The 72,089-nt window shown below is 41.2% G+C and overlaps 1 protein-coding gene across 1 annotated transcript; it reads left to right on the forward strand.

Annotated features, from left to right (window-relative positions):
* Positions 1 to 4,968: 4,968 nt before the first annotated feature.
* Positions 4,969 to 43,838, forward strand: LOC103171634 (glutamate decarboxylase 1-like). Its single transcript, XM_042346614.1, has 15 exons — positions 4,969 to 5,020; positions 19,792 to 19,920; positions 21,658 to 21,900; positions 23,929 to 24,019; positions 26,510 to 26,622; positions 28,550 to 28,665; positions 29,407 to 29,486; positions 30,804 to 30,855; positions 32,125 to 32,241; positions 32,989 to 33,053; positions 33,160 to 33,238; positions 36,223 to 36,372; positions 39,954 to 40,061; positions 42,976 to 43,065; positions 43,656 to 43,838. Exons 1-15 carry the CDS (start codon positions 4,969 to 4,971, stop codon positions 43,827 to 43,829), a joined length of 1,659 nt encoding a protein of 552 aa, XP_042202548.1. The 3' UTR covers positions 43,830 to 43,838.
* Positions 43,839 to 72,089: the final 28,251 nt, after the last annotated feature.

Below are 72,089 nucleotides of genomic sequence, written 5' to 3' on the forward strand. Positions count from 1 at the left end.
CCTCTGACCCTGCGATGACCTTTCAGAAACTGCAGTCACGAAGCAAATCTGTTTTTGTGTGGAGACGCAATTCAAACCTAATAATGCATAACTCAGATTAACATCTGCATCCAGCTTCACCTCCAAAAGGATAATAAGAAAAAGCTCTTCATATTTCTCTAATTCACTTTTCTGATTACAAACTTCCACCCTCCGTTTTGAACGAGATATTAACCATCTGTTTGTTTTTCAGGTTTCAAGCATCAATCTGCCGTCTAACTCTTTCTGCACATTCATTCCACCTCAATTACTTTTTATTAATGTACCGTTCTTCAAAGCCATCCACATTGATTTCCAATTATACTAACAAAATCCGTGAATTTTCTACTAGCATTTTTCAGTTCTGTTCGCAATATCTCATCAAGCTGATACTGTTGATTAGATTTATCATCAAGATGTTTCACAAGGTCAAAAGAGAGGGTTGGATGAAGGCTCCCCTTTAGCCCATTTGATCTCATTTTTCTAGAACACACATAGCCATCTGACAGTTCCAACATCAAACTATTTCTTCAAAGAATCCAGTGTCCAGTCCTCTACTACCCTTCCCGCTACAACTCCACATGTTAATTACCCTTTGTATAAAGAAATCTGAACCTGTATCCTCTTGTCCTGCTGCCTTGGCATATTTTAAACTACAGTTGCGGGATGATATTTTTAAACCCGTTTAGCATTGTATATGGCTTCTAACTAGCAGAATTAGGAGCAACTTTTACAAGTACATTTCCCAGAGTGGACCTGAGGTCCCGGAGTGTAGAGGCTGAAGGCACGCCACTGATGGTGGATAAGAGGGGACGAGGGGCAAGCAGGAGGCCGGAGCCAAGCGGAGGCAACGGGTAAGGGAGTTGGATGGTAAGTAAATCGGATAGGTAGGGAGTTGCGAGGGCATGAAGGGATTTGAAAATGAATGAGAGTATCTTGAAATCGGTGTGATGGGAGTATGGAGTTTTGCGCAGGTAAGTATCCGGGTGGTGGAGTTTTGAGTTGAATTTTGTGTATGGCGGAGGCATGTAAAACACCTTTACATTGTTTGTTAATACTGTATTATTAAAGAACTGCTTGCGTGATCATATCTTTAATAATATTAAAATATGAACCTCCCACTAATACTCATCATTAAATATTAAGTATGTGTAATACAGTACAGATTTGGCCATAAGATAATAATAATCATTGTATTTGATATAGCGCTTTTCACATCTTGTAGAAGTCTTAAAGCGCTTCACAGAATATACTGTAAAGTGAATTGACTGTATATTTGTGGGCGTAAACGCGGCAGCCAATTGCGCACAGCAGTGTCCTACAAACAGTCGTGGATTGAAGTGACCAATTTATTATTGTTTTTTTCTCTTGAGGGATTATTATCAGGCGTGTGGAGTAAGGAAACTTGCCCAAGGTTTCGCCCTGCGGGAATCGAATACAGGTCTCTCGCTTGCCAGGCGAGTGCTCTAACCACTGAGCTACAGGACTCCATGTTCTTTCGTGGGTTCCATTTTCATCACGAAGACTTCACGAGGTACTAGGTCATAAGCCCTGCAGAAGTCAATGTACACAATTTAGGTGGGTTTCCCGTCAGTCTTACAATGTTCTGCGATCTCATACAGAGTCACAAGCTATCCCACACATTCCTCACAAGAACAGAAGCCAGACTGCTCCTTCCTGATCAAACCACGAGCCTCCAATGTGTGTGAAATCTGCGCCACCTTAAGAACCACTGAAATCAGTGAGAATCTTGTTAGCCAATGTAGAGCAAAACCTGTTGTTAAGCAACATCTCGATCTCAGCTCACATAACATTGACAACAATACCTGTAAAAGCCCAGTCTTTCTTAATTCTTAATAAAATACTGTTAAACTTGTTGTGAAAGGCACAAGTCGGGACTTTGAGCTCATAGATTAGGTGAGCTAAAGTGAATTTACGTGAATTACCAATTTTATTTGGGTATTGTTTGCCTGGACACTGGCAGAAATTCTTCTCATTTCAAATAGTTAACATCCATCTGAACAGGCGGAAGGAGCCCCAGTTTATGTGTCAGCATTAGTGAAGATCACAAAACAAGCTGGTGTACAGGATGCTCCCTCTTCTCTTTATAGTATAAACTATAAGCTATTTTGGAGATAAATACCAAATCATTTTACCAAGAACTTGAGAAAGAATCCACTATTTTTACTGCGGTGACATCCAGCTCTAGTGGCTGGAACAGCATTTCTTCCTTTTTTTGTGATTTAATGTTTTTAAGAAACTTGTGGATCTAGTTTATATTTGCTTGATTTGGTTCTTTTGGGAAATCTTGGATTGTGTGTTGGATATTATATATTGCCTTAAGTGATTTTTTAAAAAATCAATAAAGAGTCACATTCTCTCCCAGACATGGGGCAATTTCTATGTGTAAGTGGCAACATGTGTGTAACTCTTATTCTGCTTTCAATCTTGACATGGTGATGCGTTTCCACACATTTACCTAAACATACAAAGTCACTGAACTTTACATTAAAATAGCACTATGTCAAATGTAAGTATTATTAATTTGGGTCAGACACCTGGCTGACACACAAAAAATCAACTAGAGGAAAATCAGAGATTTTACATTTCAGAGTTTTTAAATTAATAAAAATCAGAAAGATGAATTGATAAAATAAATATACTGTTGGGAACAAAGAAACGGCCAGGATAGAATTAATCATTCTGTCTGAGCCTTGGGAGGTCCTTCCATTGTGAAAGGCACTATATAAATGTAGTTTGTTACTTTTATTTTGTTGAGCCTGTCATATAGTTGCAGTCAGAATAGAACCACCTATCCTGTCTGGCCAAAGTATGGAGGTGGGAACCCGAGAAGAGAGAAACCAAAATGATTGTCTTCTATGCTTAACAGCTCATTTATTACTGAGTCAAATATATAGTTTTACATGAATACAATAGGCAATAGACAGTATTTTGCTTCACTCAGAGTATGTCACCTTGAGAGAGCTGGTAGTGGACATTGAATTCCATTGTAGTTTGAGAGTGTCAATTGTGAGTTTTGAATTCTTCAATTCAATCTATAGAATCCGTAGAGTGTGGAGGTGGGTGTGACTTCTCTTCTTGCTTGAACCTATGAAACTCAGGTGGGAGGTGTGCTGGCCTTCGTGAAGGAATGAATGATGTATGCCACAGTGTCACTCATGGATCTTCCTTTTATATCCTAGTTATTTACTCCATTATCCACACCTGTTCATCCTTCATTCAGCAAGAACATCTTTAATCACGTTCTCACAGTCAGCTTTGATTTACTACCTTCTCATGGCATCTTTCATCACGTTTCCACAAATAACCTTGTCTGGTTACATTCACCATCAGCTCCACCTGACATCAGATTACATTTCACAACAATACGTTACCTGACATTACTTGTACAGCATCTAATTAGTGATGTGTTTATAATATCATTTGTCTTATTTATTTCCATTGGGCTGCACAAATTCTATAAATGTAGTGTACTTGTGGATTTTGAAAAGGAATTGGTTGTTGTGAAGGGTTAATAATATTTCAAAAGATTTACTATAATGAGGTAGCCTCATGAATTTTAATTCCATTAGCTGCCAACATATTTAAATTCCTGGACGCAAAGAGTTGAGTGCAAGGCAATGGCTTTGTCTGAGAGAGAGGTCCATGGATATGAAAATCAACTTGAAACATTTGATCGCTAGTTTCTGATGGAGAATGTTAAGATCAAAATGTTCTTGTGTTTCTGAAATAAACATGGGGTCTAGATGAAGTACAAGTCACTGTTGCAATGTTCACAGACTTGTGGATGATTTTTCTCACAAAACCCACTTTACAGCATATACTGTGAAGCACTTTGAGTCATCTCAACAGTGTGATAAGGCGCTATATCAAATGCAAGGATTATTACTATTATTATTAATATGATTATGATGATGGTCATGATGATGGTTATTATGCTTATTATGATTGTGATCATGAATATGTATGTGAATATGTATATGATTATTATCATTATTATTATTATTGAGAACCCAACCTCAATGTTTGAGTGTTATAGAGCATCCAGTGATTCCCGGAATAGTATATGTTGTTTGCAATGACAATAATGATCCCTACATTTGATATTGTATCGACAACATCAAAGCATTTCAAAGCACTTCACAGGTAATTGCTGCTGAGGGTAATGACAGCAGCCAATTTGTGTAAACATCCATGAAGTGATTACTTATTATCTGGAGAATTGTTGGCCATGACATTGGAAGAAACTCATTTCTTCAAATGGTATTATGGCATTTTTAACATCTACCTGCAGAAGTCCTGTAGTGTAGCGATTAAAGCACACGTCTTGCAAGCAAGAGGACCTGGGTTTGATTCACAGGCAGAGCGTAACCATAGGCACGTTTCCTTACTCCACACGTCTTTGTTTACCTAGCAGTAAGTAGGAACCCGCTTGTTAGTTGATTGGCAGAACACTTTTAAAAATAATAAATCCCTCCAAAACAAAATGTTGATCCACGACTGTTTGAGAAACACTGCTGAGCGCAATTGGCTGCCATGTTTGGTCCACAAAATACACTGTCAATTCACTTTACAATATACTCTGTGAAGAGGGTTGAGACATCTCATTGACGTAATAAGGAAACTATTATTATTTTTATCATTATCACCCGAAGAAGCAGACAGGACTTTGGTTTATCATTTCATCTGAAGAGTGGCACCTCCAACAATGCATAGCTCTGCCAGTACTGCACTTGAGTGTCAGTCTAAACTCTAGACTATGAACTCAATGTCCTGGTGCGGTGCTCAAACCACAACCTTCTGATGATGAGGTGAGAGTGCTTCCGATTGAACCAAGCTGACCATGACAAGAGGCCAGGATTCAATAGTGCAGATGGGTGAATATTATGGGGATTTTACTTTATTAATTTTAAGGATCAAAGAGTATACATGGACAGCTTTTACCCAGGTGACAAAGTGGGTGAGGTGAATGCACATACAGGTAGATGTTAAATTCTGAATAGACATTTTTCATTCCATATTTTGTCTCCAGCTCCTCCATTAGTATGAAACTTCAAGATATTTTACGTTGGATCAAATGAAAAATCATTCATTCCGATCAATTATTACATTGCATTTGACAGGCCAAGGGCTAGCATTCATTCCCACAAAACACAGTCACTTCACTTTACAGCATATCCTGTGAAGCTCTTTGATATGTCCTCCTGATGTGAAAGTCACTATACCAAATGTAAGGATAATAATAATAATGTTACCTCAGAGTCAATAGGCTGAATGGTGCTTTCCCATCACGGTATCAACTTAGAAGCTTGCCACAATAAATCAGGTTACATTTTAAGAGAAATTAAATCTGACTTGATAACATTATAAAGTGTTTCACATTTTTTAGATAAATGATTCGACTAAATTAATTGTACGCAGCTTTTTGTTGCACGAACATCCAATGGAAAATAATAATACTAATCCTTGCATTTCATGTAATGTCTTATCACGTCTTCGAGACGTCTGAAATCACTCCACAAAATATACTGTACTTTGTGGGTGAAATGCAGCAGCCAATTGGAACAGCAGTGTATCACAAACAGTTGTGGAACAAGTGACCAAATTATTATTATTATTCTTTTTGAAGGGATTATTAACTTAGAAAACCATCCACCAATCGACTAACAATCAGGTTCCTACTTTCTGCTAGGTAAACAGAGGCGTGTGGAGTAAGGAAACTTGCCTAAAGTCTCGCCCTGCCAGGGAATCGAACCCGGGTCCTCTAACTTGAGAGGCGAGCGCTCTAACCAATACGTTACAGGACTCCTTTAATGTAATTTAATGCACACACATTGAGGCTGGGGTAGGATGTATGGGATTTATTAAGGAATGTTTCAGTGGTATCAAGATGGTTTAGGATTCTACCAACTTCGTCTGTCGAGGCGATCCCTGGCCTGTGACTATCTGTTTTGTAGCAGAAGAATCCTGAGCAGATTATCCCAGATGTTGAATCCTGAGCAGATTACCCCACTTAAAGGTCCACCATAGCTCGAGGAGTGTGTGAGGCTGCATAGACAGTTAGATGAAAGCAGTCTATATATCTCAGAACTTAATTTACCAAGTTTAAGATTCAATCCATGTACAATCCTGTTCGACTGTCAAATATTCTACAACTGTTGTAACCATATATTTGAGGCAAGTGGCTCTATACATCTCTGTGGGAAACACCTTCTTACTGCAAAGAGGGATAATTGCACAAGTTACCTTCAGTGGAGGAGATTATATGGGGAGATTTTAGGTAAATGAAGAGGATGTTTTATTCAACTAAATTAATTTTATGCAGCTTTTTGTTGCTCCCACATCCAATGGAAAATAATAATAATAATCCTTGCCGTGGAATAATTTGGGTGTGACCCACTTATTAAACCTAGGGATCATCCAATTCCTGTAACCCAGTCATTGCTGTAATTTGCTAGTATGAAATCCCAAAAGGACATTAACCACCAATGTAAAATGTAAATTTTTTTTAAGTCCAAGTAGAGTATATATATATATAGCAACTGGATTTTCTTATTCACCATATCAATTCTGTCCTCAGAAACCTCCCGCAGAATCCAACAGACTTCTTAATCAATAGCAACAACTTTTATATAGCACCCTTCGTGCAGGATACAGTCTCAGAATACTGAAATTCCTATCTGCTTTCTTCGAAAGTACCCTGTATATGTGAAACAATTACCACTTTGTTCACTCTAATTTAAAGCAATCTCCTGGATCCATATCATTTTCAGTCATCAGTTTACCTAAGAGACAAGCACATTTCCCAGCACTCTCAATCTGAAGTGAGCTTGTTTATTTTATCTTAATAAGTTTCAGGTTCTGCATTCACTCTGCCTGATGGTATTTTATTCCACAATATTACGGCAATGAGTGAGTCAATAGAATTACAGGTGTTCTTTTAGAAACCTTGCAAGTGGGTCACACCCAAACTATTCTACAGAACTAATCTTTATTCATTCACAAAAGCCTTCCATCAACAAGCAACACAAAGTCAATGGACAATTGATTTCCTTTCAACTCTGGAAAACAGATTAATCAATCTTAATATCTTCTGTAATTGGTTCTCCATTACAGCACTATAGAAATAAAATATATATTATAGTTCCAATTACATTGCATACTTTTAGGTAACACGGCTTCAGTTTTGAGAGCATTCAAGACATTATCCATTACTTATAATTTACCAATCTTATTGAAACTGCCTGTGCGCTTTACTGGTCTCCCTAGCTTCACCACCCATAATCTCCAATTTGACCTAAATTTCACCATTTGCATTTCACCCTCACCAAACTCCTCACGCTTTGGTCACTGCCAGGCTACACTGGCTCCCTGCTTCTCAGCAGAACAAATTAAAGGTACTCACCTATAAATCCCTTCGTGGGCGAGAAATTCCCTAACTCCCTGACTTTCTCTTACCCCAACTCCACCACTTTCCACTTCCATTCAGTTAACTTGTACTTGTTGTATGTTCCCCACCCGCCATCCATGGCCACCCCTTCAGATTCTATGACCCTATAAGCTCTGGAAGTCCCTCTACCCCTCCATCTCACCACTTTGCTATGTCTTCAAGTCCTGCCTAAACACCTGCCTCGTATTATTCAGCATTATTCTATTTGAAGGGGGTTAAAGAAAGGTATGTTGTTGTTGGTGTACTGTAGAATGTTATTAATAGTTACAGTTATCTACGGTTTTCTTCCTTAATACAGTTTTTTACGCTGTAGTAAATTCTTATTTCCCATTAGGGGAAATATGTTTTGAATATCTTCTCAATATAATTTGTATTTTTTTAAGAATGAACATTAATATTAGTTTACAACCATTAATGTTTTAGTTGGTTAGACTCCAACAGTACTCAATGCACACTCTGGGGTTTCCAAGCCTTGACTCTTCCCAACCTGAGGCAGTGCACATTCCATTTCAATACAATACAAAACTACATTTGTATTTCGCCTTTCACGTTGGGACGATGTCCAAAGGAGCTGGATAGTCAGGGATTTGGAACCGAGCAGTGTGAGAGGTCGGATCTGAACCACTCAGGGACAGAATAAACATCTCTGGAATTTTCATGTGTAGGTGGATAATCAAGCATTATTCCAATGAATAATTATTAAATGCTTTGAAAATTGTTTTGTTGCAAATGTAATAATAATAATCCTTGAATTTAATATAGCACCTTTTCATGTCTTTGAGACATTTCAAAGCGCTTTACAGAATATACTGTAAAGTGAATTGACTGTATGTTTTGTGGGTGAAATGCATTTTAATTAATTTTTTTGAAAGGATTATTACCCCCAGAAAAGCAATCCACCCATCGAATGACCAGGTTCCTACTTATTGCTGGATAAACAGAGGCATATGGAGCAAGATTACTTGCCTAACATTTCAGCATGCCTGAGAATGGAATCCAGGTCCTCTCACTTGTCAGCCAAGTGCTCTAACCAATAGCTACAGGAGTCCTGTAGCAAGTGAGAGACCTGAGATCAATTCCAGGCACGGCAAAACCTTGGACAAGTTTCCTTACTCCACACGCCTAATAATAATCCCTCCAAAACCAAAACAATAATAAATTGGTCATTTTCAATCTATGACTGTTTGTGGGACATTGCTGTGCGCAATTGGCTGCCGCGTTCGCCCACAAATATACAGTCAATTCACTTTACAGTGTGTTCTGTGAAGCGCTTTGGGACGTCCTCCCGACGTGTAAAGCGCTATATCAAATGCAAGGATTATTATTACAGGATAGGGGTGGGATACATAAAACCAATTGTGGGTGAAAAACTGTGCCTGAGTGCAGGGATCACTCAAGCACAAAATAAAATCTCTGGAATTTCCATGAGGAAGTGGACACTCAAGGAACGTGATGGGTCTCTGCATGTACACCCAGCTACACCCAGCTGGTGCCGTGTGACATCTTTCAGGGCGCTTTAGATGTGTTATTTGTTGTTGTTGTTGTTGTAGCACTTACAATGAGATATTCCCCCTAGTTCATGTTGCATCTAGTGAAAGTTGATCCACACATAAGGGAAAAGGGAATTGTGTGTGTGACACATGCAGAAAATCATCACTATGCTTAAAAGTATCCAACCCAAACAGGAACTGGATTAACAAAACCACCACCGAGAGTTAACTTACTCCAGGACTGTAATTTGGATTTCTGTTAAGCTATACACAGCAAGCAGAGCTCAAAGTGTCAGCAAATAATATGTGTACTTTTAATAAAAAAATCCTTTATTTGATATAGCGATTCAGCACGTCATCAAGACATCTCAAATCACTTCAAAGGATATACTGTAAAATGTGTTGACAGTGTATTTTGTTAGCGAAACTCGAAACTTTCTGTGCTAGATAAGAAAAAGAGCCAAACTTTCCCATTTAGGCTCCACCTATAAATCTCACGATGAAAGAAAATGCAATCTTGATTTATTGCGACAGAAAGACAATCCAGGCAGAATACACATAAAAGAGTTCAGCACCTGCCTTTTTCACCGCATCCTTCTAAACCAACTCCTTGATACTGACTGGGTTACCTTCCTCCGAAGAAAGCAGAGGTTTAAATATGAAGAGCATAAGAGCTGCAAATGCAGACACAAGTGAGTACTTGTTATTAAATAACCCCTGATCACTATATTTTTTACTGCCTTCTATCTAGCCTCAGGTATGTGAACAGTCAGAGTGACAATTTTGTGCAGTTCTGGAGTTCTGCATCTGCAAGCAACAGTATTTTGCCACAACGGCCCCTTGCCAGAACAGCTTTTATGCGATTCTGCTGCTGTTATTTGGCAAGGGGACACAATGCACAAAATAAAAAAGCCTCATCAACATTGAGTCACATTCTGACTCCATTCTAAATTTAAATCATCGAATCAGATCTTTGATATGCAGGGATAATTGGGGGTTCGACTCCATTGAGATTATGCCTGATCCGGAACAAAACAAATACCCATTATTTGTCAGCTTGTTGCCTCCACAAACGAGATACAAACCGGTAATGTCAAAATATTACCTGGAAAAGAAGTGTGCTTGTGGGTTTTGCCTTCACTGAAATAATGAGCTTGCTAAGGGGGAAGCTGAAAGAGATCTAGGGGTGTTAGTTGACTCATCGTTCACTATGTTAAAAGAGTGTAAGGCAGCAATAAACAAGGCAGACAGATGCCGGGCTATATTGTTAAATCAATTGAAATTAGATCTCCAAAGGTCACACTCAGGCTATACAGTGCTCTGATCAGGCCACACCTTGAATACAGGATACAGTTCTGGTCACCGCGAGATAAACTCTTCAGTCTTGAGAGAAGACAACTAAGAGGGGACCTCATAGAGGTGTGTAAAATTTTAGATGGGATTGAAAGAGTAAACCCAGATCAACACTTTAGATTGCACCAAGTAGGCATAGGTTTAGAGCTCTTACGAGCAACCTCAGGACAGATACAAGGAAGCTTTTCTTTACTCAGCTGGTAATTAGCAACTTGAACAAGTTACCAGAAAAGGTGGTAGAGGTCAGGCCATTAAACTCGTTTAAAAAGCAGCTTGATGCTGTGAAGTGAGGATTGGTATGGTGGGTATTCGGGAGGGATGAGATCAGATGCGCCAAAGGGTTAAACTTGTGCTCGTGGCATGCAAAATGGCTGGAGGCCACTGGGTGCAGGTTGCTGGTCCCCAGGCAACCCCCACCTCCGCGGATGAGGAGAGGCAACCGTAACTCACTATGATTATCACTCGCCCCTCGGGAAACGTGGTGAGATGTGAGTGTGACTGTTTGTGAGTGTGTGTGTATGAGAGAGTGTGTGTGAGTGTGTGTGTGAGTCTGTGAGTGTGTGTGTGAGTCTGTGTGCGTGAGAGTGAGTAACTGAGCTGATTGTGATATTCATCTGCCAACACATTAATCGACAAGAAACATGACTGTTTGTTTTGTGTGTGTCCCGAGTACATGACACACAGGGAGGTTGACATTTTGCTGTATTTGCAACACTCCTCCACATTTCACTTGTATTTTGCACTGTAAAAACCTTGTTTTTTTATAACTTCTGTTGTATATTAATAATAATAATGGTGATAATAAATTATACAAGCCCGCAAAGCAGTGCCTTCCATTGGGGGAAGACGTCTCCAAGTGCTTTGCAAGCTTTTGCTGTAAAGTTTAGACACTGTGTGATTTGCATGCAGCCGTTTCCAACAAATTCAGAAGCCTCATTAAGTAACTTGTTTGAATATTTTATTGTGAATTTCTTAATAAATGCATTTTTCATTTCCAGTAATATTTTCTTTTCATAGAATCATAGAATTACACAGCACAGAAGGAGTCCATTCAGCTCATCACGTCCGTTCTAGCTCTTTGAAAGAGCTGTCCAAATTAATCCCACTCCCCCGCACTTTCCCCATAGCTCTGCAAATTTGTCCTCTCCAAATATCTATCCACTTCTCACTTGAAAGTTGTTATCGAATCGGCTTCCACCCTTTAATAATAGTGAATACATTATACAATTTATTGTATATGCATTCCAGATCCAAACAACTCACTGTGTGAAAAAAATTCTCTTCACCTCCTCTCTGTTTCTTTTGACAACTGTTTTAAATCTGTGTCCTCTGGTTACTGACCCACCCGCCAGTGGAAACAAGTTTCTCCCTGTTCACCCTATCAAATCCCTTCATAATTTTGAACACCTCTATTAAATCTCCCTGCTTTTAACACCTCTATTAAATTTCCCTTTTCCTTTTAATTTTTCAATGTTTTTTTGTTGCACGGTGATATGTCTTGGCCTCACACTGTGGCAAACCTTAGCAAATGTTTATGTTCAAAACAATCCTGCACCTGATTCAGCGCTTTGTCAAGTGGATAAATCCCAAAGAACTTCATACAAAGAATAATTTTAAAATGCAGTGGCTGTTGTTAAGTGAACAAGCACAGCAGGTCATCTGACCCACAGGAGAGTCACAAGATGGGGTGAATGACTACAGGTTTGTGTCTTTTGTGAAAAGAACAGATGTTAAAGGGGAATAATACAATATAATAGAATACAATTTTGTATGTATATAGTGCCTTTCACATTGGGAGGATGTCCCAAGGCGCATGACAGTGCTGGTTTGGCGCCCAAGCTGGGGTGGGTGCGAGGCGAGGGGGCTGGGGTGGGCAAAGATGATCAAAGGCGCTGTCAAAGAGGTGTGGCGGTGGTGACATCATGACCAGGAACCTGATGTCTGTTGGAATGTTGTCTTTACTGTTTGCTTGTATTATTTTGGTCATTTGTATCTGATTTACATGGAAACTTATCATCTGTATGAATGCGTATTGTGTGAGCGTGAGAGTACACTCACAAGGGGATAAAAGTTTTTGAGCCGGCAGCAGAGCTGCACCTTGGGAGGGACTTGTAACAAACAAGTGGGTAAACTCATTCCTCTGCTCAAACCGTAAATGCCAGCATTTTATGTATTACGACTTTGACTTTACTTAAGGCTTTGGGGTGTGGTCAAAATATATGCTTGTGTCCATTAAATATTTTAAAGTTAGTTCGAGAAGTGTGTATTTTAACTTTGTTAATACAAATGGGATACTGATTTTATCCTCCCAATTCGAGAAGCCCCGACTCTAATCACTGAAGCACTGGGAATAAAATACCAAGCTCCCTGACAGAGGAAAGTCTTGAGATGGATCTTGAAAGAGGTGAAGAGGAGACGAGTCAGAGGGACTCTGGGATGGATCCCAAAAGTTTAAAAATGACTTTGGGCAAGTTCCATAATATGTTTGATATCTTTGGGGTTATTATTTTTATGGTGTTTAATGGCACTGAATGATTTTACAAATAACTTTTCATCCAAATTAATGTGAATTAATGAACAAAACTTGGTAATGAATTCACTTCACAACAAAAAAAATCCTTTGTGTGCAATCTCACTCTAAGTTTCGTCAACCGATCACCCCTATCCTTGGCCAGCTTCACTGTCTCCACATTCCCTATAGGATTGAGTTCCAGATATTCATTCTCACTTTTAAAGCCATCCACAGTCCTGATCCTACTATTTCTGCATCCTATTAAAACTTGACCAACTAGTCCACTCCCTCCGCTCTGCAGGAACTGGCCTGCTCCATGTCCCCTGCCCTCCCTGTGTCCTCTATCAGTTGCTGGGACTTCAGCCTTTCTGCCCAACCTTCTGTAACTTTTTTCTGGAGCCCCTCTGCTTGCCCCCTCCCTTGCCTCTTTCAATACCCTCCTCCAACCTGTTACCCTCCATTCCTCTCTGATCCCAACCCACAGCTCGGGTGCAAACCCCTCATTGTCCAGTGCCTTGAGGCATAGTCCAAATATGAAAGGCACTATATAAATGCAATTTGTTGTTGTGTATTTGGTCTAGTGCCTTTCATGTCCAAAGGGCATTTCAAAGTGTTTCACTGTACTATGTAATGATTGTTTTGTAGGCGAATGTGGTAGCCAATTTGCACAAACCAATATCTCAAACAACCATGAAGGGAAAGAGTGATTTTATTTGGGGAATTGTTAGCGTGAACACCCAGAGAAATAAACTTCTCTTTTAGAATACGAAATGGATTATGTGGGACTCATGCTTTTCAGGAGATACCAACTTAATTCAGTTTCAACACCAAATTTGTAGACGTTGGAGCTGCAGTGGTGAAAATCTTCAGGCCAGCATCAGACCCAACAATCGTTATGAAGACTGCAAAAAGTCATTGATGCATGGTGGTTAGATAGATGAACAGATGGATTTTATTTGTCAGCCAGGTGTCTGACATGTGGAAATCATTCACTCGTCTTAAAAAAATCCAAATCAGATTGACAGTTTTGTCATTGAGACATCTCCTACGCTGTTGCCTGCTACTACTCATTATATTTCACCAGCCAGTGTTGATATTTTTGTTACACATGGAAGTGAACCAAAAACCAAATAAAATCTGAATTTTCAAATGTAAAATCTGGGGGTTGTACTGTACAGTGAGTGGAGGCAGAAATGTGAGCAAAGCTGTTTAGCAACAATGCATTCCAGAGCTTTGGCAAGGAAGGGCAAGTTACAAATGTGTTAGTGATTTGTAAAGTTTGCGGGGTCAAGAGTGCTTTTTTGAGGGGGGAGTGATGACAGTGGTTTTAAGGGGGAGAGGAACAGAGCCTGAGGAGAGTGACTGGTTGATTGTGTCGGCCAGCAGTGGGGAAAGGAGGGCAAGTTATGTGACCAGCAGCTGCGTGGGGAGGGGGTTCGAGGCAGCAAAAGGTGGTGGGCTTCATCTGGAGATGGTGGTTGAGAGGGATGGGAGAATAATCAGGGCAAAGGAGTGTAGGGAGGGGGAATGGTAGGAGCCATGGTGGAAGGAGGGGATATGTAGCCAGTCTGGGGGGGGTGGAAGGGGACTTAGGAGAGAAAGAGAAGGCAGCCAAGTTAATATTTTCAATCTTTGAAATGAAGAAGTCTAGGACCTCTTTGGACTTGGCATTTGACGTGAGGATGGAAGCAGCTTGGGTGGGGGGAGGGGGGCGGGGGTTCTGCAGAGAAGGTGATCAATGCCTTTGGGTTGTTTTTGACCTCCAGAATTGTTTTGGAGAAAAAGGACTGTGAAAGGGAAATGTAATAGGTGCGGAGATACTTGAGTCAGGTGCAATCTGCACTCGAGCGACCAGGTTTTCATTTTGAGGGAGCGGAGATGACTGTTAATGATGTTGATGATGTTAATGACATAACATCGACTGACTACACCACTACCTCACCCCTCAGGCTGCTGAAACTCTTGTTCATGCCTTCATCACTACCAGGCTCGACTATGCAAACGCTCTGCTTGTCGGCCTTCCCAACTCCTCCCTCCACAGGCTGCAGATAATCCAGAACTCTGCAGCCGTGTCCTCTCCCGCAACAAACTTCGCGACCCCATCTCCCCCATTCTTGCCCTACACCATTGGCTCCCTTTCCTTCAGAGGATCCAGTTCATGATCCTGGTCCTCACCTACAAAGCCCTCCATGGCCTTGCCCCACCCTACCTCTGTGATCTCCTAACCCCCTATTAACCCGCCCGCTCCCTCCGCTCAGCCGGCTCCGGCCTGCTCCACATCACCCGACCCACCCGCCCCACCATTGGCGGGAGAGCCTTCAGCCACTCTGCCCCCAACCTCTGGAATTCCATCCCCCAGTCACTCCGCCTCGCCCCTTCCTTAGCCTCCTTCAAATCCCGCTCAAGAACCTCCTCTTCGACCATGCCATCAGCCATGCCCTTCCCTTCCACTCCCTTCTCCCCCCTGATCCCAGCTTGGGTCTGAAATGCTGTACACTGTCCAGCGACCTTGGGACGTCCTCCCGACGTGAAAGGCGCTATACAAATGTAATCTTGTTGTTATACCGGGAAGCAAGTAAATTTGGAAACAGCCCTGTATTTCAGTTCAGTGCGGCTGTCAAGTGGATGTCTTCAAGTTCTGGCTGATGTGGAAAGTAAAGGTAACAAAGAGAGAATAGCCCAAAATGAACAGGATCGTGTGTGTTGAATTGTTTTCTATGAACAGAACTGAAATGCCATATTCAGGTAACCCTAAACATTTTCTTCCATCTCCATTTTCTGTCACATTGAGGTTTGATTTCTCCAATGATCTTCCTACTCTTCTCTAGCTCCATACTGCACAAGCTACAGCTCATCCAAACCTTTGCAGTTCACATCCTCTCTGACCAACAGACTGTGCATATTATCCCCATCCGTGGAGTCCTGTAGCTCAGTGGTTAGAGCACTCGCTTTGCAAGTGAAAGACCTGAGTTCAACTCCAGGCAGGGCGAAACCTTGGGCAAGTTTCCTTACTCCACAAGCCTTATAATAATCCCTCCAAAACAAAACAATAATAAATTGGTCATTTTCAATCCACGACTGTCCGTGGGACATTGCTGTGCGCAATTGGCTGCCGCGTTCGCCCACAAATATACAGTCAATTCACTTTACAGTATATTCTATGAAGCGTTTTGGCACATCTAGAAGACGTGAAAAGCGCTATATCAAATGCAAGGATTATTATTATTATTATCCTGAAAGGTCCTTTGTCTCCTACTATCCCTGAAGATTAACTTTAAGATACTCATCTAGAGCTTTAAGTCTCTTCACAGTCTTGCCCTTTCTTAGCTAGAACTTCTCATCCTGTGCTATTCTTGCACATATGCTCTCTGACTCATTCCTCATTCCCTCCAAGTCACCATTGGTAACCAAGTCTTCAGCCATTATGTCTCGGTTCTCTGGAATTCTTCCAAAGTGCTTTCACATTGCTGTTCTCTCCCTTCCTTCAAAATCTTTTTACCTTTCAGCACTCTGAGACGCTACACCCACGTGAAGGGCGCTTTATATTATTATTAATAGTATAAATACGAGTTATTTTTGTGGTTATTGTTTAGTTAACACCCTTAACTTCTACTTCCTCTCCGCCCTTCGTGATGGTACTTGTTATTTAACTAAAGTGCTTCATGATATTAATCCTACCCGAAAGGCATTATATAAGTTCACATCATTGTCATTGTAAAGATCTTTGACTTTCATAGCGCATTAATTTTCCTTGAAATCATTGTTTTAATAATTGCGCAAAGATTCAACATTGCAATGTGGTAGAAATCTCATTTGCATGTTAGCAGCATAGAACAGGAACAGACCATTTGGCCCTTTGAAACTGCTTCACTATATTTCAGATCATGACAGCTCTTTAAATTTTTAAACTTGTTTCCTTATTCTCTTTCTCCATTTCCCATGAAAGGTTCTGGCAGCATCAACCTCCATGGTTGCACACTACAGCTCAACTCATCAAGCTAGTCAGGAACCTAGGTGTCTTGTTCGACCCTCAATTGTCTTTTCTTCCCCACATCCGAGCCATGACCTGCTCTGACTTCTCTCACCTCCGTAACATTTCCTGACTCCGCCACTACCTCACCCCTCAGGCCGCTGAAACTCTTGTTCATGCCTTAATCATCTCCAGGCTCGACTATGAAAATGCCCTGCTTGTCGGTCTTCCCAGCTCCCCCCTCCACAGGCTGCAGATAACCCAGAACTCTGCAGACCGTATCCTCTCCCGCACCAAACTCCGTGACCCCATTTCCCCCATCTCACCTGACTCCATTGGCTCCCTATCCTTCAGAGGATCCAGTTCAAGATCCTGGTCTTCACCTACAAAGTCCTCCATGGCCTCGCCCCACCCTACCTCTGTGACCACCTAACCCCCTATCAACCCGCCCACTCCCTCCGCTCAGCCGGTTCTGGCCTGCTCCACGTCCCCCGACCCACTCACCACACCATTGGCGGGAGAGCCTTCAGCCTCTCTGACCCCAATCTCTGGAATTCCATTCCTTAGTCACTCCGGTTCGCCCCCTCCTTAGCCTACTTCAAGTCCCACCTCAAGATCCTCCTCTTTGAAAATGCTATCAGCCACCCCCCTTCCTCTCCCCTTTCTTCTCCCACCTGACCCCAGCTCGGGTCTGAAATGCTGTACGCTGTCCAGCACCTTGGGACATCCTCCCGACGTGAAAGGCGCTCTACAAATGTAATCTTCTTGTTGTTATACCGGGAAGCAAGTAAATTTGGAAACAGCCCTGGATTTCAGGGGAGCAAGAGAGTTGAATTTTGCAGAGAGACAATCGTTTAGCAGCTTAATGGCTGCATCAGGATTGCTGCAGTTGGAAGGCAGTGGGAGAAGAGGTCTGAGGGAAAAAGGGCATTTGTGAGGGAGTGGAGTCGGGGGGAAGCTTTTGCTAATGATGAAAAAAAATGATGGAGGTCTTGGAGGGGGATGCGGGAGGAGAGGGAGATAAGGAAATGGTCAGAAGATGGCCTTATCTGTGATGGACAGATTGGAGATATCAATGCCAAGAATGATCATGAGATTGAGGGGGAGGCCACAGTTGTGGGTTGGGGAGTTTATATGGAGGATTAGATTTATGGAGGAGAGGAGGGCAGCAAAGTCAGAGGAGCCACATCGGTTTGGGCGAGGGATGTGCTGGAATGTGTAGCCGGGGGGAAGGCTTTGATCAGGGGGACGGAGCAACGGGGGACAGACAGGTTTTGGAGGACTCAGAGGTGAGAATGCTACTCATCACATCATTAAAAAATTTGGTTAAGGTGTAATTGAGTCACAGATTTATCTTTGTGTTTTAGACTTACGTTAGAATGCAAATGTCCGCCATGTTAACTGTGGTCAATATCTGCCAAATCCAAATACAATTAAGACAGGTGTCCTTTTGGAGATGGACAAATAACTAGCCTGAGAAATCCAAATAAGCATCCCAGAGTTTGCTATCAGCTTTATTTTATGGTGTGTGTCAAGGAGTAGCTACTGAGTACATTCATCAGCAGAAGGTTGTGACAGAGAATTTACACCAAATCACTATACTGGACTTTGGGATGTTCAATATTTAAACACAGGTTTAGTTTGCAAATTTTTAGTCAGCTGATAAACCATTCCATATTCAAGAAACAAGGAAAAAGGAATTAATAATAATCCTTGCATTTGACATAGCACTTTTCACGTCTTCTCGACATCTCAAAGTGCTTCACAGAATATCTGTGAAGTGAATTGACAGTATATTTGTGGGCAAAATGCGTCAGCCAATTGCGCACAGCAATGTTCCACAAACAGTCGTGGATTGAAAATGACCAATTTATTATTGTTTTTTTTTTTGGAGGGATTATTATTAGGTGTGTGGAGTAAGGAAACTTGCCCAAGGTTTCGCTCTGCCTGGAATTGAACCCAGGTGTCTCGCTTGTAAGGCGAGTGCTCTAACCACTGAGCTACAAGAGGTAAAGTTTGCGATATTCCAAAACTCTGCATACATATATATTACATATATATATGTGGGGGACGTGAATCAGGTCGGAGCCTGCTGAGCAGAGGGAGAGGGAAGGTTGGTAAGGGGTTAGGAGGTCGCAGAGTTAGGGGGGAGCAAGGCCATGGAGGGCTTTGACGGTAAGGACCAGGATCTTGAACTGCATGTTCTGTGTGATGGGAAGCCAGAGGAGTTGGACGAGGGTGGTGTTGATAGGGACACGGAATCTGGTGCAGGAGACGACATGGGCTGCAGAGTTCTGGATGATCTGCAGCCTATGGAGGGAGGAATTGGGGAGGCCGATAAGCAAGAAGTTTGCATAGTCAAACGCGAATGTTATGAATGCGTGTATGAGGGTCTCGACGGCCTATGGTGTGAGACAGTGGTGGAGCCAAGCGATGTTGCAGAGGTGGGGGAAGGCAGAGCGGGACGTGGCACGGATGTGGGGTAGCAAGTATAGTTGAAGGTCAAACAAGATGCCAGGGTTCTGGACTGGCTTAATAAATAAATAATTTGGTCACTCAATGAATGACTGTTTGTGGAACACTGCTGTGTGCAATTGTCTGCTGTGCTTCACCCACAAAATACACAGTCAATTCACTTTAGTATATTCTGTGAAGCTCTTTGAGATGACTCAATGATGTGATAAGGCACTATATCAAATGCAAGGATTATTATATGTACATTTTCCAGCACAGGTCACTGAGTAATGAGCAGGAACAGACGCCCTGGCTGACTAACTCCATTTTCACCCTCGGCCACTGAGAACAACTGTAGTAGTGCAACTGTGGTAAAGTCTACCAACTCAGTGCAGAATGGAGATTGAGCCTTCTCCGTCTATATGGATCATTTTAAATATGGCAGTGAATTTGCCAACTGAATCATCAGAATACCCCAGTCACCATTAACACTGAGCTTTAATTGCAATCTTCAATATTTCAGGTTTCTTGGAAAGAACACGTGACAAGGGAGATATGAGCTCCAATCCAACCTTCCAAAAGATGAAGCCAAAAGATGGCGGCTCAAAAACTGAACAAAATACAACAGATTTTTCCACCATATATGCACAAGGTACAGCCATTTGTACATTTATATGATAATACCTATGTGTTGTTAAATAATTCAGCATGTTGCTTTAGAAAACTTAGGGTGTCAGTCAGCCTGGCTCAGTTGGTACTCTCGCCTCTGAATCAGAATGTTGTGGGTTCAAGCCCCACATTGGGACTTGGAACTCACATAGACTGACATTTTAGTACAGTACTAGCAGTGTGCTGAATTGTTGGAGATGCCATCCTTCAGATGAGACATTATACTGAATGTCTAGTCTACCTGTCCCATGGCACTATTCAAAACGAGAAGGGAGTTTCTCCTGATGTCGTGGCTAACGAATGTAAGAATTATTATCATTATTATTTAAAAATAAAAATTGGTCATTCACTGGATGGCTGTTTGTGGACATCGCTGTGCAAAACTTGACTGCTATGTTCACCTGCAAAATTCCACTTCAGTATATCCTGTAAACACTTTGAGACATCCTCCTGAAATGAAAGGTGCTATATCAAACATAAGAATTATGATTATCATTATCATGTGAAACATATATTTGCTTACATCACAGTGACTGGTAAGGGCTAAAGCTCGTACTATTCCAGCATTTTATTTGTAAATTGATGGATTTACTTTCAAAATCAAGTTTGTCCATTATTCCTTTAACCAGGTGGCACATAAAGAACAATACAATATATTTCCCTTTTATAAGTATTCTTTCTTGAATTGTATCAAGAAGCAAACAAGAGAAAGAACATTGTTTTAATATCTAAAAAAGTGGGTGGTTTGATGATTTCTAAACTATTAATTATTACTAAGAACCCATTAAAGTTCATTTATATTACAATAATAATATTTTTTGTGTTTCTGGATTGACAAAATAAAACCTGGGTATTTTTCAGGGGTTTCCAGGATCTACTGTTTGCTTAAAAACAGTAAGTAAATGTAAAAAGTAAGAAAGTAAATTTGAGGAAAATTCTGATTTATTTTCAAAATTTGTTTAATGGTACATGGAATGTGATAATTATAACAATAATAATAATAATCCTTGCACTTGGTATGTACCTTTCACATTGAGAGAACATCCCAAGGTGCATCACAGGATTGTGGATAAACAAAGTAGACCAATTGCACACAGCAATGTTCCCACAAACAGCTATGGAGTGAGGGATTAGCATTATCATGAGGAATTTGAGGGATTATATTTGATGGATTGTTCGGCAGGACACAGGGAGAAAATCCCTTCTCTTTCCAAATTCATATTCAAGACTGAGGTTGATAGATTTCTAAAGGATAGAGGGATTAAGGGATATGGAGATAGGGTGGATACAATGGAATTAGGTTAGAAGATCAGCCATGATCTTATTAAATGGCGGGGCTGGCTCGAGGGGTCGAATGGCCTACTCCTGCTCCTACGTCTTAGGATCTTATGGCCTAAATAGCACCACGGGCCCTTTAATGTCCACCTGAACTGCCAGATGGGACCTTGATTTAATATCTCATCTGAAGTACAGCACCTTCAACAATGCAACCAGCACTGCATTGGAGTATCATCTTAGACTTTATGAATTCAAAGTCCAGACATTTGGCTTGAACCCACAACCTTCTGACTCAGAGGTAAGAATGCTACCATCTAGGCCAGACTGACCATCTGTGAAAATCAGTAAAAAAAATTTTTTTTAATGGATCTCAGTTACTGCTCTTATACTCTAGAATTCTTTCTCATCTTTGTTGCCAAAAATTTATTTAACTTTTCTATAGATTTGTTGCCAACTAAAAATGATGAAGAAAACACAATGCAGTTTTTGATGGAGGTTGTTGAAATTATCCTCAACTACATCAGAAAAACATTCGACAGAACGTCAAAGGTCCTGGATTTCCATTACCCTCACCAGCTTCTAGAAGGATTGGATGGTTTCAACTTAAAAGTGTCTGATCACCCAGAACCTCTGGAGCAGCTTCTTGTTGACTGCAGAGACACTTTAAAATATGGAGTTAAAACAGGTGAACTTGACTTGCCATCTTCCTTGCCGGTGCTGAGCATTTTTCAACCTAGACAATTTGGGATAAAAACAGACGGAGCAGAAATATCAGTCTGCTATCATAATAGTAATAATCCTTGCATTTGATACAGCGCCTTATCACATCATTGAGGCATCCCAAAGCGCTTCACAGAACATACTGTAAAATGAATTAACTGTATATTTTGTGGGCGAAACTTGGCAACCATTTGCGCACAGCAGTGTCCCACAAAGAGTCGTGGATTGAATGAACAAATTATTATTATTATTCTGGCAACAACAAGAACAAGATTCCATTTATAGAGTGCCTTTCACGTCGGGAGGACGTCCCAAGGAGCTGGACAGTTGGGTCAGGACCGGAGCAGGGGGGAAATGGTCAGGGTGAGGGGAGGGAAGGGAGGGAGCGAGGAGGGGGTAGAGAGTCGAGAGGGGAGCTGAAGGCACGGTCAAAGAGAAAGGTCTTGAGACCGGCCTTGAAGGAGGAAAGGGAGGAGGCACTGGGGGAGTGAGTTCCAGAGCCTAGGGGCTGAAAGGCTGAAGGCCCGGCCACCGATGGTAGGGCGGTTGGGGCGGGGGATGTGGAGCAGACCGGAGCCAGAGGAACGGAGGGTACGGGCAGGTAGGTAGGGGGATAGTAGGTCGGAGCGGTAGGAGGGAGCGAGGCCGTGAATGGCCTTGTAGGTGAGGATGAGGATCTTGAATGACGAAGAGTCGTGGACCTAAAACGTTGACTCACTTTCCTTTCTCCATAGATGCTGCCTGACCTGTTGAGTTTTCCCAGCTCTCTGTTTTTGTTTCAGATTCCAGCATCAGCAGTATTTTGTGTTTTATTATTATGTTTTTTTGAAGGGATTATTACCCCAGAATGCGATCCGCCAATTGACTAATAAACAGATTCCTACTTACTGCTACAGAGGCGTGTTTGGAAAGGAAATCGACCTAAGATTTTACCCTGCCTGGGAATCAAACTTGGTCCTCTCACTTGCGAAATGAGTGCTCTAACCAATACACTACAGAACTCCACAATCAATATTATTTTGCAGCCTGTAGCTCCACGAGTGTCATTTTCATATTAAGAACTTACAGCCTACCACTGTTTCGCACTGGACTCAGGTATAAGGGGCACAATATCAAAATCTGCAGATGCCGTAAAAGTAGGAAGCTGACTATGAAGAGAGTGTCAGTTTAGAAGCCTCTCTGGGAGGCATAGACAGTGGATTGGGTGGAGATGAAATTGAATGCAGAAAAAATGCAAGCTGATACATTTTCGAAAAAGAAACGGAGGAAATACACATTAAATGGGAAATATTTAAAAGGAGTGGAAGAGCAGAGAGACCTAGTGGTTAATATGCATAAATCTTTAAAGGTGGGTGGGAAGGCAAGTTGATTAAGCTGCATTTAAAAAAAACTAATAGTTTTGTTTTCGGCTTCAGGATTTATTCAGCAGGTTTGTAGCTAGGCCCTCTCTACGTAATTTCCTTTGTCACCATGATGCACCATGAAGGAGGGAGAAAGGGAGAGGGAGGGAAGGGAGAGGGAGGGAGGGAGGGAGAGAGAGAGTGAGATGGGAGGGTGGGGGGAAGGAGGGAGTGAGAGAGGAGGGAAGGAGGGATAGGTAGGAAGGGTGTTTCTTGGAGTAATTGTTTTTCAATTTGAAAGGGAGTTTCTCACAGTGTCCTGGCCAACAACTCCCCAAATAAAAAAAATTGGTTACCCACTCCCTGGCTGTTTGTGGGACTTTGCTGTTCTCAATTAACTGCAGTATTTCGTCCATGAAATATACGGTTAATTCACTTCACAGTATAATCTGTGAAGCGCTTTGAGGGTCTCAATGACATGATAATCCTCTCTATCAAATGCAAGATTATTATTGTAAATGTGATTACAATCATTGTGGTTCACAACATTTCAAGAAACCTTCATCCTTAGAAACACAAACAGAGCAAATATTTGCACAATGGATTGGTAGTATTCACAGATGTGACACATTCCTTATGGGTTCCTTCTGTAGGCCACCCACGTTTTTTCAACCAGCTCTCAACTGGGTTGGACATCATTGGACTAGCAGGAGAATGGTTGACTGCTGCTGCCAACACCAACATGTAAGTACTCTTTCTAAAATCAGATTGAAGAAAGGATGTTGACAAGCAAATAAACTGATTGCTCTGCTTTTCCCAGTGCAGGAACAATGCTTTTTTTTTTGAATGAGGTACCACACCCTCCTGAAAATGGTTTAGTAAAATAGGTAGTCATTTTAGTGTGTTCCCACACCCAGCTCATGTGCCTAGCTGGCACGTGAATTGCTTTGACACATCCTACCAACGTTAAGGGTACTAATATAGTTATATATGATATAAGTTGTATTGTGCTAGTGCTACATAAAGAATGCTTTTCATGATCATCTCAGAGACTGTTCCGATAGATGCTAAGATCCCATGGCACGATTCAAAAAGAGAAGGGAATTTCTTCCAATGTTCTGGTCAACAATCCCCCAAATAAAATTGATCATTCACTTAATGTCTGTGTGTGGAACATTGCTGGGCACCTACTGACTGCCAGATTTGTCTTGAAATACACTGTCACTACTCTTCACAGTATATCCTAAGTGCTCCAAGGCATTATCCTGCGTGAAGGGCGCAATATAAATGTAAGTTGTTATTGTTGTTGAAGCACTTTGAGGCGTCTCAACTACAAGTTAAGGCACCATATCAAATGCAAGGATTATTTTATTATTAAGGGTACTAATCTTGTTGTATGTCCAGCAATGGTTAATTAGATGAATACTTAGGCTGAATAGTTAGGTATGATGAGAGGCTGGATAGACTGGGTTATATTCCTTTGAACAGAAGATATTAAGAAATGATGTGCTTGAGGTACTTAAAATAGTGAAGGATTTGACAGGTTAGATAATGGATGATCGAAAGCACAGTCGAAGAGGAGAGTCTTGAGATGGGTCTTGAAGGTGGCAAGGGAGGGGATGAGACAGAGGGGTGCAAATCAACCTCAATTTACACTGCGCTTTTTCAAAGTATCACTGCAAACTTGGCAATATTCTTTTCTTAAAAAAAAGGTATGAATGGACATTATGAAACAGCGATGGAGAACATACTATGAAAAGAAAATATTCTGACTCAATTTCTTTTAAACATTGATTGACACAGAAAGCAGCCCAAGCCCAATTGCGTGCAACATGAACAAACAGATTTTGAAAAGCACTATTCAAAGGACAATAAAAAATATTGTGGTTGATTTCTCAAGACTTAATAAAAAAAACGAACAAAGTAACAATTGATAATCAATAATAGAACAGGAAACTGCTTTTATGTGTTTTTTGGGGGCATTAGTCACTGTTGTGAACTTTGACAAAGTCTGATCTTTAGATATACAATTTGCTTGAAAAGCTACTGCCATGAGAATAAACTTTGGATTAGTCTGTTACTCTGGAGAAGATACTCTTACAAAATACAGTCACGACACTTTACTCTTCACTCTATGAAGAGCTTTGAGACACCCAACACCTAGAACATCCTCCTGACGTGAAAGGCCCTATACAAATGTAATTTGTTTTTGTTGTTGTCCTCCCAAAATGATATGCACTGTAGTAAATGTAAAGATTATTAAGTTAATTAGGTTTATTTCATCCTTAGTGTAATAGAGCTGCTAAATTACATTCTGAATAACTTAATAACTCTTAAAGTGATTCAGCACTTATCAGAATAAAGACATGACACACAACTGAGTTGTAGGAAAGGAAGATGGAAAGGGCTTGTAAAATAGTTCCTTTAATGTTGAAAAACAATCATGTATCTGGTTAAACACAGTATTTATGATGGTTCCAAGAGATATTGAAATCAACAGTAAGTGAATGGATTGGGGTTGTCATCTGGCTGGTTTTAACTGGCCTGGCCAGTTTCTATTCCTCCTTAATAAAAGCAGAAGTTGCTGGGAAAATGCAGCAGGTCAGGCAGCATCTATGAAAAGGGGAAAATTAATTAACATTTCAGGTCGATAACTTTTCATCAGAACATCATACAAATGGCTACATGTGTTGTGATCAAAGGTTTCAATCAAGCAAGGTGTTTCATTTAGTACCATAGTGCTCAAGGAAATAAATCAGAAACTCCTGAGAGGAGAGGAGTTATGTGGCGGCAACCTCCAGTGACATGTGTCCATATGGCCGCACTGAGCTCAGCAAGAAAATGCTTTTCGAGTCAGTGGCCTTTTCTTTCTGCTTCTCAGCCGTTTGGGAGCATCTCAGCTTGAGACCCTAGAGTGGATATAATGTCAGATATTGCCAACACATGGAAATATTTATTTGCTATAGCAATTGAAATCTTAAATATCTATTTGACATTGAGATAGTAGTTATGAATATTCTATCTTTCTGCCGATGAAGCTGGTAACAAGCATTTTGTTCCGAGTGGGCTCCTGATTGACTTCTAGATTGGTGCAATGTGGTGACTCCGCTAAAATGATTGACGCTACTCTAGGACAATGTCAGTTGTCAACAGAATAGCTGAGAACTAAAACAAGAATTGGGTCTAAAGGCAGATTAGTAATATTTGACCTGATTTGCCTTTACTCTGACACAGGTTTACATATGAAATCGCTCCAGTGTTCATCATCATGGAAGACATACTTCTCAAGAAGATGTTTGAAATGATTGGATGGTCGCAGGCTGAAGCAGATGGAGTTTTCTCACCTGGTAGGTTTGTCACTAGCCAGTACAACAACAACAACAACAACAACAAGATTCCATTTATAAAGCGCCTTTCACGTCAGGAGGACGTCCCAAGGCGCTGCACAGTTGGGTCATGACCCGACCAAATGAATATCAAGTGCTCCAAGACGATGCCCTGCGAGATGGCCTCATCTCGGAGCAATTGATACTCATTTGAAAGTTGTTGTTGTTGAGTACCACTTTCTCCACCTGGATGTCACAGCTCCAACTATTTCCTGTCTCCATTCATTCACGGTTTCTATCTATGAAGAGCCCGCAAAATAGAATACACCAAACTATTTACCAATAACTCATTAGAAACTTGAAATCTCGGTTTAATTTTCAGGCTGATATTTTCATTGCCATAAACAAAACGAACTACCGGTATCAGGAGACATCACCCTTTACTTCGGCAATAGAGCTGTCTGAATGTAAATCAGCAATTCAGAATCCAAAATCGGATTTCTACTTTTCATTCCCAATTGCCCTTCCCCAGGAACCAGGAGAGGAAAGAACATTTGGTTGTCCATGTGCAAAGTTTCCCTTTGAATATCTCCCATTCCATCTGTTCCACCGTTGGTGGCTGTGCTTTCAGATACTTTGCCTGAAACTCTGCCTCAATCCCTCTGCCTTTCCCCTTCCTTCACCATCTTCATGTCACACCTGAAGAACTCTTTCTTTCATTGTGTCTACAGTCACCTCCCACCCTTCCTTTTTTAGGGTTAAGCTCTGCTAATGTTAAATGCTCCTTTACCAAGTGAGCGAAAGGAGAGGCCCTAGTCATTCCTAAATTGATTTTTTTTAAATAACTTTTCTCCAGCAAGTCATTCCCATGAGTGTTATGTAATAACCTGGATAAAACTGGGCATGAGAGGGTATCATAGAATCATAGAAATTTACCCCACAGAAGGAGGTCATTTGCCCCATTGAGTCTGCATTTGTCCTCAGAGCAAAGTGTTCATTCAATCCCAGTGTTGTGCCCTATCAATACCCCTTCAAGCCTCTATTATATATCTGGTTGCTTCCCTCTTAAAGCCCGCAATAAACTCCACTTTACCACATTGTGGTTAGATGACTTGAGTTCAATTCCTGGGCGGGGTAAGTTTCCTTAACATACACACCACTGTTTGCCTAACACTAAGTAGGAACCCAGTTGTTGATTGATTGGGGTAATAATCTTTAAAAAGAAAAGTTGTTCACTCAATCCACGACACTTTGTGGGACACTGCCATGTGCATTTGGCTGCTGCATTTCACCCACAAAATACACAGTCAACCCACTTTATAATATATGATGTGACAAGGCGCTGTATCAAATGCAAGGATTATTATTATTTCTATTATTACTTGAAAGGGCATTCAACATCCTAAATCTGAGTGCAAAAGTTTTCCTTTTCCTCTTGTGACTATCTTATAAGTCACTGACTTCCCTACCAATGGAAATAGCTTCTCCTTATTTACCCTGTCAAATAACACGTATCTCCTGTAAGGGTACCTCAATCACAGCAGTATGATGGAGCTGTACAATAGGACTCCGACACACTGAGATCCAGCACTGCACACTGCACAAGAAATACCAAAGTGCTTCCCAACAGGGAAGGAAAATCATTCCACCAAACCATTGGCACTGTCAAAGAGCATCCATTGGAGAGCTCTGGCACCATTGAAAGTTACTTGGCAGTATTAAAACTTCTCTCTAAAGGGAAAGAACACACCAAGGCAAAATGAAGTCTTTCTCCTTTGGAAACAGAAGTTACAAAATGTTTAGAATGTATTTCAAAATTGTGCATATTAATATGAAGAAAAAAAAAGCTGGAAAACATGCCATTTGTATTACAAAGCCTGATGTCTAGAACAGAGGAGGCAATGTTAGCGTGTGTGATCTAAGTAAAGTCTAATCCTGTGTCTTTTAGGAGGGACTATATCAAACCTGTACAGCCAGCTGGTTGCCCGTTACAAACGTTTTCCTGAGGTCAAGACTCAAGGTGCAGCAAACCTTCCCAGGCTGGTCTTATTTACCTCTGAGTTAGTAAGTGGTTTTGCTTGCCAAAATAAAATCTTTTCCGCATTTCACATTAAGAGGCAAACATGCTAGTCAGAGAGTCAAGCTGCGCAGAGAGGTATGATTTATCTAGCTCGGAGAAACCAGGGTTTATTTCAGGCTGAGGCTAAATGAATGAAGGTGATGATGGTTAAATACAGCATTTGTACAGCTGAATTCAAAAATCTTAATTGTTAACTAAAACTTCCAATCCTTTACAAATGAACATGTTGCACTGTTGTGGTTAGTTGCTTATGGTGTTTTTTTTATACCTTGTGTGACAGATTTTTATCTGTGTGTCAGCCTGACTTAGTTGGTGGCACTCTTAATTCTGAGGCGCACGGTTGTGAGTCCCACTTTGGGACTTTGAATTCATAGCCTAGGCTGATACTCCAGTCAAGTGCTGGGGTCGCTCTGCATTGTTGCAAGCGCTGTCCTTCAGTGAGATATTAAATAACCTGTCAATTGGGGTGGACATTAAAGATCCGATGACACTATTTGAAAATAAAAGGGAGATTTTCTCAATGTGCTGGCCAATAATCCCTCAGATAAAATTGATCTATCACTTCATGGCTGGTTGTGGGATATTGCTGTTGCAAGTTGGCTGCCTGATCACCTGCAAAATACTTTACGGTATATCATGTGAAGTGTTTTGCATCGTGAAAGGCGCTATACCAAATATATCATTGTTATTATGATGATGAAATAATTATTTCTGGTATTCTTTAGAGTCATTATTCAATAAAGAAGGCTGCAGCAGTCCTTGGGATTGGAACAGACAATGTGATTCTGGTAAAATGTGATGAAAGGTATTGATAACTCTTGTTGAATAATATTGATTGAGCCCTTCAAACCTCCTCTCTCCACAGTTCACTAAAACCAACCTGATCATGACTTTATCCCACCCACTCTGTCTCCTGGTGAGAAAAAGCAAAGAGACTCCCAGCACATAGGCAATCAAGCAAAATTGCTATCATATTCTTCCATGCCCACATCGCTGTATCTTTCAAACCTCGCCTCCTCTCCACAGACAGTATTCCCTCCCATGCTCTGCAACATAGGATAATGCTTTCATCTTCACCTATTTCTTCTTATGTAATATCAAGCAGACATTTATTGATGCAACGTCAATTACTTTTGTTTCTTGAATCTGCTCCATGTAGTCATCACTTCTCATAGAAAAATAAAGTGTTGTCCTGTTTGTTCCATTTTATACTTTCAACCAATGCTTTTCAGCCCTGGTCTGATTGCCTAAATCAAATTGCCTGTAATTATTTCCTAAACCTCGATCAAGCCATCCCTTTAATCTTTTATCTAACAAGTTGAGTTTGTGAGTCTCCTTATAACTTAAAGTGTTAAGTCCTGGAATTATCCTGCTTGCATGCTTTGGTTTTTATTTTAGCCAGCTAAGAGTTCTAAGATTTAAAAATAAATAATACGGATTTTTGACCATTGAAAAATTGCTGCAAGTTCACACTTTCAGAGATGTTAATAACCACCAGTTTGAAAACTGTTTTTGTAATATTTTGTTTTTAACTTCATTGAATCTAAGAAAACAAACTATCTCAATTCTAAGTTTAAGTTGATATTAAAGATCCCATGACACTATTCAAAAATAGAAAAGACTTCTCTCTCCCCCCTCCCCAGCGTCCTGGCCAACAATCCTCCAGATAAACTGATCATTCACCTCAAGCCTGTTTTTAGAAAGTTACTGGTGTAAATGGTTGTGGCGTTTCCCTAAATTTGACAGTAATTATTAGTGAAGCACTTTGAGACATTTTGCTGTGAAGATAGTATTAAAATGTAAGTTCTTCCTTTGCATGAACTGCCTATTGTGTAGCACTATTTTCTAACCAAAAGGCAATCTACTCTTAGCCTTTCCCAATTCTCATCTTGAACCAGGTGAGTGGTGTTCCTACATGATATAAATTGACTCTAATTTCAATTCTCTCACTGTTGGTAGGGAAGAAACTTATATTAGCTTGCTCTTAAACCCAAAATCAATAAATCATTGGTGCAGGGAACCAGCATCCTACCATTTCACAGAGTGTAATGTTTTATTGAACATTGTAAATATGAACTGATTTAATTTGATTTTTTATATTTCTCTAATTATTTTCATAGAGGGAGCTTATTCCAGCTGAATTAGAAGCAAAAATTTGTGCAGCCCAACAGAAGGTTTGAGACTTTCATAAAGCCAGTCACTATACTATCTAGCGTTTAATCATGACAATACCTAAATTTAGTCTGTCACTAATCATCAATAACTTGTATTTTCATTTTGCAAGGCAGAACAAAGGTAAGCAATATACTTCTAAATAAATCTCTTTCTTGTACCTCTTTACTTTTTTTAAAAAGGTTCTACTATCTGAGAGTTCTTCCTTTTTTGCTTTTGATGTCCAAATATGTGTTCTTTCACCTCGCTATGTACTCACTAAGTTGAGTTAAAGGTTCATCATACTGCTTAATTCATTCTTTCCCTGGACCTAACATAATTACCTGGTCTACAGAACATGACACTGGAGAGAGACTTGTAGGTACTTCTGGGTAGATTGCGGATAGCATCAGATCATTGGTAAAGAGAACACATGGAATTTCAGCATTCATATATAAAGATATAGAGGATAAATCACAGGAAGTGATACCAAACTTGTGCTTGGCCTCAGTTGGAGTACCACAGACAATTCCAATCACTCTATTACTGTAGAACATTGTGTTGAATTTGCAGAATAGACAATCTGTCCTGGTCAACAATTGTCCAAATCAAATTGATTAATTATCTTAAATAAAATTGATCATTTACTTCATGCCTGTTTGTGGGGTATTGTTGTGTGCCATTGAATATCCTGTGAAGCATTTTGATACATCCTCCTGATACGTCCTGAAAGATGCTACACCAAATGTAAATATTATTATTAATATTTTTAGTATGCTATCTTGTTTGATCTAAATCTCACTGAAGCAATCTTCTGATAAATCTCTTCCACTGGAGTTGCTTTTGCAATTGCAACATCCTCAATACGATTGCTTTAATTACTGAATATCTGAGATACATCAAGATTTACATGTTGATAACAGAAGCATACTTACACTAGCAGACGGTATTGTTTTTAAGATACTGTACATCCTACACATATACTTGTATAGAAAAACAAGAGGGAATACATTTTATTGGAACAGATAAGGAGAAGATTAAAAGAATCTTTCATGCAGAAAGTCATTAGAACATGGAAGAAATGCTTTGCCACATTTGGTTATTGAAGCTGAGACAGTAACAGTTATTATAAAGCAATTGGATAAATATCTGAGGAGAAAGAATACAAAGAAAAGTGGGGAATTGTGATTAGAATAGTGATCCCCAGTTCAGGATCTCAGCTCAAACCTTCTCCTTCTGACTGAAAATGTATTGTTCAATATAAAAGGAGTTCTATTATTTTTATTTTTCAGGGCTTTGTTCCATTTTATGTGAATGCCACAGCTGGAACCACTGTGTATGGGGCATTTGACCCCCTAAGCGAGATTGCTGACCTCTGTGAAAAGTACAGCCTTTGGATGCATGTCGATGTAAGGATTATTAAGTGGGAATGAAACAAAACAAATGTTTACATCATGACACTTTTATTATTGACTATTAAAAAACACAGAGTTATCAGTGTATAACAGAGGCCATAACAACAACATTAAAAACCTTTGAAGCTATCAAGGTGGTTGGTAATCACCAAAGAATAGAAAACAATTCTCCTAGTCAAAATGGTCACATCAGATGGCTTATTAAGTCTTAGAATTAAAATAAATCATTAGCCATCTCTTTCTATGCCAGAGCCTTGAAACCACAGAGGGCATTAGTATAAATGCCTGATAATAATCCCTCAAGAAAAAAACAATAATAAATTGATCACTTCAATCCATGACTGTTTGTGTGACACTGCTGTGCGCAATTGGCTGCTGCATTTTGCCCACAAATATACAGTCAATTCACTTTACAGTCTATCCTGAGACGTCTAGAAGACGTGGAAAGTGCTATATAAAATGCAAGGATTATTATTATTAATTAGTTTGCTAGGACAACTTGCATTTATATAGCACCCCTCATGCAGAGTAGCGTCCCATAGCTACAGTACTTCTTTAAGCGCTTTGAGGAGTCCTCCCGACTTGAAAGGTGCTATCTAAATATAAACTGTGTCGTATAGTATGCAATGCAGTACTCAATTTCAATAGCTTGTGACAAACTAGCAGTGATAATTCTAGTGATTCCCTTTGTAGAAACTCACTGAGCTCCAAAATTAAAGTAGCAATGTCTTCTTTAAACAGGCAGCCTGGGGAGGTGGGCTCTTGATGTCACGGAAACACTGCTATAAGATGAAGGGTATTGAAAGGTACATCTCTGCTTTTGTGTATCAGTGTAGATGTTAGTCACTTAGAATAACAATTCCTGCAGAAAATTCTACTCTTTGCATGTCATTTTACTGTTCTCTCTGCCAGGGCCAACTCTGTTACTTGGAATCCACACAAAATAATGGGCATTCCACTGCAGTGTTCAGCAATCCTCATCCAAGAAAAGGTATGTGGGTAAATAAATTTGGCAAATAAAGTGATTATCAAAATGATTATAAGCCTTGTGATATAACTGCAAGTCTCAATGTTTCCTCAGTTCAACACGATTTCTAATTTCTTCTCACAAATCGTCATTTATGAAAACAGAACAGGAATTGGACATGTGTTTCACTGCAAGTTCAATTTGACAAATAACAAGGCATTTCTGCTTCCCCCAAATGTAATAATTAAAATTGCGATCTGATGTGTTTCAGGTAATGCCAATAATTAGTGTCAATAACCGCCAGAGGCCATAAAACAAGTGTTACATGTTGAATTTTCAATTTTCTCTATCTTTCCTATGAATGTGCTAACTGATAACAAACATTATGTGTCAGGTCACTCTAAGTGAGCAGAACCACGAGTCCCTCATTTTGCAGTTCCCAATGTACAACAAAAACAACTTGCACTTATATGGACTCACGATGACTACCGTACTCTGCTTCCCCGTGACCCAAGCAGCGTGCTGACCATGCTATGCTGCCCACCCCCAGTCCGCTCTTTAGTCTCTCCCGGCTCTTTGAAAGAGCTATCCAACTATTTCCTCTCCCCTGCTCTTACCCATAACCATGTAATTGTTTTCCTTTTCAAGTACCTATCCAATTCCCTTTTGAAAGCTACTATCGAATCTGTTTCCACCACCCTTTAAGGCAATGCTTTCCCTGAGTAAAAAAAAATCTCCTCTGTTTCTTTTCCCAATTATCAGTGGAAACAGTTTCTCCCTATCTATTCTATCAAAACCCTTCATAATTTTGAACCTCTATTAAATCTCCCCTCAACTTTCTCGGCTCCAAGGAGAACAATCCCAGCCTCTTTAATCTCCGGTATCATTCTTGTAAATTGTCTCTGCACCCTCTCCAAGGCCCTGACATCCTTCCTAACATGTGATGCCCAGAATTGGACACAATACTCCAGCTGAGGCCTATCCAATGATTTATAAAGATTTAGCATAACTTCTCTGGTTTTGTACTCTGTACCTCTATTTATAAAGCCAAGGATTGCATGTGCTTTTTTAACAGCTTTGTCAACTTGTCGTGCCACCTTCAAAGATTTGCTTATGTGCTCAGGTCTTCCGTTCCTCCACCCCCTTGAAAGTTGTATCATTTATTTTATATTGCCTATCCTCATTCCTCCTCCCAAAATGCATCATTTTACACTTCTCTGCAATAAATTTCATCTGCCACGTCTGCCCATTTCACCAGACTGTCTATGTCCCACTGCAGTCTGCTGCCAACCTCCTCGCTGTTTACTATGATTACAGGCTTCGTGTCATCTGCAAACTTTAAAATTTTGCTCCCTATACCCAATCCAGGCCATTAATATATGTTAAAAAGAGCAGAGGTCCTAATATCAACCCCTGGGGGATACCACTGTCTACCTCCTTTCAGTCTGAAAAATAACAGTTCAGCACTACCTTTCTGTCTCCCAGCCAATTTCAGAACCATGCTGCCACTGTTCCTTTAATCCCAAGCACTTCAATTTTGCTAACAAGTCTATTATGTGGCACTTTATCAAATGGCTTTTGACGTCTTCCTCCCAAATTTGATATATTTTATAAATTTGGTCCTGTGTCATTATAAGTAACACAAGTATTATTTATTTACTTATTTTGCCATTTTTCTCATTCATTTTTCTCTCACTGCTCCACCTCTCCTGAAGTCATTTTGATTTATTTTTCCTATCAATGAGGTAAAGTGCTCTCCTGTTTCTTGCCAACATTCACAATGTGACATTGTGGAGTCCTGAAGCTCAGTGGTTAGAGCACTCGTTTTGCAAGCGAGAGATCTGGGTTCGATTATCCCCGGCAGAATGAAATCTTGGACAAGTTTCCTTACTGCACACGCCTGATCATAATCCCTCAAGAACAAAAAACAACAATAAATTGGTCACTTCAATCCACAACTGTTTGTGGGACACTGCTGTGCGCAATTGGCTGCCGCATTTCGCCCACAAATATAGTCAATTCACTTTACAGTTTATTCTGTGAAGCTCTTTGAGACGTCGAGAAGACATGAAAAGCGCTATATCAAATGCAAGGATTATTATAATGTGTACCTGACAGGCCAATCAACTATGTGGAACATCATGGTGTTTATTTCTGTCCTTACCCGATGTTCACACGCACATCTTCCAGCAGAATTCTTCATAGTGATTGGAAATATGGAAGCTGGTTGATTTCCCTATCCATAATGCAGACACTCAGGCCAATTGTTATTATTAATATCTCAGGATACAGTAAATAGTTTCGGACATGACATGTCATGCGACTGCCAGGATGGTGGAAGGTGAACTGGATGGACCTTGTCTTCTTTCGTCTAGCAATTCTATGTTCTTATGTAGCCCCAACTGCTGCTCAGACTGAGACCAGCTGAGTCAGCACAGACTGCCATTCTACAGCGATCTAGCATCTGGTGGTGTAACAGACCATCAGGGGAGCTGTACTAATGCAATTTTATAGACATAATCACATTTTATGTTTAAAACACAATGTTATTGATAAGTTAAAATTGCATTCCTGCTGTTATGAGCCCATAAGTTCACATCAACAAATTCATTGAAAGGAGTGGACTAAGTGCAAGCTAACCAGACCGTAGCCTGTCACAAAGCTTGATTAAGCCTTGTTTTACACTGAATAGATATTAATAGTAATAAGCGAAAACAGAGACATAGTAGACCGGTGGTAATAGAAATGTTTTTTCTTTAAATTATGTTTAATGTTTTTCATTTAACTTTGGTTTCATTGGTGTACAGTTTCTATTGCATAAGTGGGGTTATTCTGCATTCTATATATGTTTACTGTTCCACTTACCCTCACCCCTCTCTAATCTCAACCCACAGCTCGGGTGCAAATCCCTCATTGTCCAGCGACTCGGGATGTCCTCTCGACTTGATAAGCACTCTATAAATGCAATTTTGTTGTTGTTCATTTTATAATCCTATGATTTTTGACAGGGTCTACTTCAGGGTTGTAATAAAATGTCTGCAGAGTACCTGTTTCAAACTGACAAGCAATATAACATGTCGTATGACACAGGGGATAAAACAATTCAGTGCGGCCGTCACGTGGATGTCTTCAAGTTCTGGCTGATGTGGAAAGCAAAGGTAACAAAGAGAGAATAGCCCAAAATGAACAGGATCGTGTTTGTTGAATTGTTTTCTATGAACAAAACTGAAATGCCATACTCAGGTCTTGACCAATACCATTTTCTTCCATCTCCAGAATATCACCATGGCTCTGTCACATTGAGGTTTGACTTCTCCAATGATCTTGTCACTCTCTTCTCTAGCTCCATACTGCACAAGCTACAGCTCATCAAAATCTCTGCAGTTCACATCCTCTCTGACCAACAGACTGTGCATATTATCCCCATCCTCAAAGGTCCTTTGTCTCCCACTATCCCTGAAGATTAACTTTAAGATACTCATCTAGAGCTTTAAGTCTCTTCACAGTCTTGCCCTTTCTTAGCTAGAACTTCTCATCTTGTGCTATTCTTGCAAATATGCTCTCTGACTCATTCCTCATTCCCTCCAAGTCACCATTGGTAACCAAGTCTTCAGCCATTATGTCTCGGTTCTCTGGAATTCTTCCAAAGTGCTTTCACATTGCTGTTCTCTCCCTTCCTTCAAAATCTTTTTACCTTTCAGCACTCTGAGACGCTACACCCACGTGAAGGGCGCTTTATAAATACGAGTTATTTTTGTGGTTATTGTTTAGTTAACACCCTTAACTTCTACTTCCTCTCCGCCCTTCGTGATGGTACTTGTTATTTAACTAAAGTGCTTCATGATATTAATCCTACCCGAAAGGTATTATATAAGTTCACATCATTGTCATTGTAAAGATCTTTGACTTTCATAGCGCATTAATCTTCCTTGAAATCATTGCTTTAATAATTGCGCAAAGATTCAACATTGCAATGTGGCAGAAATCTCATTTGCATGTTAGCAGCATAGAACAGGAACAGACCATTTGGCCCTTTGAGACTGCTTCACTATATTTCAGATCATGACAGCTCTTTAAATTTTTAAACTTGTTTCCTTATTCTCTTTCTCCATTTCCCATGAAAGGTTCTGGCAGCATCAACCTCCATGGTTGCACACTACAACTCATCAAGCTAGTCAGGAACCTAGGTGTCTTGTTCGACCCTCAATTGTCTTTTCTTCCCCGCATCCGAGCCATGACCTGCTCTGACTTCTCTCACCTCCGTAACATCTCCGCCACTACCTCACCCCTCAGGCCACTGAAACTCTTGTTCATGCCTTAATCACCTCCAGGCTCGACTATGAAAATGCTCTGCTTGTTGGTCTTCCCAACTCCCCCCTCCACAGGCTCCAGAACTCTGCAGACCGTATCCTCTCCCGCACCAAACTCCGTGACCCCATCTCCCCCATTCTCACCTGACTCCATTGGCTCCCTATGCTTCAGAGGATCCAGTTCAAGATCCTGGTCCTCACCTACAAAGTCCTCCATGGCCTCGCCCCTCCCTACCTCTGTGACATCCTAACCCCCTATCAACCCGCCCACTCCCTCCGCTCAGCCGGCTCTGGCCTGCTCCACGTCCCCCGACCCATCCACCCCACCATTGGCGGGAGAGCTTTCAGCCACTCTGACCCCAATCTCTGGAATTCCATTCCCTAGTCACTCCGGTTCGCCCCCTCCTTAGCCTACTTCAAGTCCCGCCTCAAGATCCTCCTCTTTGACCATGCTATCGGCCACCCCCGTTCCCCTCCCCTCTCTTCTCCCCCCTGACCCCAGCTCGGGTCTGAAATGCTGTACACCATCCAGCGCCTTGGGACGTCCTCCCGACGTGAAAGGCGCTATACAAATGTAATCTTGTTGTTGTTATACTGGGAAGCGAGTAAATGTGGAAACAGCCCTGGATTTCAGGGGAGCAAGAGAGTTGAATTTTGCAGAGAGACAATCGTTTAGCAGCTTAATGGCTGCATCAGGATTGCTGCAGTTGGAAGGCAGTGGGAGAAGAGGTCTGAGGGAAAAAGGGCATTTGTTAGGGACTGGAGTCGGGGGGAAGCTTTTGCTAATGATGAAAAAAAATGATGGAGGTCTTGGAGGAGGGGATGCGGGAGGAGAGGGAGATAAGGAAATGGTCAGAAGATGGCCTTATCTGTGATGGACAGTTTGGAGATATCAATGCCAAGAATGATCATGAGATTGAGGGGGAGGCCACAGTTGTGGGTTGGGGAGTTTATATGGAGGATTAGATTTATGGAGGAGAGGAGGGCAGCAAAGTCAAAGGAGCCACATCGGTTTGGGCGAGTGATGTGCTGGAAAGTGTAGCCGGGGGGAAGGCGTTGATCAGGGGGATGGAGCAACGGGGGACTGACAGGTTTTGGAGGACTCAGAGGTGAGAACGCTACTCATCACATCATTAAAAAATTTGGTTAAGGTCTAATTGAGTCACAGATTTATCTTTGTGTTTTAGATTTACGTTAGAATGCAAATGTCCGCCATGTTAACTGTGATCAATATCTGCCAAATCAAAATACAATTAAGACAGGTGTCCTCTTGGAGATGGACAAATAACTAGCCTGAGAAATCCAAATAAGCATCCCAGAGTTTGCTATCAGCTTTATTTTATGGTGTGTGTCAAGGAGTAGCTACTGAGTACATTCATCAGCAGAAGGTTGTGACAGAGAATTTACACCAAATCACTATACTGGACTTTGGGATGTTCAATATTTAAACACAGGTTTAGTTTGCAAATTTTTAGTCAGCTGATAAACCATTCCATATTCAAGAAACAAGGAAAAAGGAATTAATAATAATAATAATCCTTGCATTTGACATAGCACTTTTCACGTCTTCTCGACGTCTCAAAGTGCTTCACAGAATATCTGTGAAGTGAATTGACTGTATATTTGTGGGCGAAATGCGTCAGCCAATTGCGCACAGCAATGTTCCACAAACAGTCGTGGATTGAAAATGACCAATTTATTATTGTTTTTTTTTTGGAGGGATTATTATTAGGCGTGTGGAGTAAGGAAACTTGCCCAAGGTTTCGCCCTGACTGGGATTGAACCCAGGTGTCTCGCTTGTAAGGCGAGTGCTCTAACCACTGAGCTACAAGAGGTAAAGTTTGCGATATTCCAAAACTCTGCATACATATATATTATATATATATATGTGGGGGACGTGAATCAGATCGGAGCCTGCTGAGCAGAGGGAGAGGGCAGGTTTGTAAGGGGTTAGGAGGTCGCAGAGGTAGGGGGGAGCAAGGCCATGGAGGGCTTTGACGGTAAGGACCAGGATCTTGAACTGCATGTTCTGTGTGATGAGAAGCCATAGGAGTTGGACGAGGGTGGAGTTGATAGGGACACGGAGTCTGGTGCAGGAGAGGACATGGGCTGCAGAGTTCTGGATGATCTGCAAAAGAGTTTGCATAGTCAAACGCGAATGTTATGAATGCGTGTATGAGGGTCTCGACGGCCTTTGGTGTGAGACAGTGGTGGAGCCAAGCGATGTTGCAGAGGTGGTATTGAATACCAGAAGACTAAACCCAGTGTGATTCATGAGCATTGTACTTCAGTGAGTCACTGGATGTGCGGTATAAATACAGCATGCAATTAGTGAGCTATATACAAGTTTATTTGAATTATTACCAGGTTAGAAGATGTCATGTGTTATGTCTGTTGATCATTTATCTTTCTTGCTATACACCTTTTAGGGCACGCTGGGGTTTGAGAAACAAATCAACAGATGTCTGGAACTTGCAGATTATCTCCACAGCAAACTCAAATGCAGAGCTGACTTTAAACTAGTCTTTGAAGAAAAGGTAGGTTTCTGAGCTGTCTGTAAGTGATCGAATGTATTGTGACATTGGCTTTTCTCCTTTGGTGAACTGGGTTTTGACGTAGTTCAGAAACAGAGAGACAGAAGTCCAAAATGTGCACTACCTTTGCTCTAAAACATTCATCTTAATATTTAAGAAAATGCAGAATTTTAAAAAATGTTAGAACTGCAGAAAAACAGCTTGTAATTTAAGGTTGAATTTTATGAAAATAATCCGTAATCTTACTTTTGAAAGCAATAGTCTACGTCTAATATCACGAGGGATTTCTTGGCCTCAGTGGGTGGGCAGATTCATCTTCTCAATTCTCATTGCTTTTTTTCTGGAAGTGGTAACTACTGGAAGTCTACCCAATGTGTGACATCAGGCTTAATTCTCTGAGGTCAGATTTCAGCCCATTTCAGTTCTGATCCAGTCTCATTTGAAATTACAAGTAGGGTATCAGGCTGATCTGCAATAATGAAATGAGCTGTGGATTTGTTCCAGATTCTGCTGAGCATGAATTCACAAGCAGTATCGCTTTCGTGTCATACTTTTATCAGAATACAGAGTTTGGAGGGCGAGGTTTGTCAGGTGCAGTAGAGATGTGCTTGCTCTTGTTAAACCGTCCAAATATATACGAGCAGGCAAAGCTCGTATAAACTCTGACAGTCAATGATCCTTATGCCAAGCACATCCTCGGGAACTGAGCTGTTGGTCTAATAAAAGAATAACTCTATTCTTCTCATTATGTTGCGTTGGTTCTCACCAATTCACGTATGTGCAAATTTTATTTACGTTTTCATACTAAGTGGCTTTTGCTTCTCTCCTAACCCTGTTGGTGTGACAGTAGGGACCTATTTCAAAGGCGACTCAACCAAGTCAGAGTCACACACAGACAGGTATTCCCAGTTAACCCCAATGCCCAGTAACTGGAATGTCTAATCAGAGTCTGCTCGCACTAGTAGACCTCCGATGTTGACAACTACCCTCTGAAATGCTTGCTCCTTTTCTTGTTTAGAATATTACATAGACTCGAGGATACATTCGGTAGAAACAACAGTTCTTTATTTAAACCTAGCAACCCTAGGCTACCTTGCATATGTGGAACACAACAATGGAAGGAATACAATAATTGGATAAAATATAATATTCACAAATAACTATAACAACTGGCAGCACAATAATAATAATAATAATAATAATAATCCTTTCATTTGATATAGCACTTTTCACATCGGGAGGACGTCCCAAAGCGCTTCACAGAACACACTGTAAAGTGAATTGACTGTATATTTGTGGGCGAACGCAGCAGCCAATTGCGCACAGCAATGTCCCACAAACAGTCGTAGATTGAAAAAGACCAATTTTTATTATTGTTTTTGGTTTTGGTGGGATTATTATTAGGTGTATGGAGTAAGGAAACTTGCCCAAGGTTTCGCCCTGCCTGGAATTGAACTCAGGTCTCTTGCTTGCAAAGCGAGTGCTCTAACCACTGAGCTACAGGACTCCACAATGCTACATTAGTAAAAGAACATGAAACCAACCCTGACTGTACAGTAGTCCTGTACACATCAATACGTACCAGATGACAACCATTAGTTAGTAACCACGAGGGGTGCTGAGCAATGCTTTATATAGGTGTGTGGCTCTGCCCATCGTACGATGCAAATGCGAGAGTGTTTTCCAACGCTCGCGCCCACATGTTATTATACTCTGCAAGCTGCTTGTTTGTGTTTGTTAGCTGACTGTCAATCAAGCATCTATTGGATCTATCACTTTGCTGTAAACTCGTGCAACCTGCTTGCTAACTCTGTGCTGCAAGCAGCTTCTGCAACTTGGAATCTAAAGTTATATATACATATTATTTACACATTATAAAAGACTGTAAGAAATGGTCGTCATCTGGTACGTATTGATGTATACAGGACTACTGTTCAGTCAGGGTTGGTTTCATGTTCTTTTACTAATGTAGCATTGTGCTGCCAGTTGTTATAGTTATGTGTGAATATTATATTTTATCCCATTATTGTTTACACCATGACATTGTGTAGTTTACTTTTTTTATTTCATCACTATATTGTTCAACAAATGAAAAATAGCTTCCTGTACAGTAATGCTAGGGTGTCCTTTGCCCTTTCTCAAGACTTTCTTTTTAAGCAGTCTTTTTGACACAACGTTCAGCAGATTTAAAATGTTCTCATTGGTTTGCACATGCTATTGCATCAAAACGCATTACTGTGGAAGTACTTCATTCCCCCACTCTGATGATTGTGAATAGGAACGTAATCATAATAACAATAATAATCCTTGCATTTGATATAGCCTTATCCCGTTGAGATGTTTCAAAATGTTTCACAAAATATAATGTAAAGTGAATTGACTGTATATTTTGTCTGTACATAGAAGACTGAAAAAGAATACTGTGGTTTGTCTGGTAGGTCCCAATTTCAAACCATTTCTCTTCTGATACAAACTCATGAGAAGGATTGGGATATCTTGAATTAGGTCATGGGGAGGACTATTCCTGTAATTTCTTCACCGGATAGTGCCCTAAAAATAATTTTAAAAGTAAGCATTTGTTAAAATATGTATAGCTGCTAGGTCTTAAAATCTAGGTTTCTTGTTATATTAAAATCTAGTGTGTCTCTAGTTCAATCCTGAAAATAATACAAAGAGAAGTCATTTCTTCAGAACTTAAGGGCTGTTCAGATCCAAACCTATCTCAGAGAACCAAAATGACCACTTTTTTTGTCCTTGTGATTAGTATCACTCGTGAGAATTATTACATTGAATACTATATTTTCCCCAATAGGTCCCAAAACAGATCCCAGTTTACCAAGATATTGAAACTAATTAGGGTCTTTTGCCACAATTGTGCATAATAACATCAGTTTATGCCTTTTTTCCTGTTACTCAGCCAGAACACACCAATGTGTGCTTCTGGTACATTCCACCGAGCCTCCGAGGAATGCCAGAAAATACAGAAAGGAACAAGAAACTTCATCAGGTACCATTGTTCATTATATATGTATTATATATATATATTACATATATATAGTAAAGAGCTCTGAGACGTCGTCAGCGTGGAGGGCGCTATATAAATCCAAGTTGTTGTTGTAGTCTCCAGCTAATGATTTCTGGCCTTGAGTATTCAATGGTTTGTAATATCCTGTGAGACAGATAGGAACCGCTAGGAACTATATGCCTTCCCATGGCAACACCTTTGATCTGAAGGAAGTGTTTGGAGTTGAAATATATTAGGTGACAAGTTCAGCCACATGGTGCTGGTGAATGAAGATTGTTTACATTGTTAATCAAGGAAGAATCGATGGGCATGGTGACCATCTTGGTAAGGAACAGAGTGAGGAGGAACTGCACCTCCATGCTGATGAGAAACCTGTTGGCGAAATCTTCCTCTGACCCCCATGACTGCATGGATTATTCACAACAACAACAATTTATTTAGAATGGGAGGCATGGAGACATTTGAAAGTTAAAGCAAGAACCTTAAATTCAATCATTTTAAGTCAGTTCTCCATCTCCATAATTCTGCTGGTGTTAACTTCATATTTAACTTGTCCTTTTGTCATTCTTCAGATTGCTCCAAAGATTAAAGCACAGATGATGGACACAGGGCTGACGATGGTTGGTTACCAACCTCAAGGAGATCGGGTGAATTTCTTCCGAATGGTCATTTCTAATCCAGCTACAAACAAGTCTGATGTCGACTTCCTTATTGACGAAATCGTAAGACTTGGAGAGGATTTATAAGTTTTATGAATGCAGAAAAATACAGTTCATTTGTTTATTAACAAACCAGTTAACAAACTTAGGGTGATTATCTTTTGTCTTTATTACATACACTTTCATTCTAATCAATTCTATTTTGGGTCATTTGTTTCATGTGAAATGGGTTATGTAAATAATTCAATAATTATGGTGAGGATGTATCGATGTATGCAGAATAGAATATTCTACTTCATTTGCAAAAACAGTAGGAGTGGTATAACCTTTTTGGTTTCCAATAAAATAAATGCATAAATTAAGGCCATCAATTTCTTGATGGCATAAATCAAGATATATTCAATCAAGAAACAATTATTTTGTTGGCCGACCGAAAAGGACAGTGTTGAGAAGAAGCAGTCAGCTCTTGTGACCATAAAACAAGGAAAGAATGATTCTTTGATCTACATGCAGATTCCAACTTTCCATCTCGAGTTTGGAAAGTTGGATGCTGCATGTAGATCAAAGAGCTATTCTTTACTTGTTTTAAAAAAACATATATGAGGAATTGCTTGAACTGCTTGAACAGAAATAAATGACAGGATTTTATGCACTTTCTATTTTATTTTTCAATTTATATTTTTTGATTCTTTCATTTTGCCAATATCAACTTCAAGTAAATGTTAATCTAATCTAAGGTGTGCAAAGGTTATAGCAATCAGCTTTAAGGCTTGGTTTATAAAATCTGCTTCATGGGAAATTATTATTGATACAAAAGAGAATTGCACTGGTGCCTAGCTTTGAAGAATTCTGTATCTGAACTAATAAACGTTAAGAAAAGCTAAAAAGGTTCATTCCTGGTGAATAATGCGTAACTTTGAATTAATAATTATTTGTATTTCATGTCAGGATCTCAAAGCACCTCAGAGCACTTTACAGGATTTTACTGTAAATTTCATTTACTGAGTATTTTGTGGCAAACACAGCAGCTAATTTGCAAGCAACAATGTCCCACAAACATCAATTATCAATTGTATCTATGGGATTGTTGGCCAAGACACCAAGAGAAACTCCCTTCACTGTTTGAATAGTGCCATGGGATCTTGAACATCCACCTGAACCGGCAGATAGAACATCAATTTAATATTTAATCCGAAGGATGGCACCTCCAAAAATGCAGCAGGCCCGGCATTGCTTTGGAATATCACTATAGCCATTTGACTCAGAAGCAAGAGTACTATTTAACTGAGCCAGGCTGAGACTTGTTTCATGAATCTAGCTTAGCAGTTTAATGTGCTTACTTTTTTCTGCTTCAAATCCGAATTTCAGAATAGAAAAAAATCAGTTAGCACCAACACTAACAAGTCCCTTTCCCAAAAAGACTAATATTTAACATTTAATATTTGGAACGTTATTTTCATCTTACCAGTAAATCCCCCATGCACTGTGGTAGGTACAAGGAACTCCCTGGTGGGCAACATAGATTAGCATGAAATGCATGAGAGCATTGCCACCATCTTCCTTCCCACAGCTCGGACACACATCCTTTCCCATTGAGAGATGATTCCACCAGTTGGAGGTGCGGAGTGGGAGAAGGCCCGACCGACAATAGTGGGGCAAGCGAGGCAGGGGACGTGAAGCAGGTCGGAGCACACTGAGCGGAGGGAGCGAGCAGGATGGTAGAGGGTTAGGAGGTCGCAGAGGTAGGGGAGAGCAATACATAGTATAATAATGTAAAATTTCACAATGCTCAGAGTCTGACAAACTGTTGCATTCAAGCCTTAATTTTGATGCAGATATTCTGCAAGTTCTATTAAGAACTATTAAAAAACTTCAAAGTTAAGATTGAAATCAATAATTTGCCAAATTCTGGACTCTCCGAAATACTACGCTAATAGGTAAATCTAGACCCAAGAGGAATTTAACCCCAATTAACGTTGTAAAACTAAGGTTACAAATTAGAATCTACCTGTTCAGGAATAGAGGTTTTAGCAATCTAAGTAAAACCGAAAACACCACTTTAAGAACCGGTCTGAAAAGAGAAACAATTCATTCAGACATTTTATGAGGGTCAGCCGGCTGTTTGACACATCAGAAATCCATGCTTAAGGGTATCCAAACCAAACAGAGATTTCCATGCATCCCACCTACACATGGAAATTCCTGGTTATTGGAATGGAATGTGCACTCTCAGTCCGGAGGGATGCACCCTACTTACTCAATTCCGGGGAGTAGCAGGCGCAAGTTGGCAAGAGCCAATGCTTGGGGACCTCAGAGTATGTGTTGGGGTACTGCTGGAATCTATCCAGCTAAAACCGCATAACTTGCCATTGATATTGCTTGCCATTGGGGGCAATGATATCCAGACATTGAGGGACTTTTTATAAGGGACAGGTTGGCAAGTATACAAAACAAGTGGACACATTTCTGCCCTTATCAAAAGCAACAATGATCCCAAGAATAGATCATACACTTTGATATGCAGTTGAATCATTTTAGGAAAAATTATTTGGGATTTGTGTCTACAGTTAATTTGTTTTAGGAGAATTTATAATTTGTTTTTGCAGAACCCCAAAATATAAAAAAGGTCTCAAATAACAGGAAAGAATACTGTAAACCATTCCTAAATATACACAGCAGGACTGATAAGATTTACCAGTTCACCCATACCTTACCTTGGCTGAAAAGCAGCAAGGAACTGGTCCTCAAAAATCAGACCAATTATATGCTATTAAACAAAATTAATTTGTAAAACAGGGATGGAATATTTTGTCAAGACAACCAAAGGTGTGATACTGAAAACAAAAGCAGAAGTGGCTGGGAACACTCAGCAGGTCAAAGGTGTGATCCTAATGAGTAAAACAACAAATCCCAATTCCTAGAATTATAAATTTACATTTATATAGCATCTTGCAGGTCAGGAGGACGTCCCAAGGTGTTCAACAATACTGACTTGGCACCAGAGCTGGTGCTGGGAGCCAAAGAGTATGGGGAGGGGAAAGATGACTGAAAGTGTGGTCATAGAGGTGGGACATGAGATGCACCTTGAATGAGGTGAGGGAGGAAACGAGTCGGAGGGAGGCTGGAGTGCCAGACAGTGGGGGAAGAAAGGTTGAAAGCCCCAATGATGGATAGAAAATTGTTAGAAAGAAGAGTGTAATCTAGGAACTAAGCAACGTAGCTTCCAATGTAAACTAGACAATAAATGGCATGATAACAAAGCATGACCTTTTAATATGATGGCAAATTTAATGATGTGTTGAAGTGATCAAATGATTCTGGTAGTGCAGAGCATTTAACCTATCTGCTGGTTCAATATGTTTACTCAAATAGTTTTTAAAACAGTCAAACCACATTTCTTCAGTGTGCTATCACATAGATCAATCTTAATCACTCACAAACTCGGAACATTTCAGGTTTTTCTACTGTTTTTTGCTGTCAGTGTGAGGAGGAGAGATTGAGGCTCGCTGAAAGACACACAATGGCGATTGCACACTGATAAATTCTGTCCCTTATAAATAGCAAAAAGAATCATTAAACCTGGTGCAGGAGTGGAGAATCCTTCACAGAGTTCAGTTTTACTGCTTGGATGTTCACATGTTTCTGCTACAGCAGAATTCTCAATAAAATACAGTAATTATATCAAAGTATCTGGTTGCCTATAATTAACAGCGACAACTTGCATTTATAATAGCACCCTTCATGCGGGTAGTGTCTCGGAGCACTTAACAGCAATGTAGTTTGAAATACTTACAAGTCCCCCTTCAAATCCTACCTCTTTGAATGTGCCTATGGCCACCTCAACTTTCTTCCTCGTTCAGCATCCAAACCTGTCCATGTAAAGCACTCTGAGATATTACCCCACATGAAGGACACAATATAAATGCAAGTTGTTGTGTTCAATTGATAAGGGTCTTCCTGAAATTCCTTCTAAAAGTGATACCACCATATATGATGTAGTACTTGCATGCAAAGAAACATGGAAGGGCGGAGGGAATGGAGAGTCACTCGCTCACATTAGGAGAACTGAAACGGTGAGCCTCCTTGAGAGGATAAGTTTTACCTTGAATCAAATACCAGTGAGGGTAGCAGATATCATCTTCCTTTAGTTAAAGTACTTGTCTGAACCGCTTTCAATGAATATTGTCCACTAGCTCTTTCCTCCCGTCTTAGCAGCAATGGGACAAGAGGAGGCGTATCCTCTAGTTTTTTACTGACCTTTTTGTTGAGATACCTCAGGTAATTGAAAAGCTGATTTACTGTTGTTTTATGTAGATTGTACAAACTACTTGCAAATACTTTGCCACATGCTCTCAGTCTTTGAAGTTTGATTCATATTTTGAGCTTCCCTCAATTGGACATGAAAAACTATGGGAACAAATGAGTGGCAGCTACAGCTCTGTTAAAATGCCTTTTTATGAAATATATTCCTGTTACAGTCATGCTCAACTGACTGGAAAAACTTTAATTAAAGTCGCAAATCATCCAGAGATCCCAGGCTGTCCTTTGAAACGAGAGGGAGATTTCATCACTTAAAATTCATTCCATCATGTAGCGAATGGGTTAGTGATGTGTGATGCAGGGTGATTCAGGCTAATGGGATAAACCATGGCAAATAACATGCACATCTGGAGTAAATAATTAGTTTTGAGACATTTGAAATAGTACACTCATTTGTAATTTATTGTTTTCATTTAGAAGTAGATGTACACATGAGGGAGAAGGGAATAGAAGGATATGTGAGAGAGTAAGAAGCAGGTCAAAGATTCATGTGGAGTATGGACTGGTTAGGCTGAATGGTCAATATTTGCAATTTACGTAATTTTTTGTTGTTTTTTATTGTTTCTGAAAAAAAAAGTATAAAAACATGTATTTACTTGAATGGAAATCTTTTATGGGAAATCTGAAAATGTTCTGAAAAGCAGTGAGCTTTCTTTGGGACTCCTCATGTTACTAATGCCACCCCCCCCCCCCCCCCACCCCCACACCCCCAACAGTTCATAGATGTAGAAAATAAAACGGGAAACTGAAATCAACTTGAAAAACCCAGTGAATGGTCTAAGCCTTTACTTTGTCCTCTGAGTTGTTTTTTGGAAATATCGTAATCTTGCTTATAACAAAGGGCAACAAAATGAAAATATTCACCCACTTTATAGGCTCAATTGTAGTTGAACAGTAATGTGTGTGCTTGAGTGAATCACTGGACCTCAACTCAACACCCTCTAGTGGCAATCACCATAATATAGAAAACACTGTTAATCACAATGTAAAATAAGTATACAGTACTGCACTGCAATTTAATTCCAGGCAGTAATTTCAATGGCAATTTACTATCACGCAGAAAATGGGAGTCTGGGCATTATGGTTCTTTGATCAATATTTACGCTGATTTGCTTGGATTCAACAGGAAAGTCAATCATTTTACGCCATTCAAATGAAAACATCAATTAGCATAGTTATTGTGGGAATTGAACCAATTAGCATTAGCAACCTTACAAATACCATTTAAATGATGAAGAGAGATGCAGACAGATGAGCTTATTTTAATTGGAGAAAAGTAGATGGAGATGTGATACAGGTCTTTAAAATGCTGAGAGGGATTTAAATAGAGCAGATGCAAGCAGGTTATTTAGCGAGTCTGTGACTCTAATGCTGGAGGATGTAAATCTCCAGTGAGTTTAGTGATTAAGACATTTTTTTACACACCAGGGCAGTGTATTATCTGGAGCTGATTCTTAATTTAAACAGATACTAGAAATTCACAGCAGGTCAACTAACACTTCACTTGGGAGGAGCCTTTATCAGAATATTGTTCTGGAAATGTCTCCGATAGGATAGAAGAAAAAGAAATTAGAATATCCCTGGAAATCTATCTTTCCAATGTTACAACATCCAGCCGGCATGGTTAAGTGCTTTGAGATGTCCTCCCAATGTGAAAGGCAGTATATATAAATATAAATGGTATTGTATTTATATACGCACCTGGGTCAAATCTGGCTGGACCTCCTCAAAATCTACCGCTTCCCTCTAGCCTCGGCCAAGTCGTCCTTCTACTCCAGGATAATCCTGGAGGCAAAGAACAACCCCAGGCTACTGTTTTCTACCACATCCCAACTCCTCCGTCCCCCCCGCCACCCCGCGCAGGTCATCTCCTCCAACCTTCACTGCGAGGAGATGCTGGATTTCCTTGAATCCAAAATCAAGGGAATTTTGCTCCGCGGTCACTTCCCCTCCAACTTCCACCCAACCCCCACCCCCTCCCTCCCACACTCCAACTCCTACCCATCCTCCCCTACACACTTTCGTACCCGTTTCCCCACCCTCCGTCACCAAACTCATCTTATCCCTGAAACCCACCACCTGCTCCCTTGACCCCATCCCCACTCCACTCCTTATCTCCCAGCTCCACCTCCTTGCCCCACATATCACAGACATTGTCAACCTGTCCCTCTCCTCTGGCTCTGTTACCATTCCCTTAAAAACTGCCATCATCACGCCCACCTTGAAAAAACCCTCCCTTGATGCGTCGCAGCTATCAAGCTACCGGCCCATCTCCAACCTCCCCTTCCTGTCCAAGGTCCTGGAAAGAGTTGTCGCCTCCCAGCTGCGCTCTTTCTTCTCCACCCATTCATTATTCGAACCCCTTCAGTCAGGTTTCCGTGCTGCCCATAGCACAGAAACTGCCCTGGTCAAGGTCACCAATGACATCCTGACCATCTGTGACCAGGGCTCCCTCTGCCTCCTCGTCCTCCTCGACCTATCGGCAGCATTCGATACGGTCGACTACGCTATCCTCCTCCACCACGTCCTCCCACCTCAACCTTCAAGGCCCTGTCCTTGAGTGGTTTAGGTCGTACCTCTCCCACCGTCTTCACTTTGTCTCCACGAATGGTTTTTCCTCCGGCCCCCGCACTGTCTCGTGCGGTTTCCCTCAAGGCTCTGTCCTCGGTCCCCTCCTCTTCACCCTCTATATGCTCCCCCTTGGTGACACTATCCGCAGACATGGGGTTAACTTCCACATGTATGTGGATGACACCCAACTCTACCTTTCCTCCTCTACCCTCAACTCCACGACCACCGATGTCCTGACAGCCTGCCTGTCCGACATCGAGTCCTGGACGAGAGACAACTTTCTTCAGCTCAACGTGCGAAAAACCGAGGCCCTCCTGATTGGCTCACGTCAGCGCCTCCGCACCTCAGGCGCTGACAGCATCAGCATCCAAGGCTGCACTCTCCACCTCTCAAAGCCGGTCAGGAACCTCGGGGTTCTGTTCGACCCTGAGCTGTCCTTTCTCCCTCATATCCGCACCACAACTGGCACCGCCTTCCATCACCTCCGGAACGTCGCCAGACTACGGCACTACCTCACCCCTCACGCTGCTGAAACTCTGGTCCACGCCTTTATCACCTCAAGGCTGGACTATGGGAACTCTCTCCTCGTTGGCCTTCCCAGCATCTCCCTCCACAAGCTGCAGGTCATTCAGAACTCTGCAGCTCGTGTACTGTCCCGCACCTAACTTCACGACCACATCACTCCCACCCTCGCTCGCCTCCACTGGCTCCCCATCCCCCAGAGGATCGAATTCAAGATCCTCATCCTCACCTTCAAGGCCATTCATGGACTTGCTCCCTCCGACCTCTCCGACCTACTATCCCCCTACCTACCTGCCCGTACCCTCCGTTCCTCTGGCTCCGGTCTGCTCCACATCCCCCGCCCCAACCGCCCTACCATCGGTGGCCGGGCCTTCAGCCTCTCAGCCCCGAGGCTCTGGAACTCCATCCCCCAGTGCCTTCGCCGCCTCCTCCCTTTCCTCCTTCAAGGCCGGTCTCAAGACCTTTCTCTTTGACCGTGCCTTCAGCTCCCCTCTCGACTCTCTACCCCCTCCTCGCTCCCTCCCTTCCCTCCCCTTACCCTGACCATTTCCCCCCTGCTCGGGTCCTGACCCAACTGTACAGCACCTTGGGACGTCCTCCCGACGTGAAAGGCGCTCTATAAATGGAATTTTGTTGTTGCTGTGTATTCACATATCCTTCTTGTAGTATAACGACCAGAACTGCACACAGTTCTGCACACAGTTCTGTTACACAAAAGATTTACAACATTTACAAACAATCTGAAGCAGTATCCATTTGGAGAGATGGATACCCCTTCAGCCTTTCGGCCATTCTGTCCCCGCTCTCTGTATATCCATCCCGGAGTTCCTCCAACTTGCTTGCTAGCTCATACCTTCCATTCCAACACGTCCTCCCGACGTGAAAGGCTCTCTATAAATGGAATCTTATTGTTGTTGTTGTTGTACTCTCTCCCTCCCTCCTCTTGTCACAAGTACTTCTCAAAACATACATACAGAAAGAAATGGATTTGATCTGGTTATTAATCATTTACTGAAGATTTCCAGATATTTGGGATCCAAATTATAGTATTTCTAAACAGATTTCTTCATAACTCGGCGAAAATTACTGACATTTTAAAATACAACACAGTACAATTCCATGTATACAATTTATACTTATGTAGCACCTTACAAGTTAAGAGGACATCTCAATTCCCTTCAAGGTGTTGGGTGGGTGCCCGAACTGGAGATGAAAGCTGAGAAGGGGAGTGAGAGGCAAAATAGTCAAAAGCACGGTCAAAGAAGTATGTTTTGAGAAGTACTTGTAACAAGAGGAGGGAGGGAGAGAGTAATGGAAAGTATGAGCTAGCAAGCAAGTTGGAGGGCCTCCGGGATGGAGATACAGAGAGTGGGGACAAAATGGCCGAAAGGCTGAAAGCCAACCTTCCAATGGTGGCGTGAATAAGAGATGGGAGTCAAGAAGCAGGCCTGAGTGAAGAAAATGGCTGAGTTGGTATAGTTGAAGGAGTTTGCAGAGGTAATAAAAATAATAATAATAATCCTTGCATTTGATACAACGCCTTATCACATGCTCGAGACGTCTCAAAGCGCTTCACAGAATATGGTGTAAAGTGAATTGACTGTATATATTTGTGGGCGAAATGCAGCAGCCAATTGCGCACAGCAGTATCCCTCAAACAGTTGTGGATTGAGAGACCAAATTATTATTATTTATTTTGAAGGGATTATTACCCACGGAAAAGCGATCCGTCAATCGACTAACAACCGGATTCCTACTTATTGCGCTCTGAGAGGCCACCCGGCATAGAGGGTGCTATATAAATGCAAGTTGTTGTTGTTGTTGTTACCGCTTGGTAAACAGAAGCATGTGGAGTAAGGAAACTTGCCTAATGTTTCGCCTTGCCCGGGAATCAAACCTAGGTCCTCTCACTTACAAGGCGAGTGCTCTAGCCAATACTCTACAGGACTCCAGAGGTATAGTGGATGCAAACTGCAATAAATATTCCATAACTACATATTGCTTATTAAGAGAAATACTAGAAAATAATCTCCACACACTGTTTATACACCTCTCCCTGTCCACTGGTATCGTTCACACCCCTTTAAAAACAGCCATCATCACTCCTATCCTTAAAACCCCTCCCTGGACCCATTCCTGCTCTCAAACTATTGCCCCATTTCTAACCTCCCTTTGCTCTCCAAGGTCCTGGAACGAGTTGTTGCTTCCCATGTTCACTCCTTTCTCTTCCGCAACTACCTTCACAAACCCCTCCAATTGGGTTTCCTTGCCGCCCACAGCACAGAAATAGCCCTGGTCAAAGTGACAAATAACATTCTGTCCATCTGCGACCAGGGTTCCCTCTGCCTCCTCATCCTCCTTGACCTCGCTGATGCCTTCAACACCGCTGACCACTTTATCCTCATCCACTGCCTTTCCTTTCACCTCAACCTTCACGGTTCTGTCCTGGTTCAGATCGTTCCTCTCACACCGTTTCCACTTCATTTCTACAAATGGTTTCTCCTCTAGCCCCCGCACCATCTCGTGCGGCATTCCTCAGGGCTCTGTCCTTGATCCCCTCTTCTTCAATACCTATATGCTCCCTCTTGATGACATTATCCGCAGACATGGGGTCAACTTCCATGACACCCAACTGTCCCTCTCTGCCTCCACACCTCAGGCGCTGACAGCATCACCATCCATGGTTGCACACTCCACCTTGCTAAGCCAGTCCGGAACCTTGAGGTCTTGTTTGACCCTCAACTATCCTTTCTAACCCACATCCATGCCATGATCCATTCTGCCTTCCCCCACCTCCGCAACGTCACCCGGCTCTGCCACTGTCTCACACCGCAGGTCACCAAAACCCCTCATACACACATTCATAACATCGAGGTTTGACTATGCAAACTCCTTGGTTGTCAGTCTCCCCAACTTTTCCCTCCATAGGCTGCAGATCATCCAGAACTTTCTCACACCAGGCTCCGTGACCCTATCACCTCCATCCTCGCCCGACTCCACTGGCTTCCCATCACACATAGGATACAATTCAAGATCCTGCTCCTCACCTTCAAAGCCCTCCATTGCCTTGCTCCCAATTACCTCTGCGATCTTCTCCCCAATCCTCCTGCCTGCTCCCTCTTCTTTGTGGGCAGCCAGCTTCACGTCCCCTGCCTCACCCGCCCTACCATTGGTGGGCAAGCCTTCTGCCACTCTTCCCCCAACCTCTGGAACTCCATCCCGCAGTCCCTGCGCCTCGCCCCCTCCTTGCCTCCTTCAAGATCCATCTCAAGACCCTCCTCTTCAACCGTGCTTTCGATCACCCTGCTTCCCTCTCTGCCCTCAACCCTACCCAATCCTGATCCCTACCTTGGCTCCGAAACACTGACTGTCTAGCATCTTGGGACGTCCTCCCGACATGAAAGGCGCTATAAACATGTAATTTTATTGTTGTTGTATATAGAGGGTGAACTCCAACCTGTTGATATTCCTCCCCTAGGGGGTAATATATAGGTAAGAGAAACCATAAGTTAGCATTAGAAAAAGTAAAGATGACAGTGCAGAATAGCATGCCAAATAATAGGAATATGTTAACTAGGGGTAAGAAGCTTGGCAATCAGAGAATAGAGGAAATGGTAGGAAATTAAAAATGTTATATCTGAATGCGCAAGGCATTCAGAATAAAACTGATGAATTAAAAGCACAGATAGACACATATGGGTACGATCTAGTAGCCATCACTGAAACATGGTTACAAGGAGATCTAGGGTGGGAGTTAAATATTCCAGGGTTCTCAGTTTACAGGAATGATAGGCACTGTGGGAAAAGAGGTGGGGGTGGTGGTGGGGGGGCGGGATAGCCCTGTTAATTAGGGATGAAATAAAAGCAGTGAAGAGGAAGGATCTGAAATCCGATGACCAGGTGATCGAGACAGTACAAAATAAAAAATAATAAAGGGCAGAAAATATTAATGGGAGTGGTTTATAGACCCCCAAACAGTGATCACAATATAGCACAGGGTATTAATCAAGAAATCAGTGGAGCATGTAGGAAAGGTAAAGTGATAATAGTAGGTTATTTCAATCTCCACATAGATTGGGAAAACCAAATCGGCAAAAGTAGGTCAGAAGAAGAGTTCACTGAGTGTATGAGAGATAACTTTCTAGAGCAGCATGCCGAGGAACCAACTAGAGGACAGGCCATCCTAGACCTTGTTTTATGTAACGAAACAGAGCTAGTTGGCAGTGTAGGTATTAAGAATCTTCTAGGGCAGAGTGATCACAATATGATTGAATTCTGCATTAAGTTAGAGAGGGATATAGTTAGATCCAAGGCAAGTATTCTGAATTTAAATAGGGCTAATTTTGTAGGTATGAGGAAAGATTTAGGTAAAATAGACTGGAGAATAAGATTAAGAGGTAAAAATGTAGACCAACAGTGGCAAATATTTAAGGATGTAGTGCAAAATTCTCAGCGGTCGCATATTCCCTTGCGGAATAAGAGTACCACAGGGAAAGCAATTCATCCGTGGCTAACTAGAGCAGTTAGGGAAAGCATCAAATTAAAAGAAAAGGCTTATAAAATTGCCAAGAAAAGCAACAAATCTGAAGATTGGGAGAGTTTTAGAAACCAGCAAAAAAAAACTAAAAAACTCATTAAGAGCGAGAAAAAGGAGTATGAGGGTAAGCTAGCTAGGAACTATAGTCTGATTGTAAAAGTTTTTACAAATATATTAAGGGGAATAGGCTAGTGAGGGTAAATATAGGTCCACTTCAGTCAAAGACGGGAGAAGTTGTAATGGGGGATAAGGACATGGCAGAGTCCCTAAATGTGTACTTTTCATCTGTCTTCACCCTAGAAGACACAGCAAGTCTGCCAACAATAGAGATGCACCAAAGGGATAAGGACAGGGAGCAACTTAGGGAAATTTTCATTAGTAGAGAATTGGTGCTAAGGAAACTGTTAGCACTAAAAAGTGACAAATCCCTTGGTCCGGATGGCTTGCATCCCAGGGTTTTAAAAGAGGTAGCTTATGAGATAGTGGAGGCCTTGTGTCTGATCTTCCAAAATTCCTTGGATTCTGGAACAGTCCCCATGGATTGGAAGATCGCAAATGTCACACCACTATTTAAAAAAGGTGGAAAGGAAAAGATGGGGATCTGTAGGCCAGTTAGTCTCACATCAGTGAGAGGAAACAATTTAGAATCGTTGATTAAGGATGTGGTAGTACGGTATTTAGGGCACAATATCATTAGGCCAAGTCAACATGGCTTTACAAAAGGGAAGTCATGTTTGACAAATCTCATAGAGATTTTTGAGGATATTTCCAGTAAACAAGATAAGGGTGAATCAGTGGATGTGGTCTATTTGGACTTCCAGAAGGCATTCGATAAGGTGCCACATAAAAGGTTAGTCCAAAAGATAAGGACCCATGGAATTGGGGGGAGCATGTTAACATGGATTGGAGAATGGTTAACCGGTAGGAAACAAAGAGTAGGGATAAACGGGTCCTCTTCAGATTGGCGGGATGTGACTAGTGGAGTGCCACAAGGATAAGTCCTTGTGCCTCAGCTATTTACCATCTACATTAATGATCTAGATGAGGACATCAAAGTTAATATATCTAAATTCCCGGATGACACAAAACTAGGAGGAAGTGTCAACACAGAGGACGACATTAAAAAATGCAGCGAGACATAGATAGGTTAGGTGATTGGGCAGGTAGGTGGCAGATGAAGTATAATGTAGGGAAGTGTGAAGTCATCCACCTCGGTAGCAAAAACAGTAGAGCGGGTTATTTTTTAGAAGGGGAGAGATTGGAATGTGTTAGCGTCCAGAGGGACTTGGGTGTCCTTGTACACCAATCACAGAAAGTTAGTCTGCAGGTGCAGCAGCAATTAGGAAGGCGAACGGTATGTTAGCATTCATTATGAAAGGATTAGAGTATAAGAGTAGGGAAGTCTTTGCTGCAACTGTATAAGGCCCTGGTGAGACCACACCTGGAATACTGTGTCCAGTTTTAGTCTCCTTATTTAAGGAAGGATGTACTTGCCTTGGAGGGGGTGCAGCGTAGATTGACTACGTTAGTACCAGGGATGAAGGGGATGAGTTACGAGGATAGGCTGACCAATTTGGGCCTATATTCTCTAGAATATAGAAGAATTAGAGGGGATCTTATAGAAACCTATAGGATCATCAAAGGGCATGATAGAGTAGATAGTGGGAGATTGTTTCCCCTGGTTGGAGAAACTAAACCAGGGGTCACAACCTTAAAATCAGAGGCCAGCCTTTTCGCACTGAGTTGAGGAAGAACTTCGTCACTTAAAGGATGGTGAATGTATGGAATTCACTACCCCAAAGGGCTGTTGACGCTCAGTCCTTGAACATATTCAAGACTGAGATAGACAGATTTCTTATTGCAAAAGGGATTAAGAGATATGGGGATAAGGCAGGGTCAGGTTATTAGCTGGAGTTAGATTAGAAGATCAGCCATGATTGAATGGCGGGGCAGGCTCGAAGGGCCGAATTGCCTACTCCTGCTCCTACAAGTTATGTTATGTTATGTATGGATTGCACAGCCCTGTTTATTTAGAGGGTGGATTCCACAGCCTTGTTTGCTTTAGAAGTGAATTTAGAGTTGGCGTCAATGACTGCATCGTAAAGTTATGCATGGAGGAAAAATACAAACAAAATATCATCTCTACAAAACCGTCAACAAGTCATTCCTGCACAGCCAGTTATGAAGTTGAGGATTGAAGCACTGTAAAGTAAAATATAATTATATACTGCAGCCATCTCTAGAGGAAAGCTCAACTGATCCCAGCTTTAGAGGGATGAACTACGAGGAATGATTAGATAAACTCCGCTCTTTATCCTTAAAAAGAGACATCTCAGAGTGGACTTTATAGTGGTTCATAAGATGCTTAATGAGATTGAGAAAGTAAACCAGGAGCAATACTTTCAGATATGCCAAGAAAGCAGGCCAAGTGGGAAGAGATTTAGGGTTGTGAAGGACAATTTCATACAAACATTCGCAAGTATTACATTGCAAATAGATTAATCGATAACTGGAATGTGTTTCCAGGAAGAGGCCAGTATACTTACAAAACAGCTTGATGTTGTAATGGGACGATATTATAATATCCTGAGAAAATGTGCACCCATGGGCCAAATGGCTTCATCCCACCCTCTCTCATGAATTTATGAGGTCAGAGATTTGATTAATTCTTTCAATGGTAATTCCATGCTTTGCCCACTAGATGGCGATCAGCAACGAATTGTGAAATTCTCCACATTTTTAGCAATTCTCCAAACCAATCAGATTCTATACTTTGTGCCAATTTAACCTGACAGCGGGTGTATAAAAAATAGGTAATTTGATTAGACAGTTACCGAGATGGACAGAAAGACCTTCTTCATCCATACCAATCTTGTTATTTTGTGAAGAACCAAAAATATGCAATGATTGGTTAGTTTAAACCCACCAGAGAACAGAATATGGTGCCTTCCTCAGGTTGCCAACTCTGGTTGGATATAGTCCAGGAGGTTGCTATTGTAAAGTGAGACACCACTGACTTTATGGTAGAGTCGTAAAGCGTAAATATTAATAATAAACCTTGCATTGGATTATAGCGCCTTATCACGGCACAGCAATGTCTCACAAATAGCCATGGAGTGACTGACCAGGAGAAACTCCCTTCTTTTTTTGTAAACTGCATCGTAATGACCTGATGATGACGCTGAGTCCCAAGAATTCCCTATGATTTTTCTCCCAGGTTGCTCGAAGCAATATCCGGGAGATTACATTTTAATGCTTGCAAACACCAGGACACTCCGGCTGGGAGTACTCAGATGGGTTTATACATCAACTGATGGGAAATTCAAATTAGCACTGGTGATAGGTATTTAATGGCAATAAATATCACAACAAGTGTCCTAAACTCACACATTTCACCTCTCTATACCAAAACCTCTTGTTATTCATCCAATAACTATATCCTTGTGTGTCAAGTAGATGTTGGTAGCGCTCTTATTCTGAGTCAGAGGAGTATGAGTATGAGTCTCACACCATCCTCACTGAACAGCTGACTGTAGCTTGGCATTGCTGACAATTTCACACAGACATTAGCAAATATTACATTGCAAATATATGAGAGGTTAACCAGAGGATAACCAGAGATCCTGTTCAGATGGGCATTAAAGATCACCCAAGGCACTGAGTACAGGGAGGGCTCCTGGGAAATATATTGTCATGATTTCAAAATTGTATCGGTGCTGTGTAAACTGGTAATACCTCAAGTTAGCCTGCAGAGAGCAGAATGATCTGCTGGATCACTTACAAAGATCAATTTCCTGAAGAACAGGTTGTCGGCCTTTGTTTAAATTTCAGGCAGCCACTTGAAATACATTACAAAAAGACTTGCATTTTAGGATGAGAAAGTCAGATGTGGCCATCTGCTGCTGCACCTCTACCACTATTGCAGAATATTACAGGCTGTAAATTATTTCAGCTTTGTCTTACCATAAGATCGATGTAATACCATCCACAGCTTAAACTCAACAGCACCTGCTGACTACACCATCAACTGGGATACTTATTGGTGTGGTTTTCCTTTGAATAAGTTTGATCCAGAAGATGTGTTAGTTAAATCACGTTGGAGAGATGGATTTTTGACAAACTCCAAGGCACTAGATCAAAGTTGCAAAGGATAATTTCAAGACAGATACAGAACTTGTTTTTACCCAAAGGGTAATTACCAATTGAAACGGATTGCCAAGAAGGGTTGTTGATGGCAGGACACTGGACTCATTTCAAAAGTAGCTTGTTGCTATGATGTTAGGGTGGAGAGCTAAGATCAGATGGGCCAAAGGGCCTTCTTCATCCAAACTAATCTTGTCATCTTGCGACCTCTAACTGGCTTACGGTAATAATTATGCACTGTGCTCCCCGGACATTTTTCGTACTTCGCCAGCTATCAGAAACTGTTCTTAGTTGTTTGCAGATATCGCAAATTTTGGATGTTTGAAATTAACCATTAAATCCAGTTTGTGAATATCATAAATTAGACCCTTTCTCTACTGCTCCATCATTATATTGATCACATAGCACACCTGTGAAACTTGGGCCCTGATTTTTTTATGTTGCAACACAACCATTAATATAATAAAGGTTATTGTTCTTTTGGTTCACCTACAAATACACAGTCACTAAACTTTACAGTAAAATTCTACAAAACACTTTGAGACGTTTGATCAACATGAACAGGGTTATATTAAACGTAACTGCATAGCATTGAGAGCCCTGTCTGACAAGCCTACTGCTGCTCATCCAGCTAGGATCACCCTAGCCGTTAGGTCTTTGGTTTGCAAGGAACTGGAGTGGGAAGAATCCCTGCCACAGTGAAATTTAGATTAAGAATATTACTAAGGTTTTCAATAGCACAGCATCAGTGGCAACCGCAAGTAGGCTAGTGAGGCTATTCAGAACAGTAGGAGTACTTTTGTATGCAAGTTTCCTTACTCCACATGCCTCTGTTTACCTAACAGTAAGTAGGAACCCAGTTGTTAGTCTATTGGCGGATCGCTTGCCGGGGTAATAATCCCTCAAAAACAAATTGGTCACTCAATCCATGACTGTTTGTGGGACATGCTGTGCACAAGTGACCTCAACATGTTAGTGCATCACAAATGTACTTGTAATGTGGACAGACAGAACATCATTCTCTCCACCCAGAAGAAATAGAAAGAGAAATGTTGAAGACCACAGAGGGGAAGGACATGATTTCACACCCAGGAATATCCACATGGTAATCAGTCTCTTGGATAAATCATGTTGCAAGTGGGGACAGGAGACAAATCTGAATTTTATTTTCATGGAAATGTACTCATCTTAAAATACAAGTAAGACTCTTAGTGGCAATTAGAAATAATCAAAAATGTTGTTAAAATGGCAATTAATGACTGAAAACATTGCAACAAAAATAAATTATAAATAAAAATAAATATTCACTGAATAGTGTGGATTTAGCAAAGTTGTTGAATCATACTTGCTCCAATTGTAATCAAAAGAGGTGAGGGAAGAAAGAAGGGTAAAGAAACCATATACTGTTTCTCCATCTCCGGTCCATTCCTGTGGGAAAGGGTAAAAGCCTTGACCTGCCTGAACGTTACTGTGGTTCAGTGCTAGTCAGATAGTGACAGAACTGTGCCATATGCAGTATAGACCATAAAATTAAAGAATGAGGAGGGTCTGAAACAGAAGAGGACCACACCACCCCGGAAGAAACACTCTTCACTTTTTGAATAGAATCATGGGATCTTTATCAACCATCTTTGAGGTTGGAACTTTTCTTCTCCAATCTGCTTTGTATATATTACAATGAATGGGAATGTGCCTCTATGCAATGATACATTGTGGGAGAAGCAATATCACAACAAACGTGATTCCCATTTGTGCCTATTTTGATATGTGCCTCCATTGTGGAGTTAAAAACCTGTCAGTTTCAAACTTAGACAGACCCTGAAAACACTGTCAGAAATAATGATACTGTTCAATGGAATGGAACACTGAATCTTCCTCAAGCTTCCTCAAAACCGTTTCGCTAGCAACAACAACAACAAAATTACATTTATAGAGCGCCTTTCACATCGGGAGGACATTCCAAAGTGCTAGGTTTTAAATATATTTATTTATATTATAGTAGAACTAGCATGCATGTGGAAATTTTTTATTGCCAGCCCCTTCATTCGCATAATTATTATAATGTCAGTCTGCCCCAAAAGGATATAATCTACTTCTCCCATTTATTGTTTCAATGCAAAATAAAACATTAAAACAACCAACGTTTAAACTAAATTAAAATTTCTGCGTATAAACAGCATGTAATCAAGGTGGTGTGTGTTGGCACCAAATGATACTATCATTATCTGTGTGTGTTTTATACACTTTCTCCTAAACCCTGCATCAATGCTATCCTCAGGCAAATGGAGGTAGGATCCATTCTGTAGACAAAACTATGAATGTTGCTCCTTACCCAATCCAGTGGAATCGATCATACTTTGAACTATCCAGGAAAAGCTCAACTTTGCTTCTGAACAATTTTTCACACCTTTTGAAAGTTAGCAGATGCTCCAGGAAACACTGGTGTGACTGAGCTTCTTTGAGTTGTATCAACCATGAGGTCTTTCCAGTTCTTGAGCTGGGTTATCTTCATCTTTACCCAGAGAGTAATTAATGACTGGAGCAAGTTGCCAGGAAGAGGGTTTAGGCCAGGACTCATTTAAAAGACAGCTTGATGCTGTGATGGCCGAACGGAAGAGGGTGGGTGTTCTGGAGGGATGAGATCAGATGGGCCAAAGGGCCTTCTTCATCCAAATCAATCTTGTGATATTCCTCAGAGCTACGGGAAGCTGTGCAGAGCTGCTCAGTAGTCATGGACAATCTTAGACATATATTATCGGAAGGCTTTCCCCCGCATTCAACGATGGCTTTAAGTACTCTGATCATTCTCTCAATGTCACAATGGAATACAAATTTACATTTATGTAGCGCCTTTGATCCTGGGAGGATATTTCTATTGACTTGAAGCTGGTGAGGTATTTTCTTGTCTTGCTGAAAGCCAAAATAGTTGGCAAACAAGATAATGTTTAATCTATTTAAAGGTGGGGCAATGTCGTCTTTAACAACATTTAGAATGCTGTAAGTTGAAAGGTTTTGTTCAGTTTTGATGGCTTTACTTGGGATGCTTGGCACCATATCAACTTCTGGGTTTCTCATGTAGTCATCCATTACAGCCACCAGGTGTCTCCTATTAGTCACAGAAATCAATGTATCTTCAGTCAATGGTCCGATTGGTAATCTGTCTTTGTAGTTTTAGTTACTGTGGCCTTGCAGAGTTGGCAGTTCTTAAAGCAACAAAAATATTTGCATTTAAACAGCGTATTATCAGGGTGACATGTATTGACATCACGCCAAATAATAATCGTGAAAGACGGAGAACTGGGCCATTTGGTTTTGAGGAATGGGTGAGACAGAGTATTTTACTTTCTCAGTGACATCAAGAACCTCTATTTATGGCAATTCTTCACATAAAAATTACAGCATAACAGGAGGCCATTCAGCCCATCAAGCTTAATGTGGTGCAGGCATCTCCACTGGAGCTATAAACCCTAACCTCAAATACCAAACCCTAACTCCAAATAGCATACCCTCATCCCAAACTCAAAGGCAGTGGGTCATTCACGTGCATCTCAGATTGATAGTTCTTCAGTCGTAAATGTTTTAAAAAACACAGAGACAGTCCTTAAAAGATGATTATTGGCTATTGTAGATTGTAGACCACTTAACTAAAATAGAGCGCAGTGCTTTGTGAAGCAGAGTGTCACCATGGGACACTGAATCAAAACGCCTGGTTATGCATTTGTCTTTGGACTCTGAGACCAAAATATTACACGTCTAGCAGTGATAAAAGCGATCCATTGGCTTACATCTCAAATGTGGATTAGTAGAGCAGTAGTTTAGTGGGTAGCAGTTGAGAATTACGTTTAGCTGTCACGTCTACTGATGGACCACTGTCAATTAGGACCGCTAGTGAATTACCTGCAGTAGTAATGGGGTGAAAATTATGATGTGATGGGTTAATACCAAAGGTGCTAATTAGCATATTACTGAAAAAGTGATAACAATAAGAATTTACATTTATATAGCGCATTTCAAGGCAGGAGGTTGTCTCAAAATGCTATTTCTGCTGATGTGGGGAAGGGAAGGGAGTGACTGAAACTGCAGTTGGAAAGATAAATCCTAAGCCGGGTTTTGAAGGTGGGGCAGGATGAGGTAAAGTGGAGAGCGGGGGGAGAATGGCTGAAAGCTTGCCCACCAATGTCAGCCGGAAGGGGCTTATGTCATGTAGCAGGCCAATATTTTGCTGGGTGGGGAGAGTTGCTGGGCAGTGGAGTTTCAGGATAGAGTGAGGTGAGGCCATGGAGGTATTTCAAGAGGAAGACGAAGATCTTGAATTCCATTCTTTGGGGGATATGGAGCCAGTAGATCCGAGCTTCTATTTTCAAATAGTGTCATGGGATCTTTAACCCGCTATACATAATAATAATAATAATAATAATAATAATAATAATAATAATAATAATCCTTGCATTTGATATAGCGCTTTTCACGTCGGGAGGATGTCCCAAAGCGCTTCACAGAACACACTGTAAAGTGAATTGACTGTATATTTGTGGGCGAACGCGGCAGCCAATTGCGCACAGCAGTGTCCCACAAACAGTCGTAGATTGAAAATGACCAATTTATTATTGTTTTTGGTTTTTTTGGAGGGATTATTATTAGGCGTGTGGAGTAAGGAAACTTGCCCAAGGTTGAATAAGTTGTGAGCCACATTGAATAGAACATTGCGTTATTATCCTATAGATACGTATTCTATATATAGAATTGTTAATTACAATAATAATGTAATCCTTGCATTTGATATTGCACCTTATCACGTCTTTGAGATGTCTCAAAGCGCTTCACAGAATATACTGTAAAGTGAATGGACTGTATATTTTGCGGGGGAAATTATAGATACATATTTGCCCCCCACCCCTCTTGGCTCCCAGTCCCAGCATAGGTGCCAGGCCATTATTGTTAAGTGCCTGGAGACATCCTCCTGACATGAAAGGTGCTATGTAAAAGTAAATTGTATTGTTTACATTCCACCATCCCCTGACTCCTCAGGTGGGCCTAATCTATCTGATGGTGGATTGTATGTTTGTTTCGTAGTGTGCATTTCTTTAGTTGAGTACCTTTATATCTGCAGACTTTTGCGAAAGACTTTTGCCTTTCCTACAACACAGACAGATTGCACTTAGCAGGGCACATTGTGGTGTGCAGGGATTCACCACCGCTGTCGTAGCCTGAGGGTTCAGGTTTGCTTTTGGCAATTCTTTCTGCACAGTTTTCAAGCCAGCTGGTCAATTTGCTACCAATTCTATGAACCCCCCATGGGGATTCCCACTCTTCAGCAAGCTGTTTCAACCCTCTTTGTCCCCCAGTTGCCCCCACTGTGCATGAGATGTGATTATCAAGCCAAGGAACAGAATCATTGCGGCTGAAAGGAGTTTATAACTTTTACAGAATAGAGTGGAGCAGACAGCAAAATCTTGTGATCCTAGAAGAGGAGAGGAAAAGAAAGGGGGGAGTCATACTTTATTTTATATCTTGGACACCCCATGGTGTATCTGCAGCAGATCAGTAAATGCAGAATGGCACCGAGAATGTGAGCTGACATAGTGTTTCAAATTAAGCATTTCTGGAGAGATTCAACCTTTTCTTTTGCCAGACTAGAAGCATCCATTGAAGTGACTGGAGTTTTTTTTAAAGTGACAAAGGCTAAAAAAAATGAGTTCTGCATTAAAAATCTTTCAGCCACAGACTGCACTTTGGAATCTTCCCAAACCCATTATTGTTGTAAAGAGGAAGCCAGACTCCCATCTTGACTGCCAACTTCAATGTCGCGGTCTTGCGTTACCACTTAGCATTTTAAAACGCTAGTGACATAAATTGCAATGCTCTTTTAGATATCCAAAATCAGGAATAAAAACTTGAAAATAGATTCAATGATGTATGAAGGGTGTCAGGCCATCTTTTAAATCCTCTATAAATCTGTGCACATTTCAAACGGGCAGAGTCTGAGTGAGGGTGTTTTAAGGTAGCAATTTGATTTATAAGATTGATCATTTATAACTGAAATGTGCTTAAGTTTTCATTCTGTATAAGTCTTGTCTGCAAATAAATGATCTCCTGCCTAGCATAATATGGAAAAGTATCAAATAAAACTTCTTTGTACGTAAAGTTCACAATTATTCAAACTACAGAAATGGTGCAAAAGCACAAATAAAATATTACATGCAGACACTTAGCAGAACTGCTGGATAAATGATTTTATTCTATTAAGTTCTCGTCTATGTCATCAGTACTTGCTAGACAACTGCCTGAGAAGCTACAAAAAAACTTAATGTGTCTGCACATTAGTAGATTTGCTAGAATTCTTCGCTTTGAGTTAGAAGGTTGTGGGTTCATCATAACTTTGAATGCATTTGTCTAGATATACTCCAATGCAGTGCTGGGGAGAATGCTGCATGATCAGAAGAGCCGTTCTTCAGATGAGACATTAAACCAAGGTCCCGTCTGCCTATTCAGGTGCATGTTAAGGATCGCATGGCACAATTAGAAAACAGAAGGAAGTTTCTCGTGGTATCCTGGCTAACAATCCCCTAAACAAAATTGGTCACTCACTCCATGGATGTTTGTGAGACTTTGCTGTATGCACACTGACTGCCAATTCGCTTACAAGTGTACAGTCACTTCAAAATCCTGTGAAGTCCATTAAGGCAACTCAGTGACGTTGCAAAGCACTGTATCAAATGCAAGGATTGTTATATTCAAAGCAACGTTCTGGACATGAAACAAATATGATCCGGTGGTGTTCTTTTTTGTTGTCAAGTGCTCAATGAAGTTTTTATTCGATCAAGATGAGGGATATCACTGAAGATTGGGACACTTCTTTCTTTATTATCTATTTTTGGTATTAAGGATTTATAGTTAAAGGTACAGTATGAATCATAATGTACCTTTGCAATCTACTAAGTGTAAAGGGCCCTCAGTTCTGTCCATAAAAATATGCCTCAATACAAAACTCAGAAACATCTACTGCATCAATATGTACTTTCTATTTTCTCTTCACCTGTGTAGGTTCAAAGAGTAAGACTAAATATGTAAATATGCCAATGAAGTTGAATATTGGATGTTAATGATATTTTGCCAAATATTTTTTCAGAGATATGCAGACGTTACCCAAACTCACGTATCATTTGCAGTATATAGTAACAAATGACGTCCTCTCTCTCTGTGACCAGAGCTCCCTCTGATTCCTTGTTCTTCTGGACCTCTCCGCTAAGTTCGACACAGTAGATCACGCCATCCTCCTCCACCACCTCTCATCTCTCATCCACCTCAGTGAGATCGAACTTGCATGGGTCGAGTCCTGTTTAACTAACTGCCAACAATACATCTCAGCAAATGGTTTCTCCTCCCGCCCCACCCAGTCACCTGCGGGGTACCCCAGGGCTCCATTCTTGGCCCCCTTTTTTTCCTTTCTACACACTCCCTTTCAGGAATGTCATCCACAGACGTGGAGTCAACTTTTGCATGTCCGCAGATGACACCCAAATCTACTTCTCCTCCTCCAGCTGCTTCTCCCAGTCCACTGATATCCTGTCAGCTTGTTTGACAGACATCAAGGCCTGGATGAGCGCAAATTTCCAGCAGCTGAATATCAGCAAGATAAAAGCCATACTCTTTGGCTCCCGTAAACCTCTTTTTTCCTGCGGGTCTGAGCTCCTCAACCTCCCTGGGCTCTTCCTCAAACTCACCAAACCATGGTCAACTTAGGTATCATATTCTATCCCCGGCTTTCCTTTCTACCCCACATCTACTACCTGACCAGGACAGCTTTTTTCCACCACCGTCACATTGCCTGCCTCCGTCCGTACCTCACAACAAAAGCAGCCGAAACCCTTGTCCACAACTTTGTTACTTCCTGGCTGGACTATTCCAATGCCTCCTCACTGGTCTCCCCAGCTCCACAAATACACAAAATGCAATTAATACAAAACTCTGCCAGCCGGATTCATACATGCACAAAACTCTGTGTCCTCTATTACACCTGCCCTTGCTAGGCTCAACTGGCTCCAAATTACTGAATGGATCAATTTCAAGATCCTCTTACCCAACTTCAAACCACTTCACCACCACCTCCCTACCTTAACCCCCTTTGCTTATCCCCCACTCCACCACCTGCTGCCTCCGCTCAGCTGGCTCCGGCCACCTGTTCGTCCCTCGTCCCCTACATTGCCTCTGCTCAGCGGGCTCTGGCCTGCTTCACATCCCCTGCCTTGCTCACCCCACTATTGGTGGGCGGGCCTTCCGCCACTCTGCACCCACCCTCTGGAAGTCTATCCCGCAGTCCTACCATCTCGCCCCTTCCCTTGCCATCTTCAAGACCCACCTCAAGACTCTCCTCTTCGACCGTGCTTTCAATCTTCCTGCTTCCCCCCCTGCCTTCCCCTCTCTCCCACTCTGACCCTCAGCTCGGGTCCAAAACTCTGTCTGTCTAGCGTCTTGGGATGTCCTCCCGACATGAAAGGTGCTACATAAATGTAATTTTGTTGTTGTTGTTGTTGTCGTCGGTGGCCATGCGTTCAGCCACCACTCCCTGAAACTCTGGAGCTCCCTCCCACAATCCATTCACCTTTCACCGTCCCTCCAACAATTCCAAATCCTGCCTAAAGACTTTCCTTTTTGATCGTGCTTACGGTCACCTCCCCCCTCTCTTTTCCCCTGGCTCGGGGTCAGACTCCGCCACTGTCAAGCACTCCGGGACACTATCCCTCGTGAAGAGCACTATATAAATGCAAGTTGTTGTTGTATAAATCTTGATCAGCGTAGACATTTGTTGTAAATGTCTATGGTTCTATGCAGGATCCATACCAGAGAAGGGCTCTAGTGAAAGTTAGAAAAAAGGTTATTACAAACATTTGGACAACACATCATTTAAAATTCCTTTTAAAAATTCTCTCAAATTGTCCTTTTTAAAAAAAATAAATGGGTCTAATTTGGGATTTTCACAAACCAGATTTGTTGCATTTATTGCAACTTCTGATTTGCCAAATTGGCAGCAAGTTTGGTCATTTTATGCAACTGTTTTGCTCACCCGAGTTTTTATAAATTTTGTTGACTTGGGTTTTGGGACACCCAGCCTGCACATTTCGCTGTAAATTTCCCAAACAATAGTCTCAATCCAGTAGTTACAATTAGCACATCAAATCTGGTTGACAAATATTGTAAACTGAAACCCATGTGATTTGAATGGAGCAACGCATCCTGAATAAGGCAATGGGTAAAGGACAGTGCAGGGCAGTGGAATTGAATTAACACTTTGCTCTGAGAGCTGGTGCAGACTCGATGGGCTGAATGCTCTCCTTCTGTGCTGTAAATTTCTATGATTCTATAATTTTATGAATCACTCTGAATGTACTCTAGAATCTACATCAATTGAATATTCATGTGTATTCTCTAAATATACATGTGCAATAGATGCACCATCATTATTTACAGTCTGAATTTTGCAGTAGATTTTCGATAGTCAAGGGAAAGAAAGCTGCAGTAATCCTCAAAGAATTAATCTATCGGGTCCAAATCAAGTGAAGCCAGTTCACCAGTGGCAGACTCATTGATGCAGCAGTAATTCATCCTCTGCCCAGGAGTATTCGGGATTTGGATTGAAAGCTGACATTTTTATTACTTTCCTTCTGTGTGAGATGGGAAAAGACCTCAATGCCTTCAGCTAAGGACTGATTGTAGTAATGGGCAACTGTTAGCCATATTGATTGCCCTGCACAGCTTAATCTGCTACATCGCTTCATATCAAACTTTTGCTACTCAGAACAAACAGTGCAGAACAGATCCCATTGAAACAGACTTCTTATAGAATTCAGGACGTGACTCCCTGTATGAGCTGCTCTTCCTAACCAAAAAACGTTCAAAAAGTTTGCTGTTCTAATAGAAAAAAATCGACTATTCTGAAAAAAGCGAGTGAAACCTCTGTTTTAAGGTCTCATCTAAGAGATAGCGTGTCTGACAACAATAATACAGAGGAGTCTCATTATAAAACAGTTGTTGGGATCTGTAAAATCCCAACCCACAATACAGCCGCTTTCACTGAACCTGCACATTGAACTCTTTATAGATGTCATTCTTGTTGATGCAAGAAAGAATGGCAAGAGACTATAGCAGTAAAATTATACTTTAGACCAATGGTGACCAACATTTTTGGTCGACCAACAAAAGTCATTTTCTTGATTGACTATATCTTGATTTATGCCATAAATCAAGAAATATTCAATCAATTAAAACCTGGAAACACATTACAGATCGAACACAGACTTACTTAGACTGGTGTGAATGTTCACGGGATGCTTCTTGATGGCTCAGCAGGCTGGAACCGGACCATGGGCTGTAGTTTGCCCTGGGCTGCCTTAAACATTCCAATATATAGCACACTTTAAACAGGTTGTTCAGTGACAAGCTAGTGAATATGTAATTTATTCACGAAGGCAATAATTTTTGGAGCTTTTGAGCCAATTCTGTCCCTCTAACTCTACACTCCGCAATGTAAGAATCCTGAGCAGGATAACTCCCGTGTCCATTTGCTGGAAACTAAATCAACAAATGGAGGTAGACTTTATGCTCTCAGCCAAAGGGAGGAGATGAGATGATAAACCAAGGTCCAGTCTATCTGTTCAGAGACTTGGAATACTGTGACCCGCTCGCCTCAGGAACTGGCCTACCGAGACTGCCCCGAAGGGCTGGCTTGATTCAGATATTCCGTTGACAAACATGTCACCTTGGAACTAGTTTCACTCCAACAAGACCCCGCTTACCTTCCCCCAAGGAGGATCCCATGGCATTATTTAAAGCAAAGGGAGTTTCTCTTGGCCAACAATCCCCCAAATAAAATTGGTCATTCACTTTATGGCCGTTTGCCAGACAATGCTACAAAATACACGGTCACTACACTCTAAACAAGCAAACAAACAAAATTACATTTGTATAGCGCCTTTCACATTGTGAGGACATCCCAAGTCAATTAGCGTTTCGGACCCGAGCTGGGGGTCGGGATCGGGGAGGGTGGAGGAGAGTCGCAGAGGTAGGGGGGAGCAAGGCCATGGAGGGCTTTGAAAGTGAAGACCAGGATCTTGAACTCTATTCTTTGTACAGTTGTAACTGTATTACTCGACAGTAAATCGTGTGAAGTATTTTGAGACATTTTGATGATGATGAGGCCGTGTATCAAATGCAAGTAATTATTATTTTTAAGTGTAGCTACCACATATTCACTATCATTTATAGAGGAGAGTCACACCCGTAAAGTAGCTGGTAAGATCAGCCACCTTTAATGTGAATTTGTCTCAAGCTCTCTGTGGCAGTATTGCTGCATACATAAGGTGAAAGGGAAGAGAAGGGTGAATCGGAAGGATGGTGGCTCATGTGGAATATAAACCACGGCACAGACAATTGGGGCAGAATGATTTGTTTTGATGTCATATCACTTTAAGAGGGCCTCCCGATGTGCAATGTGCTATAGAAATTCAATTTGTTGTGTTGTTTATGTAATTAGGTATTTGAGGTATGGAGTGAGAGATCAGAATAATGCCACTTTAGCCTACTTTAACCACTGAATCCTAAACACAGTGTCATCTGCAGGTATTATCCTCACTCTCTGGATGCATTCCAAAATCAATGACTTAGCATTGAGTTTCCTTCATTTATTACGCTTGTTTTGAAATTAATTTGAAATGGTGGGTTCGGGCACTATCTCTGGAACTCAGCAATCCCGTTTCTCAAGGGCTCTGCCGCCGAGAACAGCTGGGTATAACTGATAAATTCTCAACAGCTGCTCCCTGCAGAGTTTAGCCCAAAAGCTGACAGACTGGAGGACATAAATTAATTCTAAATTTATTGGGATACTTATCTGCCATTGTTCTAAACAATCAAACAGTTATTTGTGCTGCATTGTGTCAACCTGCATGTATCAGCTGGAGCTGTGTCGCTTTGTTCATTCAGAAGTAATAATAATTTGTCAACAGCTAAGATGCACACATGAATGTTGATTAACTCTTCTATAATACCAACATTCGCTGCTAAAAATGCAACTGTCTTTGTGGGACATTGCTGTGAGCAAATTGGTGCCAGCAATCATCCACCAAATACACAGTCACTACATTTTACAGTAAATACTGTCAAGTGCTTTGAGATGTCCTTTTGACATGAAAGGCGTGATACCAAATGCAAGGATTATTAGCCATGCTTTCACCTTCTCCCAATCACTATCCCATTTTTGT

The sequence above is a fragment of the Callorhinchus milii genome, unplaced genomic scaffold (genome assembly GCF_018977255.1).
Source record: "Callorhinchus milii isolate IMCB2004 unplaced genomic scaffold, IMCB_Cmil_1.0 Scaffold2, whole genome shotgun sequence".
Taxonomy (NCBI): Eukaryota; Metazoa; Chordata; class Chondrichthyes; order Chimaeriformes; family Callorhinchidae; genus Callorhinchus; species Callorhinchus milii.

Bases quoted from the DNA above. Each gene is read 5' to 3' on its own strand.
- LOC103171634 (XM_042346614.1), top strand. From the start codon at position 4,969: ATGGACAGCTTTTACCCAGGTGACAAAGTGGGTGAGGTGAATGCACAT. The intron at 24,020-26,509 runs GTAAGTACTCTT...ACTCTGACACAG, and splicing joins GCTGCTGCCAACACCAACAT to GTTTACATATGAAATCGCTC. The intron at 40,062-42,975 runs GTAGGTTTCTGA...CCTGTTACTCAG, and splicing joins AACTAGTCTTTGAAGAAAAG to CCAGAACACACCAATGTGTG.